The sequence below is a fragment of the Gadus morhua genome, chromosome 14, assembly GCF_902167405.1.
Source record: "Gadus morhua chromosome 14, gadMor3.0, whole genome shotgun sequence".
In the NCBI taxonomy this organism is placed as follows: Eukaryota; Metazoa; Chordata; class Actinopteri; order Gadiformes; family Gadidae; genus Gadus; species Gadus morhua.
The window spans coordinates 9,505,153-9,577,241 of record NC_044061.1 but is presented as its reverse complement, the minus strand read 5'-3'; the positions used below and the strand labels follow the sequence as shown (position 1 = coordinate 9,577,241).

General features: G+C 42.7%; 1 protein-coding gene across 1 annotated transcript; it reads left to right on the top strand.

Annotated features, from left to right (window-relative positions):
* Nucleotides 1-43,736: 43,736 nt before the first annotated feature.
* Nucleotides 43,737-49,070, top strand: LOC115558588 (zinc finger CCCH domain-containing protein 13-like; the record flags this gene model as incomplete). Its single annotated transcript, XM_030376821.1, has 5 exons — nucleotides 43,737-44,099; nucleotides 44,172-44,397; nucleotides 44,612-44,787; nucleotides 45,006-45,285; nucleotides 48,997-49,070. Coding segments are annotated over 5 exons (1,119 nt in total), but the record flags the coding sequence as incomplete, so codon positions are not given.
* Nucleotides 49,071-72,089: the final 23,019 nt, after the last annotated feature.

Genomic DNA, 72,089 nt, shown 5'->3' with positions numbered 1-72,089 from the left:
TCTCTCTCTCTCTCTCTCTCTCTCTCTCTCTCTCTCTCTCTCTCTCTCTCACCATGTAAATGGTGAAAATCATCACAGGGAAATAAACAAGAAATCAGTAGAAAAATCGGTGGTTATTATCAATTATATCACGCTGAAAATATGACCCGTCGCATAAGTCAATGAGCTGCTATAACTTGGTCTTACTTTGATGTACATGTGATCAAACTATTAATAAATACCTTTATTCTCATGTCTTTTGATTTGTTATTAATTTGCTAATTATTATTCCTGTTACTTACTACTAATTCATTTTCAAAAGGTTCCACTGTTATCACCACAGTGTCAAACTTAATATTATACAGCAGGGCAGAAGCATATTATACTAGATTCATTGAAAGAGCCATAGGCGGGACAATTTATGAAAATGGCAATACACTGTGTCCATTATTTGATCACTGAATCTCATTTTCATTTACTATTTATGTCCATTATTACAAGCACTCTATAGGAACCTTGCATAATTGTGTAATATTTTTCCCCAATACAAAAAAAACAACTCACAAAACAAAGGGGACATTTTGGTAAATGCAGCCATGGCAACAAAAGATGAATCCATTATGCTGACATGACAATTTAATTATCACTAAGTATAGACTATCATCATCCACATCAAGAAGCCAATTTCCCCTGTCATCAGACAAAACAATCAATAGGGACACTCCTGTGATCCAACGGACACCCAAAACACGGAAAGCAGAAGCATTCCTCCCCCCCTGTAATATGATGACAATGGATTTAGTTCTTCCCTGATAGAATGCTGCCACTCCTCCACATCACTGTAACCACAGCTATCATGCGGTGCATCAGAACAGGGCACCTCATTGGATGCCTGATGGAATAAATGGAAGGAAGGCCCTTACCCCAGCCTCCCCCTCCCTCAGAGAAAATGGACTTTGACTCGAAAGAAAAACTGTTACATAAGCATTAACTGAATTCAATGGCATCAGAAATCAATGGATGCTCCTATGGCCAAGCCCAAGTTGGAGAAAACATGGGGGGGAAATTGATTATGTGGCAACCTTGTTTATGGTGCCCATAGAGGAATCAGGAGTCGACATTTGGGAAATGCTATTTAGACACAGAATTCCCTCCGGTTCTGCATCGATCGATTCCCCCGAAACGTATTTCAGCTATGTATTCTCGTTATCCAAACTAGTTAAATTAAATAGCGACATTTGCATATTAAAATAAATGCAAACGTCATCAGTGTCATTTTGAGAACTGAAGATGATATGATTTTGGACGTGACAGGGAGAGCACGTGGGGTTTCTGATGCCATCATAATATATGAATTCACTGAAATGAGCTGAACCCTATGAGAAAAGCTGATACTATTTTTATGATAAGTGGATGATAACTGTTTTAAAGAAGAGTTGGGTCCAATGGAATACCCCTGCATTATATTCCAATCATCTTGTCGCTCACTGCCCTGGGCCGGTTCATTTGTGTCAGTCGCGTGATGACATGCTGAACTGTGACCCATTTCTGGGTCTTACACAAGAACGGGAAAAAGTACAAAAAGAAAAAGAAAATATGAAAGTTACTTAAATGAACAGACAAGGGAATGACCAAGTTATAACAGCTTCATTGACTTATGCTCTGGGTCATTTTTCCAGCGGGATATAAAGTGATGATAACCAGAGATTTTTCTAGTGATTTCTTGTTTCTTTCCCTTTGATGGTATTCACCATTTACATGGAGAGAGAGAGAGAGAGAGAGAGAGAGAGAGAGAGAGAGAGAGAGAGAGAGAGAGAGAGAGAGAGAGAGAGAGAGAGAGAGAAAAGGAGAGTGAGAGAGAGTGAGAGAGAGAGAGAGAGAGAGCGAGTAAGGGAGAGCGAGAGAGAGAGAGAGAAAGAACAGCCCAGAGTAGAAAACTACAAGGATGTGTGACAAGGAATAAGGACAATTAATGAATGGAAGTGCATGGAAGATGGAAGAAAGCCCGACAGTGATCACAAACAGAGATTCCTGTGTATACATCCCACACAGCACAATGCAGAGGGAGCTGAAGTGAGTTGGACGATGGACGGGGATAATGGATGGAGTTAAAACGGATTCCTAATATTTTACAAACATGAATTATGGCCAACTACAGCTGATTTGTCTTCTGCAGAAGCAATGACTCAGAAGTAGATTTTCCGTCAATGAAAAGGTCACTTAATGGACGAAATAATGAAGAACTTTCCTTCCGATCGCATCTCCCCCTGATCTCCAGAATCTGACTGATGGTTACAGCTAAATTGGGTCAAAGTTATTGTTCTGTTTGTTTTCCATGAGCATAATGGAAGCACGGGAATACAATTCAGCACTTGAAAGTAAACGATGTGCCGCACAAAGGAGGATCTTGTGTTCACTCAATTCCGCTCCCTCGATATGAACTCCCTTTCTCACAAGCATGACGTTCAGTGAAACACCAGCCTCTCCCTTGTTTGTTCAGCTTTATTTAAACCTGGTGATATAAACACCTCTTTTAAAAAAATACAGCAACTTCCAAGAGCAATTCAGCAAGGTATTAAACCGTTGGGTTCCCATATGCCTGCCAGATCCGGGCTCGGGCGCTCTCGCAACCGCCACGGCGGTTAAAAAGTGGCTCAGCGAGCGCGTTCATCTGCTAAAGTAAACCGATAATGGGCGACATATGGTACTGGCACCTTGCCAAAACTAACCAGTTCTACAGGTCTGTGCATCCCAAAATCCATAATCCTGGTTTTGAAGGTTAAAAGCGAGGGGGCAGTACAGACGCAGCCGTTGGGTTCAGCGTGGGGGATTCCCACCTGTGAGGGGAACAGACTTGAGTGAGCTGCTCAATCCACCACGAGGTCATATTGACTTTACTCTACACGGTGGGAAGTTGATTACAGCCTCACTACGAGGAGCCGGGGGAGGGAGGGGGAGAGGGGGAGGGAGGGAGGGAGGGGAAGGGGGACTGGAACGGGTGGTCTACATCCACAGAAGGGATAAACGGCTGCTCTGATGAGGGTGGTCACGGCGTCCTTCTACGAGGGAATCAAATACACACAGTGACACACGGAAGACACACATAAACATGCGAGTTGGAGTGGGCTGTACCATGGGCTGGAGGTCGATAATGCTGACTGCTGCTGCCTTCCATAAGTACAGCTTGCCACTTATATACTCGTGTGTGTGTGTGTGTGTTTGTGGAGAGCTTCCTGTGGCGTGGCAGTCGATACGGCCTAATGGTGGAATGGACTTCTCGCTGCCTTTTCTCTGTGGCTCTCTCCCATCCTCTGATCCTACACATCCTCCCTCCCTCTTTTGCCCTCTATCACACGCACACTAAATGTGACAGCAGCGACCTGTGCTGTTAGTGGTATTTCCTTCCCCTTAATGATCTGCTTTGTTTGTTGTGGAAAAAGCCCCTCTTTTGCTGAATCCGACGAATTAGGCTAAACCCAACAACAAGCATTCAGGATAAAGACAATCCGATAGAGTTTTTTCCAGCAGGGTGGATCTTGTCAGGCTGAAGGTACGTGGAATGCCAAGTGCGTAATACACGATGCCACCCCATCTCACATCACACAAGAGCCTTCCTTGTAATCCGTCGTTGTCGTAGCGGATATCAACAACGCAACGCACACATCATTCAGCGGTGATGAGGTTCAGAGGTTTGTCGTCTAACAAAAATAAGGTTGATTTTGATGTGGCTTTAGAGCAGCTGGCAAAGAGCAGCATGCCGTTTATTATGTCTACTTAAGAACGGACAAATGAGCTTGATGAAGCTTGGTATAAACTTTTGGTTCATTGGCATCCAGCACCTAATAAAGCTCCAGCTTCTTGTGCGAGCAGAATCCTCTCCTCTTTAAATGCATATAAAACCAGTTGTGACCTTGTGTATTTATTTCTTTATTTACCTAGAACTACTGTGATATGTATCCGTCCTCATCTTCTTTACCATTGCATCGCTCACAGCGTTCGGAACTGACCATTTCAGGAATGTTTGAAAATGTAAATGATCAAATTGCCACCATTCGTGTCCGGTGGACCACTTCAGTTAAATACTCCTTCATCCATGCTCCTAGACTTTTGTAACTTTTTTAAGTGTTAATTTACTGCATTAATGTACAGTTAAGCTCCAATAATTTAGCATACACATTTAATAAAGACCACTTCAAAGGTCTGTTCATTTCTACTTCTGCCCCGTGCTTTCTGTGACACCTGGATTTTCTATCTGTAAATAACATTGCATATCCTTATGATATGTTGAAGTTCAACATAAAGTGAAGGACTTGTTTTATGAACTTTCCATAAACAGCATCTGATGAAGTGGTGTTTGTTTGACAAAACTGTGTGAAGTGACGAAACCTCTCTTCTCATTCACCATTTTGTGATGATTTTGACCTGTGTGTAGAACAAGATGCGAGATACATGTTACAAAAAACTATGTGTGTCCAAACATACTTGCTCAACATAAAAATATCTTCCTAAAGCTTTTAAGATTTCATAATCTCGTAAAAGTGCCACACACATGTAGACGCTCCTTCCTCCAAGATCATCACATTTCAGAGCACTATGTCTGCAGCAGCCAACGCTTCAAGGACGTAGCAGCTGATACACTCTATACGCATAATAAAACCTGTACTATAGACAGAATGTGATTGGCTAAAGTAATAGACATCCTGATTGGCTGAAGATAGTCTACCTTAAAAATGCACTTTGAAATCACAGAGCAGAAATAATCACACAAACATATTAGGATTCAAATACATTTGTGTTTCCATGCTGATAATCGAAGCGCACACTCAATGATGTTTCCTGAATCGCACAAGGGGCACAGTTGGAATCAACAAATCATGTTCAAACACTTTGTATCTTGTGCATGCTATTTGTCATCCGTTTTATATTATTGCATTGATTGATTTACTAAATCTGTCTTACTACTACTATTAATCAATGTTTACAAATGTGTGTTATACAGATGTACTAGTTCCTGAAATGGCCTTAGGATGTTTCTCGATGTCTGCTATGTAACATACATCAAAAAAAACATCTCACGTATACGACAAAGTTATCACTTTGAAAAATGTAAGACCATATCCATTCACATTATCAATTCCAAATTACTTTTGCATTAGATCCCTCCCTTCCAAGCACACACACATTTTAGGTATTTTTTGCGTTTTTGGTAAATCTTCATGATTCATACAATATCCTACTTTTACTAGAAACAATTTATATATTTATGAGCAAAGTACATGCCGGAACAGGATTAGGGAGACATATATATGCTGATAGCTCCTGCTGTCCTTGCCTTGTCTTCTTCACATCCTTCCCCCTCTCTCCTCCTACCCTAGTTCCTTAAAAAAGACTTTATCTCCAACTCAATCTCTCCGTCTGCCTCTCCCTTTCTATCTCCAACACTCCCTCTCTCTCTTTGTGCTCCATGAACACAAACCAACACCGCTCGGAGGGAAATTAATTGATGATTATCTGGCCTTGCTAAGGTGCTTTGCAGACTTTCCTTTTTTCTGTATCGGTCCTCTGCTTGGTACCACTTACAGCTTTATTTCCCTCGCCCACCCACCACATCACCTGCCTGCCCCACCTCTCCCGACCATTTCAACCCCGCCAGCACCAACCCTTCCATCTCTCCTTTGGCACTCTTAGGTGTTATCAGTCTGCCAGTGCTGGGCCGCATGACTCCATGCAGCCTGCCGTGATGAAATACAGACAGAACAAAACGATTTCCTCATATGAACATCGACATTGATAGGGGTGGAGGAGCAGCCTTTTTATGCTAGGGGCCAATAGAACAACAAAGCAACAGAAGAGGGCCCAATGGAGGGGTAAAGACGGATGGAAAGAAGAGAGAATGACTTATGAGAGCTAGAGTAAAGGTGAGGTGAGGGTTAAGTGCGGCGTTGAAAGTGGAACTGAGAAAGAAGGATGAATTGATAGTAAAAAAGCAAGGCCCAGGGCTGAACAGCAGCCTTGTAGAAATACAAAGCATATCACACATACACACGCGTATGAGCACACACAAATAAGACACACACACACACACAAATACCACACACCATAGCAGCTTGTACTGTGACACTAATTAGCTTAACGTGGTGTGTGGTTGTTTCTGTGTGTGAGTGTGTTTGCGTGTACGTGTTTGTGTGTGCGTGTGATGTTGTGCGTGCGTCACAACCTGTGGGCTGGAATGTTTGGCGGATGATTGAAGCATAGCTGACAACAATCCGTCAGAGATAATGTGCTTTTCCAAGTTTTATGACTTTCGTTCAAATTATATTTAAATAAAAAAAGCCATCTCACCATTTCTGAAAAAAGTTAGATTTTATTCTGATTTGGTATTTTCGATAGCAAATGACAAATAAGCAAGACTCAAATGGGGTAGACATCTTGTTATCGGCTAAGCATAAAATAGACTATGGTTTTAGGGTTAGTGTATATATATACATATATATATTAGAGCTGTCAGTTAAACGCGTTATTAACGGCGTTAACGCAAACCGATTTTAACGGCCTTAAATTTTTATTTTTTTTTTCTTTGGCTCAAAACAAAGAAGCAGTAGCCTGACTGCTATGTTCAAATGACATTTGTTCAAAGCAGTCGTTTAATTGCACTATATGCTCTTTTTTTGTATCGTCCTGTTTTGATCAGTATATGCCAATGTTGTTATCAATAAAAAATCGTTTGCACAAGGCAAGCCGATGCACTTCACCATGTTGATAAGAGAATTAAAATGAGAAGAATTATGGGACAAAAAAATCAAGGGATATTTAGCATAGAAAAATAATTTGTGATTAATTGCGATTAATCGTGAGTTAACTATGACATTAATGCGATTAATCACGATTAAATATTTTAATCGCTTGACAGCTCTAATATATATATATATATATATACAGTATATAAACTATATCTATAGACAAATATATATATATACACATATAAGTGTATCGATATATTTATTTATACAGTATATATAAAGACACGAAACACAGGAGGAAATCTATTGCCTTCTTGGACAATTCCAATCCATCATACCTTATATGGATATCAAGCTCTAAAGATATGTTTATTAAAGCAGCAAATGAAGATCCAGTTGAAGATAGCCCAGCAGGGCAGGATAAGAGCAATCAACAGTGCAATGATTTTATGCATACCCACGTTATTCCGATTTTACCAGTTTTCCAGATGAACACAAATATTTACTACTTGAATCTCTTGAATCTTAATTTTTTTCTCCAACTGGCAGTAGTCATTAGTTACTTTTATGTTGATGAAATAGTGAACATCGACTCTAATGTTTTCATGATTGATATTGGTTTTCTCACATACACACACCTTAAAACATAAAACCCAGACTGACACAGGTGTGAGGGCGAACCTCTCTCATGTCTATTGTTGATATTAAGACTTCATGATTCATAGATGAGCCATTAAACAAGCCTAATGGATCATGGTGTGTTTGTTAGTGTGTGTATGTGTGCGTGTTTGCACGTGTTTGTGTTTATGTTCTTTCCCAAGGTTCAAATGTATTACCTTGATCACGGTGACCTTTCAAGAGATTCCGAAAACACACACACACACACTTCTGCACCCTGCATAATACAGGAGATAGATGTTCAGGACCTGTGTGTGCAAATCTTTCTGAAAATCTTCATCTGTACAACATCCTTCTCATCATCTTATCAGTCTCACGGTAACCGTCATAATGATGGTGATCCAAACACAAGCACAAAACACACATGCTCTGATTCATAATTTTGTGTCAATTAATTTGGATCCATTGATAGCATTAAGCAAAACACATGTTATAAAGTATGATCCTCAATTTGTGGTCATGTTAATTTGATATTGATTGACAGCATGGTGTAAAGAGGTAAACATGTTCTTGAGGCAACTATATATGATTGAATACAAGTCTAGATAAACGTTTGTTTCTCAGTTCATTTTGTCAAGATTTAATAAGCCCTCAAAAAGGTCACACAAATTCATCAGTGTGTGGCATGAGCACACACACACAAGCTTCACAAACATGAACACACACAAACACAGCAACCAGCGAGAGACCCGCACTTTGTTGTCTTACCTTCATACACTGCCTTGAAGCCCTGTGCGCTCACGGCAAAGTCTGTAGTGAACCACAGGGCCAGTATGGATCCACTGCTGACCAGCGGCGAAGGCAGCATGAAGCCTGACAGCCTAGAGACACCGAGACAGAGAAACAGCACATTTACAAAGAAATCGGTGGTTAACTCAAGGCAGACCCTGACAACCTTGAACTTGAAGAGAATGAATCTATATATGAAGGGACGTGGTAAACGGATGGTGAAATCACAACATAAGATGGATAAATGATGAAATCTGTAGAAAGCAACCAGGGAGAGTGCCATGGGAAAAAAAAGAAAAAGAAACATTCTCCGTGTCTTAATTATCAAAGAAGCTCCTTCCCAGCCTATTCCCTACACAGCCATTTTGGGATGTCATACTGTCTGCCTCGATGGAAATCACAAGACTATTAGCCAATCAGGTTTGCGCGATCTCCCTTTCAGGCGCAGAAAAGGCTTAAACAGGGTAGCATGTCACATTGCTGAAGTATATTCACTATTGATGATAACCCTTGACCCTGAAAGCTTAGAAGAGACAATAAAATAGATTTACTGTCTCACGATGGTTCCTCATTTAGCTTGAAAGAGTCATAAAATATCTAGTTGAATTAGCAAAGGACAGCATTTTGGTCCAATTTGCCTCACATTGGCAGATGAAGGTTGTGGTCACAGATCTACAGAACCTCACAGTAATTAGGCAGGAACATATATAATGGATAAGTTATTTTAGTTATGAACCTAGAGCTTTGTGCTTAATTGTTATTATGATAGAAGATAGATGGGAAGTTGTTTTAATTATTTCAAATGATACCGGGACAAACAATGTCAATACATTTTATAATATTAATAACATATTTAGTATTTCAAATCATTTTTCATGGCTTATTGAAGATCTGCCTTGAGTAGTTTGTTTTTCATACCCAAGAACAGGTTTAATAATTTATGAAGAACTTTGGTGAATTTCAAGTATGTATTTGAAGAACCTTGCACACGCGTACACACACACACACACACACACACACACACACACACACACACACACACACACACACACACACACACACACACACACACACACACACACACACACACACACACACACACACACACACCTTTTTACCAAGGCAAACATGCTGAGAGAAGTTGGTGTTTTGGTGTCCTTACAATGCAACACTAACAGGAATCTTCCTTACTTGCTCCAGGGATGGACTCCAGTGGAGAGAAGGCCTTCATACATGACTACTCTCCTATATAAGATGGAATGCATCCATAAGTTTCATCTCCACGATTGATTTATCATAGATATTGGGGATGAAATTGGCTTCCTCAAAGACAGAGGCAACTAAAAACTGGATATGGAATGGTTAGACGGTTAGTCTACATAGGAGACAGACATAGGAACACCGAAGATGTACTCACTCAAAATATTCCATATACATAGGTGATATTAGTGCTAAATCTTACATCTTCTTTAATAGCTGCACAGTTATCCTCTGAAGTTGTACTTTTGTGGAAGAATATATGGACTAGTTTGGCTGTCCAACCAACTTCTTAAAAAAACATTAAAAAGTGTCCTAAAAAAAAGCTAAAAGGTACCAAAGATCTATAAAGGTCCATAAAACCTTGACAGACAAATTTGTATGGAAGAAGCAGGGAGAGAGTTGACAACAGGGACAAATAGAGGACAAACAGAGGAGCAAAAATCCAGAAAAAATGAAGAAAAAAAAAGGCTTCCATTAAACCAAGATTGTGCCACTGATGTAATCAACACGGTGAAGATAATGAGTCACTATTGGCAGTCATTTCATACCCACTCATTTTTCATCATTTGAAAGGTTTAACAAACCAAGGTTTAGAAGGAGGAGGAAAGTCAGGGGAGCAAAACTGAGGGACAGAAAAGACGGAGACGGACCGAGAGAGCGAGGCGTGCAGGGCGGTCGGAGAAGTAGAGAGAGAGAGAAAGAAACGGTGGATGGCGGAGGAGGGGACGACACGTGATAACAGGTGGGCGAGGAGGGTGTTCAGCAAAGGAAAAAAAAATTGAAGGACATGTAGCAACTCCATTGATCTACTGTAGCGCAGGGACGGAGCTAAATAGCAAGTATAGAAAAACACAAATGATTTTTGACCTTAAAGCGAGGTCTCCCAGCGAATACGGAGCGAGAGCCTCCTTAGGAGAGATACAGGGAACAGCTAGGAGCGTTGTGCGGTTCACGGCTAGAGGAGGCGGAGAAAACGAGAGGAAAGGGGCCGAAGAGCAAAATGAAATAAAGGAGTAGAAAAAGGTGCAGACACACACACTCATGCATTGCACGCCCACAGAGACATTGACATCCAAACACATGGTAAGGCGCACAGACACATGTGCTCCATCACTGGAGAACAGTGGGTGGGGCCGACAGCAGGTATAATCAGCACTGATCCTCTGTCAATTCACTGGTGGAGAGCCACACGCTAACATAGCACTGGCTGTCTCTCCACAACCCCCCTTTTGGTTGTTATTCCGCTCTTCCTTTCAAGACTGCATGTACATGTAAACCTTGCACACACCCAAAACACCCGTACACTTTGCGTGAGTGTATATATGTGTATATATACACACACACACACACACACACACACAAACACGAATCCTGCAGCTGTTTGACATTTAAACTAAAATTAGAGTTGTGATTTTGGAACACTAGGCGCCTTCATGCAGCTATTTCTGTTAATAAGCTTGTCAGCCATCCAACGCAGCTACTCAGCTAACCAGGGTCCCAACCGGCTTAACTAAATCACGTACACATTACTACACCGAATGTGCATCATTATGACAACCACCACATTGATCCACTGGACATTCAACCACTCTGTATCGTTCAACCAATCAGCCAGCCTGTTTTATGCTTTTACCTTGTTATCTATCATTCACGACTGGCAAACCACCTGAAGGATTGTCGACAATATGAAGGTTTTTTTATGACTCGTGAAGGCCTCAAACTATGTTAAATCTTTGGAGACTGAATGGTGCCATTGTTGCACAAACAGCTGTTGCAGTGATAGCTATGACAAGACCTATCCATCACACCTGAACATGCCAAAGGCTAGAAGCGAAGCCTCAAACAGGCCCAATTCTACCCTCTACCAAACATTACGGCACTATAGTGTCCCCTGTCGATTTCATTGTATGGGGAGACATGTGTTTTTTTATGGCCATCATCAAATCAATGCATTTAGTTTCCATTTATATCCAACAATAAACAAAATGACTGCTCTGATTTCAAAACACCTATTACATTCAAACTATCGTCTGAGTCCCTTGATTTATTATTTCTTGATTATTATGGATTTATATTGCCAGACATTTACCGCCACAACTCTATAACATAGCTCGACTACTAGACACTATGTGCAACTAGGGGATTGGACCTTGCAAATCGACAGGTTCAAGTCCGGTAAAATGTATTGGAATACCCCTTGATCACAGCTACAGTCACAAAGGGACGTCAAAGGCTCAATTGTATCCTTGAGTCGTTGTTTTCCATGTAGACTCATGTGTCACCAGCTGTCTCAAGATGTAAGGTCTCTGCAACCCTAACTCCTAAATTCTCACCATAACCCACAACACCCCCCGTCTTCCCCCAAAGGATTTCAACCCTCTAAATTATGCATTTACTCTTTTACTTTTTTTTTAATAGACACTTTTCATTTTTTATAATGCTATCCTCATATATTCACTCTTAGGACATTTGTAATAACTTTTTATATTTCTCGGCACTGATAGGTCAGATAACGCGTAAACCCCCTCTGGCCCCTTCTCAAGTAGGCCAAAAGACTAATAACTATAGGGCGTGGGTTTATTTGATCTGCACGTGCATCAGAAACATAATTATTTTTCTAACATTGCACTGGAACAGCGGCCATGATTATTGTCCAACATTTGTGTCGAACTAGGCTATGCAATGTTTCTATTCAAAGGGCCCCTTGGCACGATCATAATCATAAAATGAATTCATTATTAATGGGGGGTCACGTGGTTATTTATTCTAGCCACTACATTCTACTTCCCATGTAGAAACCCTCTCGCTAGACTGGTCCAGAAACCAGCACCTATGGTTCTCCACGGCTTGGATGGCTGTAAGTCTGGAGAAAAACCTGGAAAGATCAGCCTTCCAATGGGATTGATGAAATGTTTAAATTAAAGTCTTGCAACGGAGGTACAGGAAACAGGGAAATACACGCAGTATCCATCTGAGCGCGGTCTAGTGAAGACTATTGGCCTTAGGTAACTTAATCTAGCAGAGTTCCCTTCAAGACTCTGGCAAACAATTATTCACTCCTTTAGTCATGCTAGCTGACCACACTTAATTAGCAATACATCTGACACATCATTTTGAAAGTATCTCATTTTTAGTAAACAAATATTTGGCCAACATTTGCATACAAAAGCAATGATGACAAGATTACCCTAGGCTAAAAAGAGGGGATAATCTAAATTCATAATTTTATCGCTGCAATTTTATCACTGCACACATACAGGATTGTGAAACCTTTCGACAAGTTTGATAGTATCATTTGTTTTAAATATATCAAAAAGTTTTACAGTGGGAAAAGTCAGGGGAAGAAAAGTGAATGGGGCAAATGACGGAAGAGAAGAACATGACATTTGCATAAGGACAGAGATCATATCAGATGCTTTAAGGACAAATAGAGGACAATGATTTTTACACGTAGGCCTACCCATGAACACACACACAAAATACTGGGAAAAAAACCTTTGAACGGCAACGTCGCAAATATTCACAGCTCGGGGAAATCATGCATACCTACGCAGTACAAAAAATAATAAATATGGATAACTACATTGCGTTGTACACTTTAAGTCAAACAGTATCCCCCTCACATAAATGTTAACAAAATAATGGGGCAAGCTGTACAGTGTCGTCAGCCAAGGCACTTTTGATTGCTCCATGGCATTTGAGGGCTGATAATGAGCCAACAACCCTGCTGATACCCCTGAGCAAGGCACTACCATTTGACACACCCTGCTGTGCTGAAATGGCAGAAGCATGAGGTGAGAACAAGCATTGCCTTGAGTACCAGTCACTCTCTCTACTCGTTCTAACAAAATAGGGTTACATGCTGGGATCAGGGCCTGCATGCGTCTCTCTCTCTCTGTGTGTGTGTGTGTGTGTGTGTGTGTGTGTGTGTGTGTGTGTGTGTGTGTGTGTGTGTGTGTGTGTGTGTGTGTGTGTGTGTGTGTGTGTGTGTGTGTGTGTGTGTGTGTGTGTGTGAGAGAGAGAGTGAGTGAGTGAGTGAGTGAGTGAGTGAGTGAGAGAGAAAAAACAGAAGGGAAAAACTTACAAAAAAGAACTGATATATTTCAAATTCAGATGATTGAAGTTCCAATTCAATATGGAACCACCAGCCAGAGCGAGGGCCCTTGACTGTTAGCTGACCATGCAGGTGGAACCAGCCTGTTGGCCACTCCAGATAAGGCCATGGACCGCCCCGCCTTGACAACTGTTGGCGTGCTAAGAGAAAGTGAGACTGCGGTGAAACTAGGTAACCCTAGTGTCATTTGGTTTGTCCTCACTACCCCTGGAAAAGCTTACCAAGGACTAGATCAGGGGTACTCAAGTAGAAATGATGAGGGGCCACAAAAAAATTTTTCAGTGACTCAAGGGGCCGGTCGGTATACGTGTATATGCTCTGTTTTAGACGTAACGCGTAAGCACATAAGTTACATAACCCCCCCTTGCGCGGTAAAATATCCCCCCTTACGTGCTTAAGTGCGTCGGCCAAAATTCCTGACTATGCGACTAAAACACTACGGCCCTACGCAGCTCGCAAAGACTGTGATTGGCCAGCTAACCACATCCTTTCAGGAGTCTCACATTTCCGGTTTTACAGCATAATAGCGCCATTTTTAAAAGGCCGTGACAGAAGCGAATGAAGAATTTTGAAGAAGGAGAAGAAGAAAACACAAGAACGAATTATGATAATTATAAATATAAACAAGCCAGCGATTTCCACTTCCACGCCCACAGATTCGTTCGTTGCTCCCCCTACTGTTCTGGCGGAGAATCCCCTTGCAACACGCGCAATCCTTAAGGAACCTTAAAGGAACCGTAAATCAAAACTTGTCTAAAACAAGTCCCTTGTGTAAATTACGTGCTTACGTCTCTGCGTCTAAAACGACCCTTAATCGGCCTTGACTGCTGCTGAGATGGACTGTCTGCCTCGAGTTTGGGAGGGCTGGAGCGGTCTGTGGGCTGGAGTGCTATCTGTTTATCGTTGCAACCCCCAGCCTCGTATTGAGATCGCGGCGCGCGGTTTCAAAATAAGAGCGCCCAGCACGATTTTTTTTTTTTTTATAATTAAAAAAACTTTTCAAAACAGCTCGAGGGCCATTAATAGACACCCCGCGGGCCACAAAAGGCCCGCGGGCCGCTACTTGAGTATGACTGGACTAGATTGATATCGAGCCTTATGCTATGGATGTTTTTGGATTATGCCTTGCCTATCTGCTTATTAATTTTGTACACTGCCTGTCACTTTAATTACATCAAAACAGTGAAAGCTTTCAAAGTTGTCTTTCCTCAAAGATACCGGTTATACATTTTACAGAGAGGAAACAAATTGCAAATTGTATGATTAATGCAAACAAAACTAACAAAAATGGGTGACCATTTTAGACAGCGATGGAAATATCCAAATCTTGAAGCGAAGAAAACTCCCAACTGTCACACGTATGGAACCAGGACCTGTTTCTGCATATACATACCCTATCACTAGACTAATCCATGACATTCACAAGACAAATGGCCCTCAGCAATGAACACTTTCCAGATGACCTATAAACAAGCAGAGGAGACAAACTAGTCGTCGCTGAAAAACAACCCTGAAAAATGTCATTTCTCGGCAGGTCTATTTAATCAAACTTCATGTACTTCAGGGAGAACGGACTAGTTATTTAGCACAGACAATTTCTGTGAAAGATCCTCAAGAAAGCTTATTTGCACACTATAATGAGATGATAACCTAGACATCATGTCTTATTGTTGGCAAGCCTTCAAAAGTCTTCTGAAAACTATATGTCAACACGACTGCACATATATAAAAAATGTGTTAGTCAGTTAAGGAGCTCACTTATAGAGATGGTTACCCTAATCTTGAGCAGTGAGAAGGAAAAAAGCAGTTTCAATGCATCCGAGATAACAAAATATAATATGGCAGCCCCAATTTCTACCTTTCTTAAAAAGAATAACTGAAATCCCTGATTATCTAAGGAATTAAACAACTGCAATAAAATATTTGCAGAATTTCATGACTCCTGCCAGTACATTTCTGTTTTCCTTTGAATAAACAGTGTGGGCTCTTCCATGGTCGAGCATAGTTTGCCTTCCAAAATTAATTTGAATGCGGATTTTGTGTACCAAATTGAATTCATGCACAAAGCCATGTGTACATATATCTTCTGGCACTTTAGGGTTATATTTTTTTGCTTTCGGGACTCTCAAGCCATCACAGCATTTTCATCACCACAGTTGTGCCATACATTTCTCAAAACATTGGTATTTGTGTATTGCGTCGAAAACACACTTGGATATTCTGTGTGCAGTACTGGCATTATTCAAGGTATCAGATGATATTGAGGTTTTTTTTTATTTCTCTTTTTGCATTGAGATGCAGACCTTGTTTTTGATATGGAGGTTATTCGAGATCTCATAACCTCTCAGGTGTCTTCAATGAAATCCTTTTAGATCTGCAAACACGGTTAAGGACTTTAAATGTGGAGCTTTTCTGCTGCTACCGTGCTCAATAGTTTCACACAGTTGGTAATGAGACTGCTCTCATCCTTTTCCTGCATAACGTGTATCATCAACGCATCATTTTAAAGTCTCCCTCTTCCTGATTCTCTCTTGTATTGACATGTTTGTGTATTGATGTGAAGCCTTTGCTTGTCATGGCCCTGCTTCCTGTATGAAGGTTGTAACCAAGATCCAAAATATACCCAAACCTATGAAACAAAATCTGTACTATGTGTCCAACATGGTGATTGGTTCAGACCCCAAAAACCTAATCTCGACAGCCAATCAGGTAATCTTGGTAGCTTCATGCACGACTGCTAGTACTTATTCTAGGGCTATACCTTTGGACCACCGTCTCTAGGACACACTCTCTTTAGTTAGAAGTAATCCTCAATAATGTCTCAGCTAACCTATAGCACAAGAGGAATCCTGACCTTAACAAAATAATGGAAAAAAAAAACAATTCCATATTAAATAGCAAGTGCATCTACGTAAATATACAGAGCAAAAACAGGGTCGCCACTGAACTCAATTCTGTCCGTCTGACTCTCGCTCGCTCTCTCTCTGTATCTTCAGTCTCATCGGCTCCAACAGAACACACTCAATGTATGCTGGCCGATTGCCCACCATTGGCTCTTTTCCATGTGCAAATGTAGGACACTTGGAACAGACAAAAAAACTAAAGTTGTGAATTTGAAAGTTATGGGTGCACGCCAAACACCAGGCTCTCGGTTAATCTTGTCCTTCATATTACAAAAAAGACAGATACTTGTTCCATTTATATCCAGTGTCATTATATTGTTGTGGAAAATGTATCCTGACTTTATTATCACAAATGATACAAGCATATTTTCTTTATTACTAGTTCATGTATCACACTTTGTATAGGCTCCTTGCACCTAAAAGGCGCAAAGTGTTTCAGTTTCTCTCTCTGTTTGAAAGGTACTACCTTAGTTAGCATTTGTATCACCACTCTTGCTAAGACGGGTATTGTCAATTTGCTCCCAGACTTTGAGAATCGCTTTTGTATGGCGTTTCTTTGATCCTTTGATGTTTGTTCCTAGAATGTGATTATAAAAGCCATGAACATTCGTTGTCTCATTGAAGATGCTTGGTTAATGTTCCAACTGTGTCTTCCCATGAAGGATCATTCCCATGAAGGATCATGGGAAGACACAGTGGGAGGTATTAAATCCAATACTTTGCTGCCAAGTGTCCTCAAATAAAAAGGTGTATATTGACAACCGACCTGCTGTTGGTGCATATGGATTGATTTGGTGAAATTATGTTTAGTTTTTTGGTACAATATTGTCTTGTTCTTGATATGAATTAAGAAGGCATTAATCTCTAATTGGCTCTGTTCATCTGACAAAATGATAAATATTTTGTCCGTTCTATCTAGCTTGTATTGTGATGGTTTAACCAATGCAATATACCAATATATCGCTAATTGGTTAACTTGGTTTTTAAACCTTGATTTGAAATAAGTAACCGGCAGAATAAGTGTGTGTGTGTGTGTGTGTGTGTGTGTGTGTGTGTGTGTGTGTGTGTGTGTGTGTGTGTGTGTGTGTGTGTGTGTGTGTGTGTGTGTGTGTGTGTGTGTGTGTGTGTGTGCAATCTCATCTTTGTACATGTTTTTGCCACTATGTGTGTATGCATGTTTTTGATAAAGCATACTGTATCATTGTGTGTGTGTGTGTGTGTGTGTGTGTGTGTGTGTGTGTGTGTGTGTGTGTGTGTGTGTGTGTGTGTGTGTGTGTGTGTGTGTGTGTGTGTGTGTGTAGAAAGCATATAATCCAACGCTATGGGCTATATCAACAGAGAAAACCACTGGGCTAAAGTAGGGCAAGCTTCCCTTTTAACGCTGGCGTGCACACACACATACACACGCACGCACACGCACACACATTTAGATATATTTCTCATTGTGTTTCTGAGGGATTAACACCCATTCAAGTGCACGAGTGCGTGCACACACAATCACACACAGACACACATAAACACACACACACATCACAGCTAAGAAACACTGCATCACCAATCCACCGTGGGGAAAAAAGACATTAGGAACAAGCCATTATAACTGATTTGGTATGCCTCTGGAAGACAGCGGTAGAACGGACGCAGGGTAAAAGAGAGAGCAGAGAGGATTAGATGGAGGTAAAGAGAGATTTTCCTCACTTCCCTAGTCACCTTCTTTACATGTTTTCTTATTTTCTCCCTTCATCCTGTTCAATCTCTGATGAAAGCTGCATCTTCTCCTCCTTGTGTTTGTGTATGTGTGTGTATTTGTTTGTTTGTTTGTCACAGTGTGTGCGTGCGTGCGTGCGTGCGTGTATATGCGCTTGTATGTGTGTGTTTGTGTGTGTGTTTTTGTGTGCGCGCAAAATGTCAGTATTTGTCGCTGAGCTAACTGGACATTTTCTGACAAGGTGTGACCAGTCAAAGCTTCTACAGTCGCGCGGGCCCAAAGGAAGGGCACCTTCACACAAAGAGATGTGCGCATGTACGCACACCGATTCATGGCAAAAAAAAATAAAAATCGCGCTGTCAGGTTTGCTTGCCTCTAACGTGTGGTCACATCCTACCCATTACCTGATAAAGTCTCAGTCCTGCACAGCGACGAGCGGCGGTCACCGTGACAACCAGTGAATAGTCTGGTTCCTCCCCCTGACGCCGTCCCATATCGTTTCAGTACCTACGTGCTAAGTCTCTTGATAAACCACCTGCTGGGCTTTAAAGTGAGCTCTCTTGAGTCTGAGATCGATGCCTTCTGGCCGATCTGGCAGCCCGCTAGTGTGTAGCAGTGTCACGACCTTCACTTTAAATACAGCTACCGACCGTGATCCTTTGGGGTCAAAGTTGTAACGAAGAACCGTTTGGTTCTCCCTTGGGAGTTGTGGAGCCTCAGCGTGAATGGTAACACGTGCTAGCCTTCATTCAGGAATCGGCAGGGAATAGCGTTGGTGATGCTTAATATGGTACAGTCTGAACGTGGAGTGAATGTTCTATTCCGGTCTTCTCCATTCTAGTCTAATCAAGCTAATATTCAGAATGAAACACTGACAGCTCATTAGGGTTGTCAAAATGACCCACTCATCTCAACATTGTTGAGAAATGCACAATGACTACAGAAATTATTCAGCCTACCCCCAAACGGATATTATGATTCTGGTAACAAGTTCCTAGAATTGTCACATTTACTGAGATCTCAGAACTAACCATAGCATGTATACTGGACCAAGGTTATAATCAGCAGTAACATTTTAAGCGAGAAACATTTGGGGCCGTTTACGAAAAAATACAACACCCAACATGACATCACAATTATTTTCATGTTGATAAATATTAGGTGCAACCAATCCCAATGTCACAATAATTCCAACCTTGGTAATGAAGTTGCATTAATTGATATTCCTTCGTATCAAGTAATTAAGGGCAAGAACAAAAAAGAACGCGCTCAAAACGACGTAGCATAGTGTAGGTTCCGTCGGATTCTCCTTCACATCATTCCTCGACCTCATGTCAATCTCATCCTGGTCCAGGAAAAGTGATACAGAAAGGCTGTAGGACAAGTGTTTCAGACTATATGCCACCAGAGCCCCGTTGTCTTGTTCCTAGACATATCAATTCAGGGCGGTTGTGGGTCTGTGAATATCTCCCTCCGCCTTTACCAGGCTGCTTTCCTTTTCCGACCGTCTTCTTACAGTGTGAATCCCCCGTCTTTAAGAGGGGAAGCCCAAGGATTACGCCAAGATTTGATCCGTTCACCCATTGGGATATTCAATGGATCAAATAACCTTTTCCAGTTGCCTCTGCCACTCCATTTGCCTTGTTTCCATTCCGTCTTCTATTTCCTCCCTCTTCCCCTCACATCATTTCCATTCGCATCCGCTCCCTTTACTCAATTTCCAATGTATCCTGCTCTTTTTCGGTTCAATTTGTCGAGTCCCTTGGTGTCATGGTGCAGCCCTGCTTTCTCCCGTGCCTCCTCCCCTCCTCTGCCATGCCTCTCTGGCCTCAAACCCTTCCCTTCTCCCGTTCACCTCTGGTGTTCACCTGGCCTCTTGTTCCCTCTCTAACATCCTACTGCGTTCTTTTTATGCAGATGGGCGGAAGGGAAGGGGGAGACGGGGAGAAAGCAAAATCCCACACAGATCGCAAGGTGTGAAGGAGAGAAATGAATTGGATGGCATCCAAAACAAGGCACAGGAAATGGATTTCATATTTACACATGGACACACACACGCTCCCACACTCACACACACACACACACACACACAAACACAGATCTTCTCAAGTGACAGCAGAGGTTGTGTGTCTCTCTATTTAACACAATCTTACTTTGCAGCTGACAACACTTGCGTGCCACACAGAAGCACTGTAGCACACGCACGCACATGCACACAGACACGCACGCACGCAAATAGATCTATGTGTTTAATGCTTTATTTTATTTTTTTATGAGTTTTATTTTTCACACTGTTGGGTCCGCATCCATCAAAAAAAAATTGCTGCAATTTGATGGTCATTTTCAGGACCCATAACAAGCGGGCCTGAATTCTCATGATACTGAGTGTTTCGAGTGTATGTGCATTGTGCGTTTTTCTGAAACACATCATTAACATAATTGGGTAGCATAATAACTCCAACTTTGAAGCATTAATAATAAAGTATATTCCACATTTCCACATTGTTCATTCAGGAATATGGTTCATAAGCTTTTGTATATTTTTACAATTTAATTTGTAAACGATTTATAATATGTTAATAATGCTTTATAGATACACGATTAATGCTGCAATTCGTAATTTTGTATTAAGAAATTATTAGTAAAGTCTTGTGTTAGCTTATCTTAACTGGGGACTACCTATGCCTTAGTAACCATTGATAAATGACAAGTACAGTCTAAATTTAATCAATTCCGGTAATTAGAAGGTATTTTTTGGTATTTTTAATTTTGGTCTTGGCGTGAGGAAATCTATGCCTCAAGTGAGTAAATCTATGCCTCACTAAGCATTCATAAATAGCATTTAAAGTAATAATAAGTAGCATTGCATATTTAGACCTCACTTTAAATGAGTTCACAGAAAATACTGAATTAATCATGAATTGCAGCATTATTAAGTGTTTATAAAGCATCAATAAACAACTGAATAGTCTGTAAATCAAAAACTTACCATTGTTAATAATTGTGCAAACTATTTTCCTAATAATCTCAAACCTTTTTTTACAATCTCAAACTGATTATTGTTTGCTAATGAGAATTACTTTAGGAAAAATGCTTTGTAAATGCTGATGTCAGTATGAATTCACGCTACTCCATCAACCCTTCAAAGTGGCAGTCATCCTTAAGTGCTACCCGTCATTACATTCAAGACTCTAGTCAGGGTTAGCATCTATTATGAATGATTAAAGGATTAAAAAATGATGAATCTGTGAGCTTCCTCCTCCTTTCTGGTCCTGGGACTTTTCCTGTTGACCTCTTAGGGGTGGGTCACACCGCGTGGTGTGATACCAACACTCTCTATTTCATTTTAAAAAATGATTCATGATCCGCTCAGCTCACCGAACATCTTGTTGCAGACTTAATGCAAATGCTGTGAATGCTAAAGGAATAAAAGCCTTTATCCTAGCCGCGGAGGCCGTTCAATGGCTGCACATGGGTGATATCGGGCATCCTCAGCTCCAATCCCGTTCGCACAAAGGATAGCTTTCGCAGAACTGCTGTCCCAAGTGTTGCCTCACGTATAAGGACCTTTTCAATTTCCCCATGCAAATAGCAATGCTGATTCAGTCAAGGATCTGTCATCGGCCACTATTCAATTGACCGTGTGCAGCAAGCCCGGACTAATCGGGAGATGGTTCTAGTGCTGGAGTGGATTTGAATATCTCCTCGCGCCAATCACCAAGTATTTGTCCACCGAGCGTTCCATAGGTCTTTATGAACACCGCCAGTGAGAGATACGAGTCATATGGGGGAAAAACGCTCCCATAATAGTTTTTCTTCTGTTGATGTATGAGTATCACCCCCCCACACACACACACACACACACACACACACACACTGTTCCTGAACATGGTCTTTGCATCATATTCCTTCAACAGGTATCGGGCTGCTTACCAAAACAGAACCCGAGGCTGGAGATTTCCGAGGGTTACAGCGTAGTGTATAGGGTCGGCTGTGCCTGTGGAGCAATAACCTTAAGGCACTTTACTGCAGGGACATAATGTTTCCCAGGGTTTGCAGCACAACGGCAGCAGTATTATGTGTTTTTGATTTGCATTTTGCTGCATAATGTGTCATATTCTCACAGTTGGCTATTTATGTCAGAGATACTCATCTCGCTCACTCCTGTGTTGACTGAGGCTGAAACCATGTGTGTGCAATCATGCTCTTCGCTTCTGAACAACACAGCTTTTAAGAGAATGAAACATAACGATAACCAATTCAGAACAAGAACAGTACATCTGTGCTGATTCTGTGTGACATTTGAGGGACTAATGTTCACACTTGGCACTACGTTCCAAAACCAGATATGTATCTGAACTTTATAGTTTCAGATACAATGTTTGCCTTGGTTATAGCATGTTTTGTATGATTCTCTGAGGTGGAGCGGCAATATAGTAAGATAAATGCAAATTTGCCATACATTCAGTGTCCTTTGATGTCACCACTAATGCATGGCTGTCTTTGAGTTTAAGTGAGAATAATAGCAAAGGTTTGCATGGCAATGATAAGTCGGATTCACTACACATTGCGCTGTTCATAAAGTTGCAAACCCATAGGCTGGTCATTTAATATATAATATGGTGCTTAATGCCTAGGAATATTCAAGAATGTATCCACAAGTAGAACATGTCCCCATGGTAGGTTCTTGCTGTGTCTGGCAGCACATATTATGTTGGGATTTGCAGGACAGAAATACATGTTTTAAAAATATCACTAAGTAAAATAACCACTTATAAAACGATGTCAATACATTGGTAAGAATCACGGAGAACATCGTGCGACGGCACGTTGGACCATGTCCTTTATGTGACGTGATCAAGTCGACCGGGTTCCACTGCCTTCGTCCATCGCCCCCGGTCCCTGGCCAGTGCTGCTCTCCATCAGTATGTCTGACATGATCTATATTCTTCCAGCCATCTGCCCACTGCCCTCTGCCTTGGCCCCTCTCATCTGTTTCTGGCAGGCTCCCTGCCCTCCCTACTACACTTATGCACCCCGCACACACACACACACACACACACACACACACACACACACACACACACACACACACACACACACACACACACACACACACACACACACACACACACACACACACACACACACACACACACACACACACACCTTTTGTTATGCAGGAGCAGGTGGAGGATGGAAAATATTAAGGACCATTTTTCCATATTCATAAACAAGAAATCAGTATTCCCTTTAGCCGTCCAATTCCTCCATCACCCAGTGTGTGTGTGTTTGTGTATGTGCCTGCCTGGGAGAGTTCATGTTTCTGTTTGTTATTTAATGTGTGTGTGTGTGTGTGTGTGTGTGTGTGTGTGTGTGTGTGTGTGTGTGTGTGTGTGTGTGTGTGTGTGTGTGTGTGTGTGTGTGTGTCTTTGTAACAGATTTACCTTTTAAACACTCTCACCAGGGAAGGGTTCACAGTGCTATCTCCTTCCTAAATCTTTTTTCCAACACTTTCACAGCATCCTGTTCTATTCTGCTCATGTCTGCTGAATTGAACCATGTCTACCATCCCCCTTCCAATAATTTGCTTTATTTATCTTTGCCTCATTCTTCTTTTCAGCACTCTATCAAACAAACCATAATTATTGCTAAATTTTTTATGAGATTAAAATGTAAAATATGTTTTTATAACCCCTTAAATCATTGATATACTCGTACACGTGTATTCATTTCTTATTAATTTGACACAAGATTTGCTTTGTATCACTACTAATCGCTTTGTAAAACAAAAAATTAAGCAGGCATGAAATTCAACCCAATATCTTTGAAGAACACCGACTAAAGAGTCCGTCTTGGTGGTATTCTGTTTTGATGGATTTATAAGGCGTGTTTAAAGGCCGCAAAGATTCCCCCTTCAAACTACACTTATACTACATGTTATATAAATCCACTATGAACACATATAACGCATTTGATTTAAATAACTGTCAAAGAAGGTGTATTCATTTTAAATTATCAAACTTAATGAACACACTGGGCCTTATTTTGACGGTCTGAAACGCAAGTGAGAAGCGCCAAACGCAAGTAGCTTTGTGGGAGGTTCTATGGCGATGTTTCTATTTTACAGGCGGATAAAGGACTCTTGTGCCAGACGCAAATCTAAAAAGGGTTGGTCTGAAGTAGACTAATTACCCGTAGGTGTGGTTTGGGCGTAACGTGCAATAAACCAATGAGAGTGCCATCCCCCATCCCCTTTTAGAGCCATGAGCGCATTTGAATCTGACGAGTTGATATTTTGACAGCGCGTTTGCAGTCTCCGATGAGACATATACATGACCACATGAATTTCAAACTTGAAATGGCTCAGTTTATGGCCAAATAATGTGGCCTAATTCACACATGGAATAGCGTTTTCCTCCACAACTTCAGAAATACGTCCTCAAATAAATTTCAGCAAAGAAAAGTTAACACACATGTGATATGAGGTAACTGTGGTCCTATTTAATGATGTACGCAATACATTAACAAACATCGTTTCTTACCAGTATTGTATGCATTATCGTTATCGACTTGTGTTCCTAATATGCATTTGTCCCCCCGTTAATATACATTGCCATGGACTGTATTATGCGTTACGTGTTTAGTTTGCGTGTGTTTAAAAAGATGGACGCACAAACGTGTGCCCGCATTCATTAATTATTTTACACATACACACACACGCGGCCGCATTCATTCATTCTTTTTTTTCCTCACTCGCGGTAAAACAATGTTTTCTCACGATCAAATACTCATCAATCCTAAAAGTTATGGGCTTGTACACGATGTCTGTGTCAAGAAAATATGTGTTTGCTGTACGGTGTTTGCAGATGCATTGATTTAAAAGTACAACTTATTACCGCTGTATCAGCTGTTCTTTTCCAAATAATTTACCAAGAATGTGTGGCTAGGTAGATAAGAGAAGCAAAGTGTATGCGACATTATGCATGCGCCCTTAAAATAGCATCTGAACATCGCGCCACTGACTTTAAACCAGGTATTTCCTGGTTTGTGGCGGAATTGTTTTCTGTATCTGCAAAATAGCACCAGGGAACGTTTGTGCCAGAACACGCCTCCTCCTTTCGCCGAAGCGCCCCTTGGGGCGCAAGATCATTCCCTAATTGACCCACGCGTGGCGGTGGAGGGAAAAGAACGCTCTGCGCCAGTTGCAAACTAACAACGACACATGCGTCAGTGTAGAAAGTCAATTGCGCGGGATGCAAGATAGGGCACATGCACTGTCTGACAGTTCTTCCTCTTTTTCACATGCAAATGTTTGATTATTCGTAAAAAATGGCAGACTCGCTTAACCACCATCATTAACTAGTAATAAAAGGGGCACATTGAATACTCAAATGCATGTGGCAATGGTAATAAATGCACCCTGATTGACCATAGTGAACTCTGGATAGTGCAAGGCACATTAAGTACCACTATGAAAGGAAATGAATGTTTACTTCATATATAGTAGAAGGGAGACTTAAAAGTCAGACTTTCTGTTTACTTATGCACAACCAAATATTTTAATACGGGAAAAAGTTAAACTTTGGCGTGTGTGTGTGTGCGTGTGCGTGTGTGCGTGTGTGCGTGTGTGCGGTTGTGTGTGTGTGTGTGTGTGTGTGTGTGTGTGTGTGTGTGTGTGTGTGTGTGAGACGTGCATGCATGTGTGTGACACTAATCTGTCAGCCATCAATCATTAGTCACAGTTCATCTACAGTCTCCATAGCAACATCGTGGTCTTAAGTTGACAACAGACAGGTGCTGTGAAGTCATTGTCCACAGGGCTCAAAATATGCAAATCTCAACTGACTCATTGGCCAACAGGACTTAGTTCAGAAAGACCCATAAGTCTGTATGTGGATTACTTTCCAGGTATTCTATATAATTAGCAACAGAAGCATGCATATCTAGTCTGACCTGTAGAGTATACATAATCAACTGGATAACAAAAACGTATTGCTTGGTATATATCCAATCTGTTCTTGTGGTCGCAGATTTTAAAAGCTTAGCCCAAACATTAGTGAGCGATTATGCATGACATCATCATTCCAGGTCTAGTAGGATGTGATTTTACCACCAGGTCAAAACAAAAATGGATGGTATTCCATGTAATGAAAGACACATGTGGGTACGTTCATCAACAGAATGGTAAAAGCAGGCTGGTGAACCAACAAAAAGGGGTTATTTATTAAATCAAAAGTAGGAATAAGAAACAGAAGGCACGAGTCAAATGGCAATTCATTTTCACATTCGACGGTGTTATTCAGTGTCTGTTGATTAGAACGGCAAAGTATTTAAGTATCATTACTCAGTGACATTTAACTAAGATTAAGTGTCTTGCCATATTTAGTATAATGTCACTCAGCTTTCCCGTTATTTTGAATATGTCTTTCCTCTGATTTCACTCTTGAATGTGTGTTTGTGTGAGTGGCGCATTGTAGTGGTCGGTGCCTGAGTAAAGTACACAAAAATGTAATTTGTGTTGCCGGATCTGAATCGGAATCAGTTAAAATAAATCTTTTTTTTTAATGTATTTGACTACACAAGTAAGGACATAAAGAGGCATGGCCAGGAAATGGCTGTTTGCTGTAGAGGTTTCGAAAGGCTGTGGAGTGATGCTGAGTTCTCCTGTTAGCTGGCCTGTAGGTAGTGATGAGAACATTAACAACTCCAGGCCTCCCGCCTCACACAACACCTGTTACAGCTGAGACCGCGGGGCAGGGGGGGGACAGAGACATAGTGGGAAAGGGGAGTTTGACAAAGAGGTGATAGAGGTGTGAACGAGTGAAGCAATGTGCCAGCCTTGCAAAACAGAGAGGTAGCTACACATACCTAGAATAGAACATTCCTAGTATTTAATTTGTGTATATATATATATTTGCACTGGGCATTTGGCCAAACTTACTTTAGTAGTAATCATTTTATAAGGATTGCTGTAAGCAAAGTGTATATCTACCTACATTATCTATCCATCTATCTATCGATCTATCGATCGATAGATCGATAGATAAATCCTATACATATAAATATATAAGTACTACATATATAAAATTAACATATATACTTCCATTACAGCATTCTGTAAATGATTATTATTACTAAAAGTAGGTTTGGCCAAATGCCCACAACACACTCTTATTTCCAGAGGAACAGTTCTGTTGAAGTTTTGGACATTATCTCCATCTGGTACAAACTTTCTGACGTGCTGGTGACAAGTAGAAGCAGCTTATGGAATTATTAGGGAACACAACGGTAGACAGTCAGACAGAACCAGCAGCCCCACTGCGACTTAGTTCTACTAGCTTTAGCATCTTCACTGGGTGAATCTTGAGTGTTTATGTTCGCTTCGATCCTTCACTTACACCGTCTCCCTTTGTCTACTTCTGTGTAGATCTCTCCGTCCTTCCCTCCATCTCCCCCCCCCCCCTTCATTTGCCGTCTCCCACCCTTCTTTAACTCAACACGCAGTCACACAAACACACACACGCACGCACGCACGCACGCACGCACACGCGCGCGCGCGCGCGCATGCATGCACGGACGCACACACACGCACACACACACACACACACACACACACGCAAGCAGGCAAAAACACACAATGAGTTACACACACACACTCCTACCCCTGGTGGGAATCCTGGATTAGTTCCATTGCCTGGTTATCTAGTGTTGGCCTATATTTTACAGTATAGTGTGCGTTCGTGTGGGTGTGTGTGTCTATGTGCGTGCGTGGTCTGTCTGTTGATGGCCAGTTACACGAAAATGCATTACTCCTATATCTCTGAGTTCCAGAAGTTCTTCTGAAATTGGAATACATTTCACATTACCAGCCTGGGCTGGAGTTGTAATCGAAGAACCATCGAATTCCTCGGCTGCTTAGACGTGGTGTCTGTCCTGCGGCCGCCTGCCCTCACCCTTGGCTGCGCTGTTGTGCTTTCTTCTGTTTGTTACTATTTTCATTCATGGTGTTGTGATGTTGTCTTTAAGTTTTGTTTTGCAATGTTGAACTGATTTCTTTCAGCAACCAACCGGTTTAGTAATCACAGACCCACCTGTGTGAGTAAAAGTGTCACAGAGTATTGTTTTTCATAAGGAGCGGTCAGCTTACGGGAACGGGAATAAAGGAAAGGTGCAAAACTTCAGTTAAATGAAGGATAAGAGCAAACACAAGCGCCTTCATATGTTTACATATTGGTTTGTGCTTTGACACAGTAGCGGCTGATTCATCCTTGATGAGAAACAAGAGAGACGAAGGCAACCAGAGGAAAACATATTCGAGTCTCTTGTGAAATCAAATCATGTTATGTCATTGTTGGCTTTGTGATGAGTGTTTATATCTCTTTTGGACACATGAAACATCTTCATAGTTTACCACCGTGCAGCACAGCAAGAGACAATAGGAATTACAGCATGCAAATAATGATTTTGCACATTATTGTAGTGATCTTTAAGATATATACACATCTATATATGTATACATGCATAGATATAATCAATATGACTTGGATATTGATATGCTTAATGCAGTTGGGAAATAGGCCCAGGTATAATGTAATGCAACAACATTGACGTGGCAATAAATATATGGCCAAAGGTGTCATTCATTGCTTTAAAGTTTAGATGCATAACCTTCCACGAATAAGAGCAGTAAAACTACAACTAAAGCTAATAATACAAAAGTATGACAGAGAAATGGTTTGGACAGGGAAGAAAACAACATGTTTTGAAGATGATGACCACCATGACTACCACATGCAGAACACAAGAGCATAGCCACGGTGTGTATGCTGCTGCTGTGTGTGTGTGTGTGTGTGTGTGTGTGTGTGTGTGTGTGTGTGTGTGTGTGTGTGTGTGTGTGTGTGTGTGTGTGTGTGTGTGTGTGTGTGTGTGTGTGTGTGTGTGTGTACTGTCAGAACAAAGAAACAGGATAGCAATGAGCTTTCTTATTCTCCAGGTAGACACAAAGACACACGCTCACACGCAGAGCTCAGCGTGCGCCGAACCCTCTTGCCTTTTCACCTGTCTCCCAGAGTTGTTGTCAACAGTCGCCATTTCTACCGGAAAAAAAAACTTCTTTCATATCTGCAGAAAACATAATTGCTGTATTTCCCTGCATCTGTACACATAAATATTCATAAATCAATATTTATTAGTCTTTAATGCCTTTTTTTGAACACGATGTCTCTCTCTCTGTCAAGCTCAATTGTGTCACTATGCACAGTAGCACACAGCATTAAAATGTGTATTTTATGCTGGAGAGTTTCTCCTTAAATCTGACAGTTTTGTCAAACAACTTTGAAGGGCCCACTAAGCACCTGCCGCCCTATCACAATCGTTGTGCTTTTATCTTAAACTCAATCTATAACTTGTCATCACATAGATATACTTCCCGCAATCAGTTCCGCCATAAAAATCCTCCTAACTATACGCATTACATGCATTATAGATGAAACCTCCGCTGGCAAAGAATTCTGCCAAAACACAAGAAAAAGTAAATATTTGTGTATCTGTATTCTTTCTGCATATACAGTAGCAACAGTAAAACAAATACCTTCATTTAATGAGCTGCCAGGGGGGAACTATATGCCAACTGAAACACTTAACAATTACTATTAAGGCTTCATTTAAAACAATTGAATAAAACATAACTAGGAACATGATCATCTGAATCCAGTTACAATTAAACATTGCATATTTAAAAATGCTAATTGCTGATCAGTTTGGATTGCATTATCGCCCCCATTTACTCCTGGAGAGAAGGAACAGATGATTTATATTCTCAGATATATTAGCAACTACATATGTCAACAATAATAAACAACACAATGTAATGTACTGTTTGTGTGTACGAAATTAAGATTCAAGATCAAAAAAGGAAAAGCTATTGGACCCCTGGTGAGATGTGTTCTTTGCAAAGACATCAAACAGAAAACAGACACCCAAAGAAATTATTCAAATAAACATCCGTACAGGTGAGAAAAATAACTCCCACGAGGCGCTTCCTAAACAAAGCAAAATAGGCAAAGAATTCAATAACAAAGGGAAACAAATTGTGTGGGTGTATTTCGTCCGTTTTCTTTGCCATTTGTTTTAATTTCCCATCATTGCTTGTTTCACTTTTAAAAATGATTGTCTGTTATCGGCAGTATGAGAATTTTGTGCTATAAGTTAGAAAATTGTATAGTGACATTGTCCTTAGAAAATAGAATGCTTGGACAAATGGTGGGTTTGCATGGTTCAAGAAGCCATGCAAAACCTCCCATTGACCTCCAGGTAATGGGAGGATATCAGAGCACTAATGGGAATCCCATGCAACCTCTGGTTACTCCCTTGAACTAAGGACCTATGAGGGAATCGAACAGAGATCTCTGGCACTGCTGGGTGAAGGCAGGGCCCACTGTTTCTTTAGGCCATCTCAATTGATAAATTCGTTGCATTGTATATTATGTTATATATATACACATGTGTGTTTTTAGGTGTGCTTTTTTTAAATCCATAACATATTTATATTGTATGATGCACTATATTTTGATATTTTGAAAATGCTGAAATAAAAGTATGCCTGTGCGTGTGTGTGCCAATCTTGGCTATAGAGTCCAGTCTTAATTATTTTGATTAATTATGTTGATACTTTATAATCACTCATCGATAAAAATAGACTCAATCTAACAACACACACACACACACACACACACACACACACACACACACACACACACACACACACACACACACACACACACACACACACACACACACACACACACACACACACACACACACACAGACAGACAACCAGAGTGAGCTCACACCTGTAAGCATGTTTATGTGTGAACATCACTGAATAACTGTGCACTTACTCATACAAAACACATGGGCTTGCACGTACCCACAAACACACACAGAGGCTTGCTTGGAGCATGTGGCTTGAGTTCACTAAAAGGGTGTGAAGAGAGGGATAATGAGACAATGATTGGTAAACACTGACCTTACAGGAGGAGGGCATCGAGACTGAGGCTGGGAATATATATAGTGAGAGTGTACAAACCCCCTTCTAATCCATAAAATATATATGTTTAAAAGAGAAATTATATGTGCATTAAGAGTTGCTTGGAAATGCTTAAATGCAACCTTAAATGCACCTTACTCTTGCTGTTTACTCATACAAAATGTATACTAACATGAAAACTCACATATGCAACTACCTATCTTATATCTATTAACTGTTTAGATTTTTCTCAATATAAATTGTTATTTCTTCTGAATTATTCTTATTGTCATGTACTTCTGCTGTTCGATCAAGAGAGAAGGTTGTGGTAAGGTAATTTAATCGAGAACATCATCAAAATATTTGTATCAAGTAAAGCAAATCCTACCCGGACCCTAACACTAACCTTAAGTAACCCAATAACCTTAACCATTTTCATTATCAGAAGCAGCTGATAATGACATTACAACTGATAAAATACTATTAGACCCCCCCTCCCAAAAAAAGATCAATGTGTGTGCAATTTCCCCGCACCATCTTTGTTGAGAGTAAAGATAGCTAGAATGCTGTAGCCCCCTATAGTTTTCTTTAGTACGCCAGTTCAACCTGGATGGGAATGCATGAAATGGGCTAGTGAAGTACAGTTTTAGCTGTGAGGCAGATGATGAAGCACAAAAGGCCAGTAAAGGTCAGACAGAGAGAAAAATCACCAGGAAGACATTGTGCAACGCCAAGGAACAAAATTACTAATAACAGACGTCATGACATATAGCAATGTGTTATTTTCCCGAAAAAAGGACATCCTGATATTCTAAGAAATTATGCAAATAATGTATGCAGGTAAAAAAAAAAAAACCTGCCCTTTTCAACAAAGACCTTGTCAAATGTCTACTTTATTTGGAGGCATTGCAATATGAGCTGGTTTATTCACCGTGAAATGGGGTGGGCCATGCGCAAAAAAAAAACTGTCCTTTTCTTAAACTGTCTGATATGGCTGAAAATGTCGAATTACAGCTGGCACTCTGGCACTCCGACTGTACAGTGAGTGTCATTCCACATCAAGAAACAGACAGGCTTACGGAGACCAGCTGTCTGAGAGAACGCCCGGTTGTTCCGATCCCTTTCCTCTGTAAGCGACCTGCCCTGAAAATTAACAGTAAGAAGTGTGTGTGTGACCCCCCCGCACCCCCTCTCCATCCCCCAAAAAGAAAAGTGTATTCAACCAAGATAGAAAACTGTAAGCGCTCACACAGAACACAAACAGAGGGGGGCGGGGAGAAAAAGAATCCTACTTCAATTTCAGGTTGCCTGGCGATGGTTGTCCATCATAGACGGACACGATGTCAAAGTCCTCCTCCAGAGCCAGGGTGACGAAGCTCAGCTGGATGCGGTTCCTCTCCCCGGTGATTATTAGCCAGGTGCAGTTGGCGTAGTTGGGGTAGCCGTGAGGGAAGCCCGGGGACTCGATAGAGCCGTTGAGACCTTGAACCACACCGCCGCACGACTCGGCTGGAGAGACAGAGAATCAAACACACACACACACACACACACACACACACATTATCATACTGGATTATCAACAACATTTCACATAAATCGGCGGTCGTACCAAGGGCACCGAAAAAAATAAAAAAATAAAATCTCAGACTAAAAAATAGCGGGGTGATGAAAAATGAGACATCTTCTATGGAAACGCTTCGGCCGCGAACGGGGCTCTTTGTGTCATTCGTCTAACGGGAAACTCAAACGCATTATGTTTCAGAGTGGTGACCCGGTGGTGTGCGACTTATGTTCCTATACTACTTATTGCCTATAAATTATTCAAGCATTCCAGAATGATGGGAATTGGTTTCGCGTGAGCTTTGCATAATGTGGAGTGCATAGGCAATAAGACAATCCACCCTGGTTTTTAGTTGTGTAATGGTTTGTTTTGCTGCCGCCACCGCCGCCTCGGTTTGAGCCTTCCGCCACGAAATGAAAACCTTCCTTTGTGTGATGTTATCGGCGCGCTATGGTGGATCAAACTTGGCGTTCGGACAAGGCCCCCGCCGCAAATATCGGCCTGCAACGGACATGGGCCGTGTTAAGCCCCGTTAACGCAAAGTGCATTATAGTGAGTTCCTGTCCGCAGCTCGTGCATTTACAACATGGGCAGGCGCCCCCTGGAGGAAACAGATTTAGGATCCTGAAGGCGCCCGTACCACTTTCTACCCTCCAAGGACTGCCTTCATGTGAAATCAAAGAGAGGGAAAGACACATGCATGAACACACACCGGGCTATGTGCTATAATACTTTTTACTTGCTAAACTCCCTTGATATTACAAAGCAACACACAAAACAGGGTGCCATGGGAAAAGACAAGATGGGAAGCCCACACATTCTCTAACCTCCCAGAACACGCATGCAAAGACCACCGTACTCTCTGAGCCTCAAACAGCATGTCAAACGGATGAAGAAGAGAAAGAGCCAGAGAGCAAGAGAGCCGGAGAGAGAAAGAGCATGAGAGAGACAGAGTGAGAGAGAGAGAGAGAGAGTGAGAGAGGCTGTGTAGGTGGAGAGGAGTTTGGCAGTTTCAATATCGTATATACAAAATATCTTCTTTATTAAAAAACAGGTGGTATTTTGGGACCCAGCAAATAATGAAAACAAAGCCAGTAAATGGTGACTCAAACTTAACGCAAGTGCTCTTCAAGAAGAAGGCCGAAGGGAATCACTATAATGGGTGACCAAGGATCTATTGTTTTACCCCTTTATGTGCTGTGCGAAATGCCGTTTTTATATATTGTTCTACACCACTTCTCTCTTTACCTTCTTTACTGTACCTCTTTCTACTCATTCCCTCTCCATCCTTCCTTCATCTTCTTTTATTTGATCTCTTTACTCTGCTTTTTATAACACATAGAAGCTACCAACTAACCAGTGTGAGTGTAAGTGTGTGTGTCAAGATAGAGAGTACAAAGAGTGCGGGCAGGAAGAGAACAAGCAAGCGACGAGGAAAAAAGGAGAAAGACAGAAAGAGAGAGGGATAATTAATTGCGTCTCAGACCACAAAGGTCATTGATTTATTAAACTCTTATCAATAGGACACACAAACTCAGGCGCACGCACACACACACACACACGCACGCACGCACGCACGCACACACACACACACACACACATACACGCACACACACACACGTACATGTTTATGATTTTGAGCAACTTGTGGTTCTGTATCAACTTGCTCACCATGCATAAACAGATTTAGTTTTTGTAGTTTTTGTTTTCTGGGAACTACATTTGCATATTCACACTAACCAATGTATATACACACACACACACATCTCATTTAGGAAACCTTGATGAAAAAACCAAGTCAAGAGACATAACAAATATACACTAATGAACACCCAGACAAGTGTGCATGCGTGCGCATAGGCACGTACGCACACACACATACCCACACCCATCTCTAGCCATCTGGAATGTCCATAATAATTTCAGATTCTTCTCCACTGTCTTTCCAACTCAATACACATCCGTCTCTCTCTGCCCTCCTTCACAGTGTCTCTTGTCCCTTCTCTAATGTACTGTTTACCTCCTTCGGTCACATCTGCTGTTTCTTTTGGTCATATCTCTCTCTCTCTCTCTCTCTCTCTCTCTCTCTCTCTCTCTCTCTCTCTCTCTCTCTCTCTCTCTCTCTCTCTCTCTCTCTCTCTCTCTCTCTCTCTCTCTCTCTCTCTCTCTCTCTCTCTCTCTCTCTCTCTCTCTCTCTCTCTCTCTCTCTCTCTCTCTCTCTCTCTCTCTCTCTCTCTCTCTCTCTCTCTCTCTCAGCAGCTGGGATAAGTAGAATCCATGTTCACAGTACATTGACCCGATAATAGTGCTGCCATATTGTGGTCTTATACTTTGGAACTTGGACAGTGTACGAGGGGACCCCCCCTGCCTTGCTATCGACTGTATATCGCTGGCCTGAATCCATCACAGCTAAGGAACTGTCAAGGTGGTTGAATTTCACGTATAGGTTGATCATCAAAAGGTCGGCAGGGTGTTGTTACCCACAGCTTGATGACCTCTGACCTCGGATGAATGAAACACATGCCCTTGTATTGGTACTGACATTTTTGAAAACATTCCCTGCGGTCAACACTTGTAGCACCTTTTTAGTGATGTCCCTTTCACAGCAGGGGGGCAGCAGACACTTACTAGGTTTGAACATTTGATGAAACCTTCTGTTGGTATAGTTGGCAAGAAAATGTCACTATCTAATTTAGCCAATAGAATGTCTATGGGTTTGATAATCTTAAATGTGATTGGATTATCATAGTTTATTTTTGCAGCACTTGACAAATGCCAGGCCATTCTTTTTTAAACACCCATGGTTCGATCGGTTCATGTGTTTCAGTATATCTGCCACTGATCTGCCAATCCAACAGTGCAGGTCATTGTCCACAATCGGTTAGCGATGGGAAATGGAACCCAAAACCCGAACTTTAACTTCCAATGCAAGTGCCGGTTGTTTATCGTGGAGGAGCCCTGCTCTGTGAAGATCTGCGGTCACGGTATGATATTCTATAATTTGATTAATTATACAAACGTTATTTTGACAGTGTCCATTCGATGTATCCGCTACTCGGAGCGCAGAAGTCAATTCCTCATGAAAAATGTAGGCTGAGAGCGGGGGGCCGAGTGCTATCGACTGTATGAGCTCAGCTCTGGGCCTCCCTACTACCAAAAGGCAATTTCCCATCTCTTACTTCGTGTGAGCTGTGTACGTCAGTTAAGAGTCCCCAGGGCCAGAATAAGAAGAAGAGGAGAAGAACAACAATGACAAGGGGAATAAAAGGAGAATAGGAGAATATAAATATTTTAGGCAAATATTATGAGGATATCCGAAGCGTAACTGAAATGGATAACGCTCACTCAAAAGCACGCCTATAAGTCCATGCCTGGGAACGAGGTTACGGAAAGACGGCATTGAAACGACATCTGTTTGCCACATCATTGTGTATTAATTCATGTCTGCACTCTGCACTGGCATATTCATTCTTTTTTACTACCTACTAATATTTGACATTTCTTCTTTTATCGATTGTCCTTTCAATTGCGCTAATTATTCCCTGCCTATACATAACACCCTGAGTAACCATTTATGCAGTCTATATGTAAACCTGTGTCTCATGTCTCATATGTGTGTATGTATGTATGTATGTGTATGTATGTGCATGTGTGCGTGTGTGTGTGTGTGTGTACGTGCGTGCATGTGTGCATGTGAATGTGTGTGTACGTGCGTGCATGTGTGCATGTGAATGTGTGTGTATGCACGTGTGTGTGTGTGTGTGTGTGTGTGTGTATGTAGCTTAATGTGTGTGTGTGTGTGTGTGTGTGTGTGTGTGTGTGTGTGTGTGTGTGTGTGTGTGTGTGTGTGTGTGTGTGTGTGTTAGTGTATTGGTGTGCATATGCATGTACGTATGTGCATGTGTGTATGCATGTACGTCTGTCTGTGCGTGTGCGTGTGTGTGGTTGTGTGTGTGTGGCACCACGCGGTTGAGACCGCCTTCCCCGCGTCTCCTGACACGCCCAGTGAGCAGGAGGAGCCGGGGGGGGGAGTTCAGTATTGAAAGATGTTAAGACAAAGCGCTAAATGGGGAAAAGTCTGGAAGAATGCGACAGATTGGGTCCTCCTGATGTCTTTCGGTGTCGGCGCTCGCAGCACAACCGGGGCCGTATTAGCCCGTTCCGTTCAAATCGTACAAACTCATCGGCTGGAAGTAGAGCGTATCCCCTCAAAGCCGCCCATATGGCTGTCACAGCGCCGGGGTCGCCCTCGCGTGTTACCTACGTCCGACGCTGGAGCGGCCACTTATTTTTCTCAATCAACTGTTTTATGTAGCGTGCGCTCCTCCGCCACTTCCTACACCCAGCCGCATCCTTATTTCTATTCCTGTCCTTTTCTCCCTCCTGGCTTTCAACATCTTCCATTTTTTCTCACCTACTTTGCTCCCCTTATCACCCCCCCCCCCCCCCCCCCCCGCCTTCTCACTCTCTTTTACTCACTCTCTGTTTGCGTGTCTTGCCTGAATGACACGTCTAATAATTCTGACGAAATGGTGATTTGTTCTCAGCCCCCTTTCTCCCTCCTTGTTCTGACTCCTTTACCGTGTCATATCCTATCTCTTCATGTGAACGGTGGGAGGGCCCCAGTGAGGGGACAGTCCTCCACATGTCGCATAGAGAGTGTCTGATATGCAGCTCTATTACCGAGTTTCCATGACACCATTTTGTGTCTTTTCAGCCATTACGTGTAGGATGGGTCTAATGTGTGGCCCTGCGTCGATCTAAAGCTATACAATAGTGCAGGTTTTAAGAAGGGGAAAAAAAGTGTAAATGCTAATATATCCCTCAACCGCCGCCAAGTTTATTTTTATTTTTGTGGATCTTTTTTAGCTCTGCCGACGTCAGATGACCAGCTGCCACCAGCAACACGCTAGAGTTGGGCTGGTTGTCTGAAACGCACTGAGGCATCCTAGTTTCTAAATCGCCTACTGGTGCCGCGCGTCCGATACACGCTGGGCAAGAAATCAAAGCTCTCTATTGGAGGAGCTACCATTGACTGCAGTCGATAGATTCAAATGCCGGGGAACATTTGGTGCAGGGGTTAGGAAGGATGAGCGAGGAAGACCGAGTGGAGCACAACAAAGACAGAGAGAAAAAGGTAGAGAAAAATAGAAAAAAAGGCTTTTGTGGTTTCCATGTATTTCGGTTTTTCCCTCGCCTTCGTTATTTCGGTGAGAGGAAACAATGTGAAATACTGTTATTCTCTCATCTCATCAGCCCCTCTCTCCCCATCTCCCTCCAGCTCCACCACTCTCTCACCATTATGTCACTTCCCTTCGAACTAAATCCCTCCGCATCTCTCCCTCTCTGTCTCCTTCCACCTTCCAGATTCGTCTTCCTCCTCTCATCCCTCCCTCTGCTCCCCCCCTGAACCTCCTTATCTCCCTCTCCTCACCCCCCCACCCCCCTTTTTACTCCATCCTCTTGTCTTCCCCTCGACTCTCTCTCTTCTCTCAAGCCCACCCCCCCCCCCCCCACCCCCAACAGCCCTATTACTTCCTATCCATCTTCCGCTGCGTCGTATCCTCGCATCTCCTTCTCGTGTCATTATGTCTCGTTCTCGCTCCCTGGCCCTTGCCTTTTTCTTTTATTATTATTCTTTTCTGTCGTTATCCGGCTTCCATATTGGCTCCGCGTCCCGCTGTCATTACACACACACGTCTCCCTCTCAGTTCCCCACCTCTCATCCTGCGGGGGGGGGCCTTGTTTTCCCTTCCACCCACTCAAAGCCTATAAATATCACACGGCGAACAAATACCACCACATCATCCTCGCCGATGTCCCCCCCTGTCCCCTCCCTCTCCCGGTCGTCATCATCATCACCCCGACACGCGCGCGTGCGCGGGCACACGTGCACAGACACACACTGTGAAAACTGATTAAGCAAATTAAACTGCAGAGGAACACAACGCACTTTTGTTCGACACTTTGGGCCATGTCTACTAAATAGGGAGGCTTTCTGGCTCTGTGTCTTCAAACACACACACACACACACACACACACACACACACACACACACACACACACACACACACACACACACACACACACACACACACACACACACCTGGTGATTTCCAATGCAGGGGAATCACTGGCAGACATTGTATTGAAGTAGCCACGTTGACATTTGCGTTGTCACGTGTCATGCATAAGAGAAGACTCAAACAATCTATGTGTTAATGGCTGTGTGTTGCAATGGTCTTCAAAGGGAATATTATCCTCTGGTTGGTGGTAATGGAAAATAGCGGCAGGTTAGACACGTCAATGATTATTTTAGCCTTAATACTTTCAAAAGGGTCAATTTAACAGCATGCCACAAATGGATGGCTCATAAGTCTTAGATTAAGTTAAGTGAGTTGAAGGGAATTTGGTATTCTCTTAATACAAAAATGATTAAAACAATTCTGCTCCCACCATGGTAGAAATGGCTCCCAAACTCTCTATCCCAATAGTCAGGTTAAGTTAAATAAAGATCCAATCTGCGAAGTATGGATTAAAAGACGCTGTTAGATATCCTTTTCTCACGTCTAACTAGCCAGAAATTTCAAGAAAGGCATTTAACCTCCTCGAGAGATCTAATGGGGAAGTATGGAGCATGCTCAATCACTAATCATCTTGATAGCCCTGGAACCATTCCGGGAACTTATCAACATGCACAACTCCTACATGTACACATCCACACACACACACACACACACACACACACACACAGCAACATGAAAAGAATGGTGACATCACCCCTTCAGTCACATAAATAGCACAAACCATCACCACTGCAGAAGCCTCGATGTTGAAACTCTCAAAACACACACACACACACACACACACACTCAAGGCTAAGGGTCTAGGCAGCTGTCTGAAGGTGCATGTGTGCACGCACGTGCACGCATGCGTGTTTGAGGGCATGAGAAAGAGAGATTTAAGATTGATAATGCAAGAGCAAGAAATAAAAAAGAGAAAAAGGAAAGAGAACGTTGTTCATAACAGTCTCAGACTTGCCAATAAGTATCATCAATTCAAAGTGTCATTAAAAGCAAAATAATCACTTAAGTACTCTAGACTGTGATTCCTTGAGTGGACGTGTTAGACGTGACAAAACCCTTCAAAAGTAGACTTTGAGAAAGACCCTTGAACACCATCAGCTCCAGAACTGTCTGGCACTAAAGGCTCTTCTGCCAGTCATTATGCCCATTTCTCCCAAGATCTGTATTAAATAGCTGATGAGCAGGCCTAACCGGTCTTCTTCCCCAAAGACATTAGGGAATGAACCGAGAACCTCACGGTGGGAGTGGAGAAGCCTAGCCACTACGCATTCCTGCCTCCTTTTGCCGGATTCTGCTTAAAAAGAGAGATGAAGGAGGCACAAAAAATACATGATTCACAGAGATATTGTATAAAACTACTGTCAAATAATATAATTATTTAAAGATAATAAGTTAGGACCGCACCAATAGAACAATAATGGGATAACGTAACAGATCGTGAATTAGAACAATCTGGGAATGCGGTGAGGGAGTTCAGCATTGGAGACGTATAGACAAGCAAGGAACGGAAACCTTGAAGAGCCATCAATGCAATTAAAATTCAATATCATAATACCCAGGCGGCCGTTAATCACAACGCTTTGGGCTGCATGTTAATTAGACAGCACGGCAGAAGTTTCACGTGGAATATTCTAAATGTAAATAATTCAAGGTGCAATAAATGCAACCTATAAGGTGCCATCGGTGCGATCATTACGGATAAAGCACCGGGCGGGGAGTTTTTAAGAAAACGCAGGCACACACAAAGACACAAAACTATATCCACTAAATAACCATTGACGCCTAGGAAGATCTTGCTGTATGCACTGCACTAAATAAACAAAAGAGTAGAGCTAAGAATTGTATCAGGCAGGCAAAAAATAGAATCAAATAAAAGTACAGGCTTAAATATTCCCAATTTAAAGGAACAATTTCCAGAGGGCAGCATTGCCAAAACAGAACGGGAAAGCTGACTGACTTTGTGTCACCATTCTTTTGCTTGCCTTTCATGCCTCACCATGGTATTCATGCAAGAGATCGCCTGCATTCGAAGTGGGCACTCGATCGTGTAAAAATACAAGATATAATGTATGAGTCAATATTTTGGTTATTCCCCCACAGTTGGTCCAGCTGCATTATGTAACACAGCCAGTCGCCCATAAAGAGCTCATAGTTAAGGAACTGGTTTCACAGAAGGAGGTGGCAATGCACCCCTTACATTTTTTAGCAACGAGAAAACATGTGGGAGGGGCTTAACATGCGGCTAATATAATAATAATTCACAAATGACCACTAGGGCTTAGCCTGAACCCTTTGTAACCCCTAACTCAATCTGCAGAATAAGTCCACTATTACCAGCCCACTACTATCATCACTGAAACCACCCCCACTTAAACTGTGTCTTTTTCGCTCAGAAGCAGAAATGAGTGGGTATGTGTTCAGGGGAACGTTTTGGCATCCAGTCCTCTCATGCAACCGCACCTTCGTGAGTCAGTGCAGTGCAGACAGAAATCGAACAAAGAGATGCTGTGGATGCTGCTATCCTCTGCTACTCTGCTGCTCTGACACCGTGGAGCTGGGCACATCTCCCGCAGAGCTGTCCAGCCACAACGGCAAAACAAACAGTGGTAGTGTGGAGGCGATGACTTTCATCACAAAAAGCTTTTCATTGATATACTTTGGGCGATACCAGCTCAGAGGGACTGTGCGTGTATGTCGTGCGTGTGCATGCGTGTGTGCGTGTGCCTGTTTGGACGTTTGAGCTTGTGTGTGACTGTGTGTATGTGTATGTGTATGTGTATGTGTGTGTGTGTGCGCGCGCGCGCATGTGACACACGCAAGAGCTGAAGCTTACACTCCGATTAGCCGGTAAGAGATTTAGATTAGTGGAGGGAGGTTTTTTTAATTTATTTTTTTTATCTCAAAAGGGCCAAAGCCAGGCCTCTCCTACCTGAAGAGTGATTCGGTAAAGAGAGACGTTGGTAGTTGTATCGTGTATCCCCATGAGGCAGTGATGGCAGGTCACAAAGAGGACTGAGGTTTGAATGAATGCATGTGTCTGATATGAATGGGCGTTGATGAATGTATACGGATCATGTTTTACCCCGTTTTAACTCAATGGGATAATGCAATTCATCCCTATTCCCTGTATCTTAATGATTTGTTTTGAATTTGAATAATGACCCAGGTATTGTGATCTACACAGCCCTCAGACTTCTATAAAATAGAATGCAGATTCTATATTTTATAAAATACCTAGACCCCTAAAACTTGTGAAGCAGCCACGTTAATAATCTGGGTTTTCCCTTTCAATTCCTTTAAGGGCTGTGTCATACCTTAAATGATTAATGGTATTGGCGCTTCCCGGGGTCTAGGATAAAGAGAGTGAACAGCGATAGGCTGCAGTCGCCCTGCCTGATCTACACTCTCTTTTCACTCTGACTCCCATTTGGACCGTGGTACCGTCTCACAGAACAATAGATCAGTCACAGCCAGGCGTGATGAGAGATGTGTTGGACGATCAAATGCACACTCAACATGGGAGACTGGGAGAGGGTAGAGGGGTCCTCTCTCTTCCTGCCTGGATATCTCTCCAAGTGTGTGTGGGGCGGGGGGCAGGGGGGGGGGGGGGGGGGGGGGGGCGGGGTGCGCGGGGGGGGGGGGGGGGGGGGGGGGGGGGGGGGTTGGGATAGAGTCTTTCAACGCAGGAAACGCTTGGCAGTGGATGCGGACGGAGCCTCATAATGCAGGTTGACAGCCACTTAAACCGTGCGATCTATACCAGCAACAATGAGCGCAGACCTTGTTAAAGCAGAGGCAAATTTACATTTATTCATCAAAGGCGACACGCAAGTATAGGGGAGAGCGCAAACAAAGCGCACAATCAATACCGGAGAAGCGGATACAGGTTCCAGCGGCTGGGGATTATTCAAGATGATTTTCCTCTTCAAGACGACCCGTGATAGAGACGTAGCGGGTAGTAGCTTGGGGATCCCCCACCCCCCCTGCCCCCAACCCCCGCCCCTGAAGGTTTCCATATCAACTGAGCGCGCTCCAAAGGAATTATTTTCTGCCTAATGAGCACGCACTTACTGAAATGTATGGACCACATGTGTTGCCCACAGGATTACACACACACGCCTTCAAATCACACACAGATGCGTCTGAATTATATTAAAAGGTAATTCCCCACACCACGTACACACGGACACATACACACACACAAACACATGCACACACAGCTTATACATCAATAAGTATGAATTATATAAAGGTAATTCCTCCAACCACACACACACAGCTTATCAACGAATAAGTAGGAATTATATAAAGTAAATTCCCCCCACCACATACACATACTCTCACACACACACACACACACTCACATACGTTCATGTAACTTAAAGTAAAAAAATAACTAAAGCTATCTCGCCCTACACAGACACACACACACATGCAAACACACGTACACACACACACACATACTCTCACACACAGGCAGGGAGGTAGGTGAGAGCATTACATCCCCCCCGCCCAACAACGACTCAGGAGCCCCCCTGGAACCACCCAATCAGCGGCCGGCTGGGTGGAGCGTGGGGGGGGTCCCAATGCGAAGTGGGAGTGCACCACACACACGCACACACACAGACACACTCACACCTACAAACACACACACACACAGACACACACCTACAAACACACAGACACAAGCGAAGGCCTAAACGAGAGCATTGTAAAGCCGTGCGCCCGGAGCCATGTCTCTGAGGCGAGGGATGGGACAATGGGAAGCGCTGGAGCCTGCTGTGGCTCAACGCTCCCAGCACTGTGCAAGAACAGCAGCCAGAACCGCACTACACACCCAGAGAGACACACACAGAGAGAGAGAGAGAGAGAGAGAGAGAGAGAGAGAGAGAGAGAGAGAGAGAGAGAGAGAGAGAGACGCACAGAGAGAGAGAGAGAGAGAGAGAGAGAGAGAGAGAGAGAGAGAGAGAGAGAGAGAGAGAGAGACGCACAGAGAGAGAGAGAGAGAGAGAGAGAGAGAGAGAGAGAGAGAGAGAGAGAGAGAGAGAGAGAGAGAGAGAGAGAGAGAGACGCACAGAGAGAGAGAGAGAGAGAGAGAGAGAGAGAGAGAGAGAGAGAGAGAGAGAGAGAGACGCACAGAGAGAGAGAGAGAGAGAGAGAGAGAGAGAGAGAGAGAGAGAGAGAGAGAGAGAGAGAGAGAGAGAGAGAGAGAGAGAGAGAGAGAGAGAGAGAGAGACGCACAGAGAGAGAGAGAGAGAGAGAGAGAGAGAGAGAGAGAGAGAGACGCACAGAGAGAGAGAGAGAGAGAGACGCACAGAGAGAGAGAGAGACGCACAGAGAGAGAGAGAGAGAGAGAGCAGCCAGAACCTCACTACACACCCAGAGAGACACACACAGAGAGAGAGACGCACACAGAGAGAGAGAGAGAGAGAGAGAGAGAGAGAGAGAGAGAGAGAGAGAGAGAGAGAGAGAGAGAGAGAGAGAGAGAGAGAGAGAGAGAGAGAGAGAGAGAGAGAGAGAGAGAGAGAGAGAGAGAGAGACGCACAGAGAGAGAGAGAGAGAGAGAGAGAGAGAGAGAGAGACGCACAGAGAGAGAGAGAGAGAGAGACGCACAGAGAGAGAGAGAGACACACAGAGAGAGAGACGCACAGAGAGAGAGACGCACAGAGAGAGAGAGACGCACAGAGAGAGAGAGAGACGCACAGAGAGAGAGAGAGACGCACAGAGAGAGAGAGACGCACACAGAGAGAGAGACGCACACAGAGAGAGAGAGAGAGAGAGAGAGAGAGAGAGAGAGACGCACAGAGAGAGACGCACAGAGAGAGACGCACAGAGAGAGACGCACAGAGAGAGAGAGAGACGCACAGAGAGAGACGCACAGAGAGAGAGAGAGAGAGAGAGAGAGAGAGAGAGAGAGAGAGAGAGAGAGAGAGAGAGAGAGAGAGAGAGAGAGAGAGAGAGAGAGAGAGAGAGAGAGAGAGAGAGAGAGAGAGAGAGACGCACAGAGAGAGAGACGCACAGAGAGAGAGAGAGAGAGAGAGAGAGAGAGAGAGACGCACAGAGAGAGAGAGAGACGCACAGAGAGAGACGCACAGAGAGAGAGAGACGCACAGAGAGAGAGAGAGAGAGAGACGCACAGAGAGAGAGAGACGCACAGAGAGAGAGAGAGACGCACAGAGAGAGAGAGACGCACAGAGAGAGAGAGACGCACACAGAGAGAGAGAGAGAGAGAGAGAGAGAGAGAGAGAGAGAGAGAGAGAGAGAGAGAGAGAGAGAGAGAGAGAGAGAGAGAGAGAGAGAGAGAGAGAGAGAGAGAGAAATAGAGACAGAGAGAGAGAGAAATAGAGACAGAGAGAGGGATAGAGAGAGAGAGAGAAATAGAGACGGAGAGAGAGAGAGAAATAGAGACAGAGAGATAGAGAGAAATAGAGACAGAGACAGAGACAGAGAGAGAGAGAGAGAGAGAGAGAGAGAGAGAGAGAGAGAGAGAGAGAGAGAGAAATAGAGAGGGAGAGAGAGAGAAATAGAGACGGAGAGAGAGAGAGAGAGAAATAGAGACAGAGAGAGAGAGAGAGAGAAATAGAGACAGAGAGAGACAGAGAGAAGAGAGAGAAAGAGACAGAGAGAAATATTTAAATATACAGTGTTTCTGTAAAAGTGGAAATGCGATGGAGAGCATAATGTGTACGCTTGCGAACAGGACAAGACATGTGAGCATACACCACACCACACACAAACGCACACTCTGCAACAAAACACAAATGCATTACAACAGTCTGGTAAATATCAAATCTATAAACCCAGCAATATGCTGGATTTGTTTTAGAGTGCAGCAAGGCAAACTGCACAAATGGTGTGTGTGTGTGTGTGTGTGTGTGTGTGTGTGTGTGTGTGTGTGTGTGTGTGTGTGTGTGTGTGTGTGTGTGTGTGTGTGTGTGTGTGTGTGTGTGTGTGGTTGGCTTGAGTTGTGTGCGTATGTTTGTTCGAAGTTAAGAGTACCATTATGCTTACGTGTTGTAAAATAAACCATGGCCTGCGGTCAGGGCTGGGTTATTCTGTCATTGCTGACAAAACACGCATTTGTGTCCAATGCATGACCCCCACCTCTATCTCCCTTGTTCTATTCATCTCCCCCTCATATCATGCTCCATCCTCTCTCTCCACAAACACACACACACACACACACACACACAAACAGTATACTATAAAATATATATGGTTCTTTCCTACTATATATTTCTCTTACATATAAAAGCCAGAGCAGTGTTCACAGCCAACCCGCCTAAAAACAGCCAACAACATTAAAGCAACATTCACTCAGAATAAGAGCAATCCTATTCCTAAGCACGATTCAGGGTGTTTGAGCCATGCTGCGCACCCTAGAGGAGGCTCAGAAGAGGGCAAGGAACCATTGGCTCTGTGGACGCGCCTCTCCCATCCTAGCTCACAGATCACAGCTGCCTAACCTACCACTTGTACTGAAGCAAATGAGAAATACGCAAACAACCACGTTGTCTGCTAAATTAGTTTCAATTGGCTCTTTTCATCACAGAAAACCACTTCAAAAGAAAAAATATTAAATCCAAAAACAGAGATGCGTGATGGTGTCCCATAATAGTGCTATTATGCTGAACTACTTCAGCTGGACGTCTAGTACCAGCATCGCTAAGAGCAAGCAAGAGTCTATTATAAAAGTCACAACTCCTCTCTGTTTCGGCACTGCAGTGGTGGAACGAGCTCCCTGCCGATGTCAGGACCGCAGAGTTGCTCACCAGCTTCCACAAGAGACTCAAGACTCACTTGTTCGGAGTTCACCTGGACTCCGCATAGCCTCCACGTCCCCCCCCCCTGCCACTTATTGTATGTGGTTCGTCCTGGCACTTAATGTACGCACTTATTGTATGTTGAACTTAGTTATAGTACTTAATTGTATAGCGTCTTATCCTAGCTATCTTTGTTGTACAGGGGAAATGGGTTAATCTAGCGATATTTATTGCTTTGCACTCGGTTCTATGAACATCCTTACTGTACCGAAAGCGATATATGGTTTCAACTTCCTATGGCAAATGTACTAAGTCGCTTTGGATAAAAGCGCCTGCTTAATGCACTAAATGTAAATGTATTCAAGAAAAAAAAATGTAAGAGGCGCTCCAAAAGTTTAGTGCATAAAACCAATTGTATCTATGTGATGTTTTTACCATTGATTCATATCACCATTCATATTCCACCAGCAGTTCACCAGAAGCCTCTTCCCAGAAGCATTAGGAATATCCTTCATTTGAATCAGAAGTCAGACTTCAGTGCGATACGACACTGTCAGGAGTTTTGGAAGAGCTGATTTAAATCCCACAGATTGAGGTTAGTAAAACAGGGATAGGTTGGGTCTGAGCCTACTTCGCTGCAGGCTTTAAAAGCCCTCATCAATCACACTCGGTATATGTGATTGATTATGAATTGCAGGCCATATTTTTATCGCTGGCCGGGTAAGAGCTCGACCTATGACCTGGGATGACGATCGGCACTCGTAGCCCTTTTTTTATTTTACTGAAGCATGCACAACAGAGGAAACATCTGACATTTCTCAAAATGATGTAACGTGTAAGGGTATCGTGTGTATGATAACCCTAACAAATATTGTTTAATATCTATATTTTATATCCAAGTAATCATCTGCTGCAATCACACACCAACCAATTTAAGAAACTTCCAAAAATGTAAAAATAATTCAAAAATCTAAACTTTTTGGTAATAAAACGTATATTTACCAACCACTCGCTGGTGATTGGTTGGTTTGCGTTGAAGCTAGATGTTGGAAGTTTGATTGGTCACATTAATCCAAGGCATGTTTTCACAGCTGGTACAAATCTAATTTGCTCGTTTTAGCGGGTGGCAATATTTCCCATAAAACTGGGCCAAAAAATAGCAAGATGTTTACAGCAATTATTTACAAATGACGTTTTTTAACAGCCAAATCCATAAACATCTCCATAAACTTTTTCACAAAAATAAAATCCTAGTAAAGTTATGACGAGTGTGTGAAAGCAAGAGACAAACACCTCAACAAAAAAATTGCCATAGGAATGAGTTGCTGAATGTAGTCGTAGACAAATTGTAAAAAGGTTGTACTCAGCGTTACGTTTAAAAATAGTGCTTTCTTGTTTTGTGCGCGCGTCCGCGCGCGTGTGTGTGTGCATGCATGCTTTTCTGCGTACGTGCCAGGGTGTCTGTGTTCAACTAAACAGGAGCATCGTGCTGAGCTGCTGAAATGTAAACTATCGGTCGTAAATGCTGACAAAACATGAACACATATGTGGGATCTCAAATACCCGGGAGAGAACAGGAGTATAGACAAGCTACGCAGAGGAAAAACGAGAGGAGGATAAAAACAGCACTTCCGTACTGTTTCAACAGTGTTGTTAAAACAGTGCACTGCATAACAGTGTTCACCTCTGAGACAGAGGTGAACATCTACCAATGTAGGTATGTGTGTACGTCTACCAAAGCACGTCGAATCATGGCCACCTTCTGTGCATGTACATTTTTCTTGGTATTTATCTTTTCTTAATCTTCAGTACAAAACAACGTCAAAGCAACATTTCAATAGCCCATCCAAAAAAGGCACAAAATAAAGCCGGAAAACTTTCTACTTTTACAGGTTTCTATTCCAGTCATGGAGTCAGTTATAGCGGGAACCACCAGGGGGAGGGATAGCTTCCAGCGGGCCTTCTGTCTATCTGGCCGTCTGTCTGTCTGTTTGTGTTCTCCAGGGGTTCCCAGTGGACCCGTCTCCCATGAGGAAGGTATTATATATGATGAGAAGAACAATGTAGAATCATAGGTCTCAATGGTTTTCGTCATCACTTGGAGTATCATCGCAGAGAGTCGATAGTAAACATGCATGCAAACACACACGTGCACACACACACACACAGACACAGTTGTGGTCACACATGCAAACACACACACTCTCATATAGACAACCCCCCCCCCACACACACACACACACACAGCAGTGGAACAGCTGTCCAGCCATATATCTAGCCGTGTGACCAGGAAAGTGATTAATGTCAACAACATACGTGGGTACACTAAAATTGGCTCTTTGGCCGTGTGGAGCGGACATTTTGGATGTACTCAGAAAGAAGATAATGACAAAGGAAACTGAAACTGTTCGTACGGAGGGTAGAAACATGTTGTACATGTAATTAGAGAGAGAGAGAGAGAGAGAGAGAGAGAGAGAGAGAGAGAGAGAGAGAGAGAGAGAGAGAGAGAGAGAGAGAGAGAGAGAGAGAGAGAGAGAGAGAGAGAGAGAGAGAGAGAGAGAGAGAGATTTAGTAAGAGAGAGGTAGAGAGTGGTAGAGGGACAGAGAGGTAAAGAGTGGTAGAGACAGAGAGGTAGAGGGAGGTAGAGAAACAGTGAGGGAAAGATGCCCTCAGGGGCCTGAGTCCATGCTGGGGTAGGCTTTGTTATCTTTCTATAGGGAGGTTTCATTGATGTTTAACATGAGGTCCCTTGCTGTGAGAAGAGGGAAGGTGTATGAAACCGGAAGCATGTGGACATGAAGAGAGAGCGAGAGAGAGAGAGAGACGCACACGCGCACAGAGGGGGGTGAGAAAAGACAGAATAGGACAGTAAGATGTGGAGAGATGGTGCGTTGTCCACAGATGGCAAGAGGATTGGAAGAAAGCAAAAAATAAAAATGATGAAAAATAAAATCAAAAGAAAGAGGTTGCTCCCCTTGGGGTGAAAAGGTTATTGGGATATCTGAATGTTTCCCTTTCTTGGGTCGCTGTGATCTCCTACGCAGACACATCTTCAATGGAGTCTGCAATGTCGCCACATTGGAGTGGGCAAATCAGGAGCAGGATAACAGCGGATCGAAATAGTGGTTCGCTGGGTAAGGCTAGAATGTACTTCTTTGTACCGGGCAACATTTGCCCCTCGGATTATATCATCGCAGTGTTTTCTCAAATGTGCCTGATAAGGCTCGAAACACGCCAACACATGGCTTGCCTGCTAATGAACGCAGCATTTCAATTTCAACCATAAAGGCTGACGTATCGGAGTGAGTGCAGACATCATTCTTTGCTGTTTACGTCTCTGTTTTTCCATCTCTGACAGCGGAAACAATAACTGCAGCCAGATTACAGAAGCATTCAGACTTAAGTGTCATAGCGGCTAATGTGATGCTAGACCTTACTGGGGATACTGGTTTGAAAAGAACCAGAAGTCATTTCAATGAGCCGTTTTCTTTTTTATATTGTTGTTGGGGAGATAACTGTGTTTATGTTATACATTTTATTTTGAGAGGCACATGTTTGTTCTGTTATTGCTGTTTTTATAGTGGGTGTTATCTTCAGTGCACCTGCTTCTTCACACACACACACACACACACACACACACACACACACACACACACACACACACACACACACACACACACACACACACACACACACACACACACAGTTGAGTGAAGTGAGAATCTTTCTACAATACTTTTAAAAACGTATTAACTGTAAAAATAGGCTGCGAAGTTGAAATCTTAGAATTGCTCGATGGTGTGAATACCAATACTGCGTTCCCATGACCACACACAGTAACCTACTTTCTGCTGTGCTTAAATCTCCATTCTCTGTATTATATATTTTTTAATCCTATGATTGGCGGTTTGCTTCAAAAACTCTAAATAATATATGTTTTCGAAAATTTTCATATTAACGCCTGATGAAAAAAATATGCCATTGAGCTGGGGCTACTAAATTCATTACATTTGCACGCCTCCGTTTTGTAGAGTGAAGTGTAGGGGAAAATATCAAGCTCACTGCACAAAAAAATATAAAAGAAAATAATTTCTACTCAAATTAAGAGAGAAAAAAATGAATATTGTTTGTCTAAAAAGAAAAAAGAGAAACACAACTTCGCTGGTCCTCTTCCTGGAGGATGATGTCAGGATGAAAACTAACATTTTTCTTTGCTGAGCTAATGTTAGCTGGCTGGCATGGTTATATGGACTGATGTTGAACTAAGCTTTTCTGTTGAGCGTTTTGGTATGACTTTATACAAACCGTGAACACACCAAAGATTACATTTGCAAATGTTGTTAATCACCATTGTACTGTGGCCCATAAGAACACATACAACACAACCATTAAGTAAAGCATTAACAATGAAGCCCCAGGAATATATAAATCGAATTAGTAAATGTATTCATAAAATCCAAGTAAAGGTTGTTATTAAGCATCCAGCAACAGCTTAATGGAGGAAAAAAAGATTCTAAAGTGGCGTTCAAATGCAGCACATTTCTCAGGACTAACCGAGAGTGGCCGTATCGTCGCAATTAGCCAGCTTAGTCTACACCTGGTGTCTGAGTGGAAGTTAATGTGGGTGGAACTTGAAGGTTGAGCTCCCTCCCTTCAGTACAAAGTGAGGGCCGAGCCCTCCCTCATTTACATTTAGCCAATGTTTCGGTTCACATTTCTAGAGATTGACAACTAAGAAGTTTATTATCTTTCAGAATGCATTCTGTGAGCAACATGACCCTAATTAACCGGCCCCAGAAGCAGAGAGCTGCAAGATTGACAACAATTAAAAAACATGCACAACATCTTAGTTAAAAGTGACGCTAGTAAAAGTTTAAGTAATCTGTAATAGAAAATTGGAGGAAAAATCCCAAAGTAGCTGGAATCAAATTAACTTAAGCACCAAAAGTAATTATCTGGGTTAAAATGTACCTAATTATCAAAATTAAATGTAGAAGCGGTTACTATGGTGACGGTTGCTAGTCATCCAATAGAGTGGTAGTCATCTGCTAGTGGTGGTCGTCCGCTAGCGGTGGTAATGCCGCTGAGGACGGCTGCGACCAGTTAGGACGATGCGTCTGTGCGGCTGCATTCACTGTAGCTGACCCACATGTGGCTGGGATTTCCCAACAAATATTATTCAGGCTCTGTGTGCCTGAACTTGTCAGTGAGATCGGACGTTATTTGTACAAAACACACATGCAACATGCTTGAAAGCACAGCGGTCTGTAAGGACATTCCATTCGAGCTCTATGAACTCAAAGTATTAACCAATGAGCTGGTATTAACAGTGAGCCATTACCTCAATACATTATCTGTGATGCTGTGGAACACTTTAATGATGATCTATAACCCTTATCCCGCTCTAGCATCCTCGATTTTTTACCTTTTATAAATACAATGTTTTATTTAACATTTGAATTGACTCCAATTACTGTTCTCCATATTGCATTTATTTTGTCGCTAATTTGCCCTTTTCTCTTCCGTTGTTCAGTCAGGCAATTAATCAAACCAATTTAAGCTTATAATAAAAAAGGACCAACTTAAAACTGACAATTCTTTCCCCAAAGGAAACCACATCCATGATATTTTTTGATCAGTCGCAATTGAATCGTTCAAGTGTCGCTTAACTTTATTGTTACTAGATAGAATACTAGACAGCAAATGATAGGCTTCCCGCTGTTAATGAAAACAAAACATTGAATACTTAACAAAAAATCAATAATGACAATAATAACAACAATAATAAGACGCAGAACTGAATAGAGTCAAGGAAATGAAGGGAGGAGAATCCCTGCCTTCACACCTCACAAGAAAAAAAATTAAAACTTTGTTGCCAGGGAGGGTGCTTTATATTCGGTCGTTTCTATAGCAACTGTTTCTATGAGCCCAGTTTACCAACCTGCAGTATCATAATTATGCAATGTGAATCAAAGACAATTTACAAAAATTCCCACACGCGTGCACATGCACACACACTCAGAGACACACACCCCCACACATACAAACTGCATCTTAAAGCGCTTGTGTACCAACTCCATCGCTAGACAGCTAAGAAAAGATAGATTGGGACAACAGTTGCAGTTTTTCTTTTCGTATGCATTTGCATTTCACTCTGTGGCTTGCTCCCCTTCCCCTCTAAATTCCTCTCTTTGATTATCTTTTCCTCTCTTTGCAGCGATGCCTTCCCGGCTCTTTCTCTGGCTGTTTATTTGTACCCCTCATGTATACGTGGGCGTTTAGGAGAGCGCGGGTGCATATATATCCGGGTGTCATTCTATAAATACGTCTGGTTGTGGGGGTGTGTGTGTGTGTCTTGACGTCAATGCATGTGTGTGTGCGTTCATTCTTGCGTGCGCGCTTTCTTGAGTGTGTGTGTGCCTGCCTGTACGTTCTCGCGTCCCTCAGTGTGTGTGTGCGCGTTCCTGTTCTTGCGTGCACGCTTTCTTGTGTGTGTGTGCGCTTGCGTGCATGTTCTTGTGTCCCAGGGAGTTTGTGCGCATTCGCGCGTATGTGTGTTCTTGCGTGTGCACGTGTGCGTGTGTGTGTGTGTGTGTGTGTGTGTGTGGTTTCTCCTGCACAACACAGAGGAACAGATTGGGACGGAGCGATGCTACAGAGAGGGGCTGCAGCATCCGTCTTGTTGGGTGCGAGGGTGCACACGTGTCTGCGTGACGCTCACACCTCTTTAACAAACTATGTCATAGTTATACATTATTCAGCAGTGCTCTTACACATCTCAACACACACACACACACACACACACAGTATCATTACAACAGTGTCTGCTGCCTTGGCATGCCATAAGCACTCCCATCTAACCCTTAGTTACTGTGATAATCACCAATTAACAATCTGTTAGGAAGACAGCAAGAGACAAAGAGAGATGCTGAGTGAGGGGGAGAGTCAGAGGGAGAGAGAGTCAGAGACAGAGACAGAGACAGAGAGAGACAGAGAGAGAGAGCCAGAGAGAGCCAGAGCGAGAGAGCGAGCAAGAGAGAGAGCCGGAGAGATCAACTAGAAGATAAGGAACACACACACATATATACAAGCCATGGATGAGTGTGCCTACTCAGCATAAATCATTTCTCACGACAGGCCGTTGTAATTACCTTATTATAGGACAGTAATCATATTAGTTTCAATGGGTTCCTCTTGGGTTTAAATGGAATAGCTTAACGGTCAGTTACTGCAGTTCAATGTGTGACTTCAACCTAACCTTCATCGCTGACATTCCTGAGCTTCAGACTAGTGAATATCCACAAACTTAATCTCCTTTAAGAAACAGATTCAAAATGTTTTCCTCCGTGGCAAGATTTCTGACATCTTAGTTGAGCAGACAGTATACAATAAAAAAAAAAATATATATATATATATATATATATATATATATATATATATATATTTGATTATATATGTAAATCAAATATGTGAAATACGTCTGGGGTGCACACATAGTGGTCCTATATTAATCTATAGTTATCCAATTTGCCTGCAGTTGAACCAAACTTAATGCGGCACTAATCTGTAGCATTAAAAAAACGATAGAGCCAAGTAGAACCATACAATAGGATTTATATCAGCCATCATCCTTGCCTGGTTGTGTCTCAAGCAGCAGTTGTTGTAGGGAATTTCAACCATGTATGATACATAAAGACAATGTTTGAGTAATATTCTGTAATCGTAGTTTAAGTCTAACATTGCTAATGCTCCGCTATTATCTTGATATTCATTGTCAAACGCAGCAGCAAGACACATTTAGGAGTGACATAAAAATAATTTAGGATATTTATAGGCAATGAAGGGAAGCATGCTTTCTTCTCTCCATCTTATTTTTAGATGCCAAACAGATTGGAGAGGCGCTTTAGCACTGTGTCACCATAATCACATCGCCCCCTGCAGGTTGAAAAACCAGTCGGCTTCAAGATTAACACACACAAGACAATGCGTTTCCCTCTAAGCTGTTTTTTTTCTCTCCGTTTAATCTTTTCAGGCAGAAACATACAATCCACATGTGCACAAACAAAGGTCACAACTAACGTTATACTATTTTCATATATTTGCTCCCTTTAGCAAACTGCATCCCACAAAACAGATCCATAAATCTCACAATGTACCTCGACAATTATACCCAAGTAGGCGGCAGAAAACATTAGAGGGTGTGTGCATGTGTGTGTGTGTACAGCTTGTGTGTGTGTGTGTGTGTGTGTGTGTGTGTGTGTGTGTGTGTGTGTGTGTGTGTGTGTGTGTGTGTGTGTGTGTGTGTGTGTGTGTGTGTGTGTGTGTGTGTGTGTGTGTGTGTGTGTGTGTGTGTGTGTGTGGTAGAGTAGATGATGAAATGCAGATCGGCTAAGGGTCATTTCATGCAGACAGGCTAAATTCTTCCCGAGGCAAGAAATGATTTGTTGCAGGGGGAGGGAATGGACGCCTACATTTTCAAGATTGCGCTGCGAACAGAATGAACTAGCTGAGGTAGCTGAGGACGTTACGCAGAGCCAATCATTGATGTCCCTGCTTTGTATGGGATTTCAGTGTCAAGAAGATGCACCGTTCCTGCAGCTGTGAAGAAAATCCACCGAGGGATTGTCTGACATACTCTGTGAGACAGTAGGATTGACTCACAAGGATGGACAAAACCCTTTTATTTGGGTTTCTGAAATCCCTCAAAAACAAAATGGTCTCAAAAAAGCACAGAAATCGTATTAGTTTGAATTGGTTCAGATTCAGTTTAAATAGAGTAGCTCAACGATCAGTTACAAAAGTTCAACATGTGACATCCCCTTACCATCTCTGCACTTCAGAGTGGAGAGTATCCTTGAAGTTATTGACTTTCAGAAACAGATTGCCCGCACACATCTATTCGTTTTTATAGAAAACTCCATGAAATAGCAATACAACAAAATTGGATCAAATTATTATTTTTTACTAGCTCACATCAATTAGTAAGGAGCTAAAAACAAAACATCAATCAGCGACAAAAACACAAACATGGCACGGATCGTTGTTCCAGTCCTCTGCTGTTCCTGAAACAGCTGTTAGGCTTTCTTTGCCAAACCTGTGATTGCTGTTTTACTAAAATATCTGAGCAGATTTGTTTTTAAACAATAGAGCAGCACGCCAGCACCAAGTTGACCCGGAGAATGATTTTTTTATGATTACTTGAGCATAGCTTACTGTCTTGCATGGTAGTTCACAATATATTAGCATACCGTGCTAACAGGTATTCCCCTTGAAGGCCTTATCTTTTAATTCTGGTTTGACTGTGGTCCGCGTGGAGTAGGCATCTCCACAAGGGGACATCATTCAGTCCCACGATCTCCTTCTGGATAACCCTTTGTCCCACATAGATTTCAATACTCTGAAGGGAGGTGCAGAGGGATGCCTTGGAATCGGAGGTGCTGATTCTACAACGCTGAGGGATGTGCTTGGTAACTTCCACGTACAGTATACATGTAATGTATCCGTGGTGCCGAATCGACCAGGGCAGTAGATGTTTGTCCAGGCCCTTAACGGAGAACAGAAAGCACAGGTCTTTCGCGGTTTGGCTCAGTCTGTGGCTCTATGGCACAGACTGGCAGCCGCACAACTCATAACTTAGTTGTTGATCAACTTGTCAAAAAGGGATGACATCGGGTCATCGTCTACAGGCCGCGCTGCCCCCTTGGTGCGTTTGAGTCTGTAATAAAGAGTTATTGTGTATAGGCAAGGGAAGGAAGTCCGAAAGCCTGTCAATATCTGAAGGGGCAAGGAAAAAATGGCAAAGCCATTGTCGATTTTTCCTTTGATTGAAGGTAGTAGCTTTTGTATGTGTGTGTGTGAGAGTGAGAGTGAGAGTGAGAGTGAGAGAGGCGTGGTCGAGCACAAGCAGTAGGAGTTTGAGGGAAATGTATGAAAGAAAGATTGGTACTTAAAGAAATGAAAAACTGGTCATCAGAGATGAGAAATGGTCTGCTTGGATTCTCATTAATTAGTGAAAGGCAGCACTGAGCAGAGGACGCAAGGGTAAGAGATAGAAGGAGAGAGGGAGACAGAGAGAAACGTATGTTGAGAAGCCAAAGACTAGAGGATGAGCAGAGACGGGGGGGAAGTGGGATAGGAAGGAGATGGGTCATTACTTTAATTGACTACATTTAGTTTTGTTTTTGGTGTAATATTTAGCTTGAACCGCTGGCCATGTTCACCTATTTCTGAAAGCTTTACTGTGGACACAAATCAACCGCGTCAACAAGTCATTTCAAATGTAATAACGCCACAATACTTCAGTTCCATGTCTGAAATCTATTTAATGATGATAACATACTTACTCACTAATATTTGATACCCAATTCATGTTCATGATCAATATAGGGCCACAAGAAAAAATTAAACACATCATTAATAAAATATGTTGGAGAAAGGAAACTTTAAAACAGAAATTGCTGTTGTCAGGGATCAGCAACTTTTTTACTTCAATTGTATTACAATGCATTACAAAACCATTTCAACACTATTTCCAAGATGTGAATAAGGGAATAACTTTTCACTTTAAAATAGGCATTGCATTTGTAATTTCCCAGTCTGTGAAATGCTAATCGCTAACGGTTCTGGTTTCATATAGTACGATTAGCCGAGTGCGAGCGAAACAGCTAGCTGCTAAAATAACAAATCAATCATCTGTCATTGACCTTGCTCTTTCAGCTTAGCAACCGTAGCAAGCCAATCAGTGGGCCTGCCAATCAATCGATCAACCAGCCGGCCAAAAACCCATCTTCTGATCAAGAAGCAAGAGCAAATGAACTGGGCCATCAACTAGGTCGGTAACAGTATAAGCCTTCAGATTAGAGAGGATGGATCTGGCTAAACATTGCTTTTTCTATGAAGGTCTCTATCTGGCCGATCCTTAAGGGGCCATCTTTCTAGATCTATGTTCCATTTTGCTCACTTTAAACCCATGAACTATTATCATTGCTCATAGTACTATAGTATCCATAATGTAGAATGTTGAACAGTGCTGATGCCAGTCAGAAGTGAATGTTTTTACGGCATCGTATATGCTTACTTTTGATTCAAAATATGGGATTTTTCCACACACCACATGATGTAGACTAACTGAGGGGGAAAGGGAGACTAAACAAGAGAGAGCGAGAGCGCGACAGAGACAGAGACAGAGACAGAGACAGAGACCGACAGACAGACAGAGAGAGAGCGAAAGAGAGAGTTAAGGGGGAACGAGAGTGTGGGAGCGAGGGAGGGAAAGAGTTTCCATATCCATGTTGCTTTTATACACCCTGACAGATTGTTGACAGTGGCGGCTGGTTTTTTCTGCAGCTGACAAGTGATTATTCATTTAGAGCTGAATGAGGTCTGCACCACAAACCCTAAATTATATACACTGCACAAAATTCTTTGAGAACAGTAAAATTGGTAAAAACATGAGAATTAAGTAGAAGTTGTTGGGTCTGCTGAGCAGGGAATCCCCTTAGACCTCCATCTGGGAGGCAGTCGTGGTCTGTGCTGGTAGAAGAGTGCATTTCAATCATAGATGGCTTCAGCCTCTTGGCTTCAGCCTTCAAACTTGGTCAAAGGTATTTATTTTATTTAAGATATTATGACATAAAACGTGATTAATCACAGGCCAGTGACGTTTGAGGAATTTGGGATATGTATTATTTGAAAGCTTTACAAGGGAATGGTTTACTTTGTTATGACGATTGATAATGGATAAGTATTATTTTTATGAATTGTGTTCATTTATGTGTAACTGAAGGGCAACTTACTACATTGGCTGAATACATGTCACTGTATATTAAATCCCCCCCCCCCCCACACACACACACACACACACACACACACACACACACACACACACACACACACACACACACACACACACACACACACACACCTGAAAATACTCAAAGGTCTAGGTCAAAGTGAAGTCTGACGACATTGTGTACGTTTGTCCGTTACAGACAAAGTAACGGACACACCCACAGCATTATGTGATCATACCACTGGATAAAAACAAAAAGCGTACACGCACCCTGGAGCTTTCTCCTTTTCAGAATTATGCAAATGAGTCCCAAAACATAAGGCCACGTTGTAAAAATATGGCTAAAAGTACCTGAAAGCTACGGAAATCATTACCAGATTCAAATTGAATCCTTCATTTAGCCTAGCTCGTGACAGATGTTACCTCCCTTGACTACAGGATCAATTGTGACTAAGCCAGGGGTTAAAATAACCATGGACACAAACACAAACAGAAGCACACTTGCATACACATAGACACAAACACACACACACACACACATAGATCTACATTCACTAGCTAGTGGGAGGTATGCAAGGGGGTCCCTCTAATGTTATCCACCTAATTCCGTCTGGAGCAACACTCCCCATACACTGGATTAAGCAGTGGGGGTTGTCAATACACAGAGGCGCGTGCGTGCGCGCGCGCGCGTGCGTGCGTGTTTCGCAGTGGTGTGGGGGCAACAGAGTGAATAAGAGAGGCAAAAAAATAGGTAGTTTTATGTGTCTTAAGACACAAGGGAAGGATTTAGAGTGCAGAGAGAGAGAGCAAAAGCGAGCAAGCGAGAGAGAGAGAACGAGAGAGAGAGAACGAGAGAGAGAGAACGAGAGAGAGAGGGAACAAGAGAGAGAGAGAGAGAACGAGAGAGAGAGAACGAGAGAGAGGGAACGAGAGAGAGAGAACGAGAGAGAGAACGAGAGAGAGAGAGAAAGAGAGAGAGGGAACAAGAGAGAGAGAACGAGAGAGAGAACGAGAGAGAGAGAACGAGAGAGAGAGAGAACGAGAGAGAGGTAACGAGAGAGAGGGAACGAGAGAGAGAGAACGAGAGAGAGAGCGAGAGAGCGAGAGAGAGGCAAACTGAAAGAGAGACAGATAGACATAGAGACAGGAACGGGCAGAGAGGGAAACAGAATGTACAGAGGGGGTAGGAAGGATCAGGAGTTAGAATAATCAGGAATCAGAGCCTGGGTGTAGGATTGGTTCATGAATAGCATGTGGTAAGCATGCCCCATAGCCAACATACGTCTGCTAGGGAGACAACAACTTCATACTGAGTTAGTCCAGTCTTAGATTATAAAACCAATGGATGTTCTCAACGTGCCAACCGAGCATCACATAGTGATATCTATATCTATAGATACAGAATTAAAGAGCAGGTAGGGCTTAGGCATCATTGATGCCCACAGGCGGACTGTGGACATTAGGAACCCCGAAACTTTAGCCTGGAAGACTGATAAACTGCTTCAAATTCCTCTTCGAACATGTCCACGGGGTGATATGACAACGATGCATGCGCACAATATGTCCTAACGTATTTAATTTATCTGATCTTATTCTGTGTTATTTTAGTTCATTAACCATCTCATTATAGCAGCTGGGGGTAGCTAGGCTACAAGGCATGCAGCCTTTGATTGTGGATGGTGTTTGCATCTGTTACTTTCAGTAAAAACGGAGGAAACTATTCAGCAAACTCAATAGCTTCCCGCTTACCAAAAACCAAATATTTTTGTCATATTGTTTTACCTTGGTTGGGGGAAAAAATGTCACGCTTGTATTTAAATATACCTGACTTCTTCAGTTACTGCTACCCACCAAGAGGATTATGCAGGAGTTACTTGTATAGTGTTCTCCCATCGCCAGCACTCAAACATCTGTCCCTCACCGTTCCCTGATTTCAGCAATAGGGACACAGGCTGACAAGATGAGATTGATGAGACTGTTGATATCTACTGACAAACACGCACAAGCACACATACACAGACAAGGATGCGCACATATGGAGAAACACAGAAGGACACACTCACACACGTACGTACGCACACACAAGCGTTTCATGTATCATCTTATTTCTCGCCACAGTTGGAGGTGTCTTAAGAGAACCATCAGCAGTAATGAAAGCAGTCCAGATGTCCACTAAATTTCACAACAGTTGGCCTGTCACTTTAAAAGAGTGCACACTTGTGCACACTCACAGATGCACAGAGGCTAACACTTCACACAGCAAAAAAGAAATAAGGAAAGCCTGCCAGAAAGAAAGAAAGAAAGAAAGAAAGAAAGAAAGAAAGAAAGAAAGAAAGAAAGAAAGAAAGAAAGAAAGAAAGAAAGAAAGAAAGAAAGAAAGAACGTTACAAAGAAAGATGGCGCTAAAGAAAAAAATTAACGTGAGAAAGGAAGTATAATTCACAGACGGGCACCAGTTTTGTCCTAGTGAGCAGCATTTGATGAGCGTGATTATAATTAGGATCATGTAAATCAAAGAATAATTAACATTTTGTTCAGTGTGTTGCTATAATTATGTTAAGGGCCAGCAAGAAAATCACAGGTTTGCGACTCAGCGATATACAATGGCGACGTTAAAGATGTCCGAGCCTTCGTCGATATCGACGTTACCTTGGCTGAGGAAGACGCGGTCTAGTCGCATACAAGGGCACGCGGTGCAGTTGTCACCATGGCTAAACGGAAAAGGGAGCACTCACTCACGGTAGGGCAGCAGAAGATGGAATAATATCAAATTGCCATTAGTCATGGAGATCGTTGGCACAGCAGACAAAGCCACACTATTGACATCTCATGAATATGTGAGCTTTCATTCACTGAATAGTTAGAGCACTTCAGCCAATGGGGAGTTTACTTGACCAAAGAAACGCTGTGTGTTTTTTCATGACACAGCCCAGGTAGAGAAGGTAAGATCAAGCTCTGTGTGTTTGAAGACATGCAAAGACAAGAGCTCTTAAAAGTAAGACATAGGTTAAGTAATATGTAATGCTACTACAGTATGTGTAAAAGCTTAAAGTACTTAAGCTGAGTGTGGTGTAGTAGTAAGAGGCCTTGCTCTTTTTTGCTTATTAATGACCTGTATCCAAATTCACTGTAGGTTACTCTGGATGAAAGGATTCAAAGAAATAAATCGAAAACATAATAATTAGAAAAAAAATTAAAACCCATACACCTGACTGTACCCACCTCCAAAAGGGTCAATGAGCTGTAATCTGTGTGTGTGTGTGAGTGAGTGAGTGCATGTACCCGTGTGTGTGTGTGCGTGTGCGTGTGTGTGTGTGTGTGTGTGAATGATAGCATTGCCGACTGGATAAATGACTGGCTAGCTAACCTATTAGTGACTTTCCACCCACCGACTCGTCTTCCTCCATGCAAGTGAGTGTGGGTGTGTGTATGTGTGTCACACTGTGTTGAGGTCAGTGCAAGCTTAGTTTTTTATTCTGATCACACACAGTGCCCAACGAGCTAATGGGTCTGAAACACACACACACACACACACACGCACACTCAAGCTCTATCCCCTCCTCCTTCTTAGAGTACCACTCTATACCATTTAAATATCATTTTTATGGCTCATAAAATCTGCACAATGTCGACCATAAAGTGGAGGAAAAAGACTAGATTAGATAATAAAACACACCGTATGTTGCACTCTTTATTCGCAGCGCAGCCCAAGACTGCAGGATGGCATGGTGCTGAGGTCCCACAGTTAGAATAAACATGGAGTGATAGACAGACGCAATAAACTACTGGTGTTGTTTCTCAGAATACACAGTCTATTTATATTGTACCAGCACACAGAAAAAAACATTTAAAACCCGATGCTGAGGCATTTATATGCACAAGCCATCCCGAACGCGGTTGATTCAGAATTGTTTGTTAAATTAGGAATAAGAGTACACCTATGTGCTGTAATGTGTTAGCCGGAAACCAGAGTCAAATATGTTGGGACTTTAACAGAAAAACCCCTTGGGCTATAAACACATTACCCTACTGGGCTGTAAACACCCTTGAAGAACCCACTGCTTACTGTTTTTAAGACTTGCTTCATAGAAAATGGCTCCGTCATCCTTTCTTTCTATTGCCATTAATTGTGAGTTTTACTTACATATTGTAGTTACGCAGAGGTGATTGTGGTGATTTATGAAGGTGCTCTAGTAACTTATGAACAACATGTATCAAGCTACCGTCGACAAGCACCAACTGATCTTGAAATTGGTCCCAACTCCCTCAGTCTAATTTTTCATCTTCAAGACCAGTAGACCGGTTGGAAACGAAATTATCGCAATGAGTAATATCTACTTGTTGAGAATAAACGTAGTGTCCTTGGTCCCCCTGTGACAATGTGTCCAGGGAGTGGAACAAATACAGAGACACAGCGTTAGCCTTCATTTGGCTTGATGATGATGCACTCAAGAGCGATCTGGTAATTCCTGAAGAACGAGTGTTTGACAAAGCTTCAGTGGGCCAAGTCATTACCACCCCGCCGCCCGTCTCCTACATCTCCCATGAGCCCACTCGTGGAGTTGTAGTAGGAGTTACAGATGACACTTTTGATATAGTCGGCACATCACGTGATATGTGGCATGTGGTATGAGTGTCCCTGATTCGTGCGAGTGGGATGCAACACCAATTCTAGGACGCCTTAACCCTTCCTTTGCTCATGTTTTCATCTCTCTCTCTCTCTCTCTCTCTCTCTCTCTCTCTCTCTCTCTCTCTCTCTCTCTCTCTCTCTCTCTCTCTCTCTCTCTCTCTCTCTCTCTCTCTCTCTCTCTCTCTCTCTCTCTCTCTCTCTCTCTCTCTCTCTCTCTCTCTCTCTCTCTCTGCTGCTATGGTGACAGGTCTCTGGTGCGTTCTGTTCTGTTGCCATGGTAACTAACCTACAGTTTGAATCGTGCTACCATATCTCCATTTCCTGTTGTTAGAGTGTGTGTGTGTGTGTGTGTGTGTGTGTGTGTGTGTGTGTGTGTGTGTGTGTGTGTGTGTGTGTTGATTTACGTTTCTCTAATTATTTGTCTATATGCGTGTACCTGAATGTAATTAAATGATAATTTGAATTTAATTGTGACACTGTCCATCCTCCTGCTTAAGTTTGTTATTCAGGAGTTATTCAGAACATCAGGAGTTAAAAAACAACTTGAATGGTCTGTCATTTAAAACACCTAGTACAGTCCACTGGCTTATCCTCTTAGGATGTACATGTTGTAAGTTTGTGATTAGCCCTGTTCGGCACTATAAAAACAGAGGCTCAAAATAATCTTTAACGAGAGATAGATTATGTGTCTTCTTAGCATACACATGCAAACACTAATTGACCAGCCAGCTAAATAGCTGACTGACTTATTGACAGACAAACTGCTTTCATTCAGCTGATAAACACGATAATGGCGATGGGTAAAAAAAGATTGTGCATGTCTTCCCGTGTCTCTTTCCTCGTTATAACCGGTTGCTATTTCAGAGGCTGCTGAACTGAATGCCAGCCTTGGAGAGTGGCCATGGAATCCACATTTACGCATCATACTTACTTCAACTAAAGTCCCAAATGTGATAATTAACCATAAAGTAATACAGTGTAATATAATTAACCCCATTAAAAAAACAATTACATAATAGCTTTTTTTGGCTGTGTAATCACTTCACATTACCTTACTTTAATTATGATGTTAAAGGCCTACTGTTCATTTTGAATTGGAATCTATTTTGGGTATAATTCTTTGGTGTGTGGGGACTGTGCCTCCCAGTTTGATGATGTAGTTGGCTTTGTGCTGTGAAGCCCTATATCTTGTGATATTTGGAAGAATCTTGTCGGATGGCTGGACGTGCAGGCTATCCTCCCGAGCTTAGCAGTACACAGATGACATTTAGGAAATACTTAAATGTCATCTCTGGTACAATGTTATTTTTTGTTGTTGTTTTTTGGTGCATCGAGTGAGTCAAAAAACTCTTTACTTGATTAATAGCCATTCACATGATGAGCTTCGTCTTTCTGGCTGGCACTCTCCATTAGACAGATAGATTATCGATATACGCTGAGGGGACACGATAAATGTAACAAAAGCTCTTCTAAGGTATGAACATCCCACTGGGAGTCTGCACATTGCAGCGGCATTCAAAAGTGTTACTCTATTAGGAATAATTGCTTTTCGGTCGAAAAAACTATTCATCTAGGTTTTGACTATTTCAGTCAGTAGCTCTTGGTGTTGAACGCTCTAACTAAAAAAGCTGAGGAACAGGGAATCCAAAGTGAGCTGAATCAAGTGAGCTAACTGTAATTTAATGTCTCAATGTTTAAGCCCTTAAATTAAACAACATCAATCTTTAAAAAGGCAACCATGCCCAATTTCAGTCCTGGGGTTGAAACCAAAAAACGACTTAAATCAAGGTCACTTTGGAGCGGGTCGTAAGGAGTCTGCCTCCCCTTTTTGTTGGAATGCTGGAGAGACCGAGCTGGAAAACAACCTTTTCTAATCCATTTCTAGATTCTCCCTGCAGCGCCCTCCTTTGTTGGGCCATCAGTACGGTACAGTAGCTTTCCTGCAGGCCATGTGGTGGTGGAGCACATTAATTACAGGCTGGCGTTCAGAATACGGGCGTCGATGTATTCATCAGACCACCTTTGATTAAGTTGGAAATGACATGGAATTGTAATCTTTTTTTTTTTGTTGATTTGGAGATTATTTTTAAATAAAAAATACAGAAATGTGTTTCCCTAGAGAAGGATGTATTTACTAGTTGGGGAAGGCAACACTTGATGAGTTGAATGCTCTGACTGCAATTGTAAGTGTTTATTTTGTATGTTTGTTTTTTTGGGAGGAGGAGGGTCTTTCTGTAGGGGTGCAATGTTTATGTTTAGTTTCTAGTGTCTATGCTGCAACTCCAACTGGCTTGGGAGTTAATTGGATAACGAGACACTGAAGGTTGTTAAAGCATGGGTCATGTCTGATATGGTAATTATCGCCATGGAAACCCAGTCACATCGGGGAGCAAGAAGGCAATGACAAATGGCTCACTCATCTGATATCCTCTTCAATGTCTTGCTCATTCTTTCAGAGTTCTGCTTATTTGACCCTCTCTCTCTCTCTCTCTCCCTCTCACCCTGTCTCTCTACCCAATCATTGCTTTAGCTCAATTCTGTCCGTCACTCACTCTGCACAAACTATTTGCTTCCCTCTGCTCTTCTTTTCATGCTTACTTTCCGATGTAAAATGATCCTTCCCCCAACTATATATGTAGAATTAATATGATGGACAGCTGACAGACGACTGCTGGACACTGAACTATATTAGATATTTGAGGTCTAGGGTGTACATGAGGAATATAGCATTCCTTAATTCGATGCCTACCCACCTTTGTGGATTTACTGTGGCTGTGATGGACAGCTCAACAGACCTTCTCTCAAGGTTGAAAGTGAAATCTACATTCTTGTCCCTTGTAACTACCGGTAAACTAAAGCATACACGACCACATTACATGCTGCCTGCATCCCCTCTGCCTGCAACCACTCATGTCTTGTTTCTTACATTCAGTGTTGCTGTGACTGCATGAGTCATGTGTTCAGACACGTTTTCATGTCTCTGTCAACGTGAAGTGACATGAGACGGGCAAAGGCGTGCACACAAACACACACTCACATTCACTATCTACTTCTCTGCCTGCATGTAGTGGTGTCTCACTGAGTCTTGATCCTGCACTACACCTGACGATGGATCTCTGTATGCATCACAGCTTCCTCTGCCTGTCGGTCGACTTGAATAGATCACTGTTTAATGACTGCTCTTGTTAAACACAGACACATGAGAAACAAAAAAATACTGCATACAGGCATCCTGTATATTTGATCCATGCACGCAGGCACGCACGCACACACACACACACACACACTCTTTCCCCATGTGCTCCTGCATTACAGTATACACACTAATGCAGCCAAACCTCCATCTACAAATACAAAATCAATACTATCATGTTCTTTCACACATACGGATGGCCGGCTGCAATCCTTAAACACAAGCTACAGTCAGTTATGTTTGCATGATGTCAGCATGGCTCACATTAACAGGTAGTATTGGCAATGAGACGTGATATAAAGTCTTACAGCCAAAGGTGTAAGAATATGCATGTGGTAAAAGGTGGCATTCACATTTGTTGTGTTTGATTTACGATGTTGAGTACTGATTATGATTATCAAGCATCAAACAGATACCGGATACATACTGATGGTTTATGTCACGCTTGAATCCCTAGCTCTGAGAGCGAATGTGCTATAACCAGGAGACAAGCAATTCAACTTGTCCCCCACATGCAGCTGCCTCCAGACTGACTGACTCCCAGCTCCAGAAGCATTGATCCGGAGGAACAGAACGGCAGGCAGGAAGGACCTCCTGTAGTGCTCCCTGGAGCGCCATGGTGGTATCCGTCTGTTTCTGGAGGTGCCTTTTCTTCTTCCTGATGCTATATCTGGGCATAGGAGATGGGAGGGGTTGGCCCTAATTGCCCACAGCTTGGCCTCTCAAGCTCCTTTCAGCCGTCACCTCCGCCGAGTCCAAGGAGACGGCAAGGACACGGGCTTCATCGGCCTCTGCACATTAGCCTCGAGTGCAACGCGTGGCTGGCCACCGCGCAGCTGCACGCCACCGCACAGAACTACACACTGACCGCAACCCAATGGTAAACCCATCAGGAATATTCTGCACCGGCCAAGCGACCTATGCTCCCTTCGTAGGTACAGCTGGCCGCAGTTCTTCTACAGGGTGTGTGTGATGGCCCAGTGCCCAGTTTAATAGTACAGAGACCGCAACGTCCAAAGACTCTTGTCCGTGGATGGAGTAACTTAGTTCTGGACCACTTTACCGCAATGGTTGCCCGTCTTTACTATATCAGACTCTATGATCGAACGGGACTATCGCTGCATTTAGAGATCGGTCTTTAAGGAGCATGTCGGGTTAGGCCATCCTGCTCAAGGAGGCCCAAAGGGAGACTGTGGACATTGGGGATTGAACCCAGTTCCTCTTGGCTGGGAGTCAAACAATCTAGCCGCTGTGCTACCCTGCTTTCCCCTACATCTAGTCCCTTCCGCTGGTGCCTCAAATAATGGCAGTCCTTAAGAGAACTGGGGAGAGTCATCAGTATCATCAGGTGTGTAGGGAGGTGATGAGGAGGTGTACCCTAGGGTGGGGAGAAAGCCATCAGCCCCATGTCCTCCACTCTGATAAAGATCCACCTGCAGCCAAACACACACTGATACTGTGTGTTGGAAAGCCTCTAATCCGAAGGAAAGCCGCTGAGGTGGAGATTGGGGGGGGGGGGGGGGCTGGTGTTTTTGACCTGTGTATTCACGAGTTTAATCCAGAAGCAGCCTGAGCTGCTGAGTGGTGTAAGCAGAAAAACCAACATGACCCTTTGCCGTTTTGAAAGCCTCATTGAGACGGGCGTGGTTCTGTTTAGTAAGTATCTGATATGGTCTCCATGCTGAATGGAAGCCAGCAGGGGTACCGTAGCACGGCTACGGTTCAAGGACAGCCTCAGCTTTTACCTCCAGGGTCATATCCGAGACAAAGTGTCTTCTAAATGTGCACATGGAACAGGTCGATTATATTCACAATTAAAGTCGGGGGACTTGACGTGTTAAAGGGGAGATATCTACATATCTGCTCAACCCAGGGAAGGAGCCGGTGTTTCAGTCTTCAGGTCTGTCTACCTCCCATGGCTTTCTGAGGTTACTCCAACAGTTTTACAACCACTATTGGTAGAATTGACCATCGATGTACATCTCTATCATTCATCTCTATTCTTCTTCATGCATTATTATAACACAATTGTATTTGATACAGCAATCAATACCCTTCAATCTCTTTTGTTACATAAATGGATCGTCGTCATCGCTGAAAAAAACTCTGAACGGTAAGGGAGGACAGTTGGTGTGGCTTGTCGGTGGGACGTGGTAAATAATAGATTACAACATACATCCACCCACACTGCTTCTCTCTGGAGATAAACTGACTGCGTGTCCTTCAAGCCAACAGGAACCAATTGTCGTCCAAATTGGATACCCGGTGATGAATCACAGTGGACGTTTTTGGTCACACACTCGTATTAAAATCCATCTTCTTGTGTCAGAGAGACGGAGTCCGTAAATCCGATGGTAACAGGACGATGTCGGTAGGATATCAACGTTTTGTTTGGTTAGCGATGTTGCAATATGATACATTGCAATAGTTCGACCCGTGTCAGTGCAAAAGGGATCTGTGAACGTCACATGTAAGAAGACCTGACTGATTTGATGTGACGATATGGTAAACGACACATGTATACGGTACCAACATGTTTCCGATTGTGATCCCAGGAAAGGAAAGGCTGACATTGTATCAAATAAGCTACAATTGGAAAAACACAAACAGTAAGGATGCACATACACACAATCCTTCTCATGGTAATAAATACACACACACACACACACACACACACACACACACACACACACACACACACACACACACACACACACACAAACACACGCACCTACTCTCACATACACTTAAGTGTTGGGCAAAGAGCACTACACTTGAAGCCCCAAGGAAGAAATAAATTACACTCTTCCTTGTTCCCCTCCTTTTCACTCTGCCCTCGCCCCCTCTCTCCCTCTCTCTTTATCCCTCTCACCCCCTCTCTCTCTCTCACCCCCATCTCTCCCCCTCTCTCACCCCCATCTCTCCCCCCTTCTCTCTCCCCCCCTCTCTCTCACCCCCATCTCTCCCCCTCTCTCACCCCCATCTCTCCCCCTCTCTCTCTCTCTCCCCCCCATCTCTCCCCTCCTCCCTCCCCCTCTCTCCCTCTCTCCCGCTCCGATACTTCGATAATAAAAGCTAAAGAATACCTTGGAGGTTCAACTCCTTCTATTTCTTCCTGTGCCCTTTAGCCTGGCATTATATCACTCACTCACTCACACAGACACTCACGCACTCCACCACACCCCCACCCCCCTTTTCCCCCATGAACGCACACACACACACACTCACACACACACCAGTATATCAAGTTGTGATGGAATTACATTTTGACCGATAGTGCTCTTGAGGGCAAGGCAATGATAACTCACCTGTGTGTATGTGTTTCATGTGTGTGAGTGTGTGTGTCAGTATGTGTGTGAGTGTGCGTGTCAGTATGTGTGTGTGTGTGTGTGTGTGTGTGTGTGTGTGTGTGTGTGTGTGTGTGTGTGTGTGTGTGTGTGTGTGTGTGTGTGTGTGTGTGTGTGTGTGTGTGTGTGTGTGTGTGTGTGTGTGTGTGTGTGTATATAAACCTGTATGAGGTTGCAAGATCCTTATGTGTGTGTAAATGCGTGCGTGAGTGTGTATTCTTGTGTGCGTGTGTGCCTGTGTCTTCCTCTGTGTGTCTGTGTGTTTGTGTCCATGGCTCCTGTAATAATAGCTCTGCCATCCTGAGGAGTTGGTCTTCACTGCAGGGCCAAGGCTGCCAAATGTTACTGCTGCATCCCACACAGGCCACGACCTGACAGTGCAGTTAGAACATCTCTAATATTTATGCCCTCGCCTTCATCTTTGCCACCTCTAGACGCCCATCTCTTCTACACTGCTTTGGATCGAGTTGCTGAATGAATGACTGTGTGTGAGTGTTGTCAACCTGTCACTACGCTTCATATCCACATTGCCTTAGATCTACCGACAAGAGGTTTAATTAACACAGCAGAGCAACAGGTACACAGTCTAGATTTAATTATTAGTCTCAATCCCTCTGTCTTACTTTTCCTCGCTCGCTCATTCTGTCCTTCCTCTCTTAATTACACACAGCCAGCCAAACACACGCACACATACACACACACACATACACACACACAGTATACGAATGTGAGTGCACATCACACACACACCAACAAACACACATCTAGATGTAATCATAACCACAGGGTTTTGAGCTTAACAGCAAGCTGAACCTTGGGAGGTAGATCTGATTTTGGAGTCACAAAACACACACATACACTTTCACAAGCACACACTCACACACACGCATGCATGCAAATTGTCCTCCAGACAAAGAGCCCTGTGGTTCATACGATAACGTTGTGTTGATACTAAATACACCCACAGAACCAGCAGGATAGCAGTCCAATACATCACACACACTCACACACACACAAAACAACCACCTTCCCAGGGACACACACACAAAACCAAAAACACACACACACACACAAAAAAGAAAGACAAGCACACACACAATCAAAGTGGCAGAAGTAGCTCAGGAGGTAGAGTGGGTAGGTTACCGTTCAGAGTGTCAAGGTGTCCCTGAGCCAGGCACCCAACCCTAACTGCTCCCCTAAAGCTGGCTGTTGCATTGCATGGTTGACTCTGGTGTATGAATGGGTGAATGTCAGGCAATATTGTATGTAAAGCGCTTCTGATAAATGCAGTCCATTTAACATTTAACACCTTCAGTGTTTCCCCTACCATTGTTCAGGCCTGGCGGGCCGCCAGGCCAACGAGCGCCCCCGCCAGGCCAACAACCGGCCAAAAAAATGAAAAGAAATGAAAAAGAGAAAAAAAAAAATAATGAAAAAAAAAAAAAAAAAAAAAAATATTATTATTATTATTATTAGCCATAATATCATAACCATCCAAGCTCACCACCAGCTATCTCAATATGTATTGGTGCTTTATGCTCCTGTACATGAAATTAGTTTATATTAAATCAACTTTGTTTTTAGAAAAACACTGTTTATTCTCCGGCAGAAGAACTATACCATGAACCGATCGCGTAAATGCGACGTCTGATTGGTTCAGCCCGCCGTTACCATGGACATTTTTACCGCCCCCGCGAAACACTAGCCTCGTTCTTTATATGTCCATAACTTAACCAACTTGTGATGGCTAAGCAAGTGTTTTATTTGGAAATAACCAACAAATACTCTAGCATCCCGTGAAAAATGTATAACAAATCACACCATCAGCTCTTACCACCGGGCCTAAAAAAAATTCTAGGGGAAACACTGACCTTATTACAGTACACACACACACACACACACACACACACACAGACACACACACGCACACTAACCTATGTGTAAAGAAAAATCTCTGTGGACCATCATTTATTGGATAAGTTATCTGATATTGATTTCAGCGTCATAGATTGGTCTCTTGGATATTGGTCACTTTGACCTTTGAAAATGGCTTTGAACCTAAGCCATTTGACCTGAAACGAGAACGATGATGATTGGTTAACTTTATTCCAATGATCTATCTGATTCCAACACATCCACGTGCAAAGTAAACCATTATAACGTAACACCAAGCAGACATAACAATAATGATGACATTAAGGCACTCATAACAAAGAAGGTTCCTTCACTCGTATCAATACAATTGATTAGCAATTAACAATTATTTTCATCCAACGTAAACAATCATCTGACACAATTATGGTGAGAAAGTGAGAGGCACGTGCTTTTTGGTCATATATAGCCACCATAAAGACAGAGTCACGCTGCCTGTGGGAAGGACAGAGCTGTGGCACGTGGTGTGTGGGACACATTCTGATTATTATAATTTGGATTTCACAGTACATAATGACCATGTTATATCGTGCAGTTCATAATAAAACACACTTTCTGGCCTTTCGACTTGGGTTTTGCTCAATGTGTATGTGAATCTGAATGCAACACATGAATGGAATCTGGGTTAAACCTTTCTGCATTCA